Below are 68911 nucleotides of genomic sequence, written 5' to 3'. Positions count from 1 at the left end.
CAGCCTCCATGGCTCGGGGCTGTTGTGTTGTGAGGTCTCCAGGATGGGGTGAGAGATGAGAATCTGACTTGAGGCTCTCAGAAGGATTATATTATATTATATTATATTATATTATATTATATTATATTATATTATATTATATTATATTATATTATATTATATTATATTATATTATATTATATTATATTATATTATATATCTCATATAACATAATATCAAAAGAAATTATATACTAAAACTATACTAAAGAAAGAAAAAGGATATAGACAAAAGGCTGGAAAAGAATGAATAATAAAAACCCATGATTGACCAGAGTCCCAACACAGCTGGACTGGGATTGGTCATTAACTAAAACCAATTCACATGGAATCAATCAAAGATGCACCTGTAGGTAAGCAACCTCCAGACTACATTCTAAGCAGTCAGATAATTATTGTTTACATTTCTTTTCTGAGGCTTCTCAGGAGAAAAATCCTAGTGAAGGGGTTTTTCAGAAAATACTATGTTGACGCGGGGCTCCCAGGGGCTCTGGAGCACTGGGAGGACTGACTGACTGACCTACTCCTTCTACAGGGCCGTGCCCCAGTGAGACGTCAGGGACCCGGTCCCACTTTGCCATGAGTGACTGCCCCGAGGAGTCGTGCTGGAGTGCCGTGGTGCAGCAGCAGGACGGGGAGTCCCTCTCTGTGTCCCTCTGCTCCCCACCCGACGCGCGCATCGGCCGCTACAGCCTGACCCTGGAGACCTGCACCGACTACCAGGGCTCCAGCTACCAGATCGGGGACTTCATCCTGCTCTTCAACCCCTGGCACCCAGGTGAGGCTTCCACCTCTCTGAGTGCAGGGATTCCAGGGCTCAGGCAAGCACAAGATGCTCTCCAGGCATCCCCCTGCACAGGTCTCATCCCAGTGCAGATCCCAAGTGTCCCAAGCCCTGGTCTGAAGGAAGGTTTAAGCAGAAAGCCTCACTTTGCTTCCATCTCCACACAATTCCTGCAGTGGGTCAAGGTCAGGAGCACCATCCCCACCTTACAATACCCAGAGCCCCTTTGCCACCACCCCGAACACCCAATGGCCTGTCCAGGCTGCCCCCACCATGGTGGGAGCTCACCACTGTGCTGCTGGTGTGAAACCCTGGGCAGTCCCTGGCACCAGCTCCTGGCCAGACAGGGGACAAGGGAAAAGTCTCTAAATGTCCCTAATTGCCTCCAGTTGTCCCTAATTGCCCCCCGTTGTCCCTAATTACCCCCACCAGGTCCATTCTCACCCATCTTCACCCAGGCACCCAGCTGTGGACTCAGTGACATGGATATCAGTGTCCTGGTGAAATTTGAGCAGCCAAACCCAGAGGAGAGGTTCGATTCAGTGCTGTAAGGTTCAACAGCCCTGGGATTTTCCTCTCTCTGTGTCCTTCCCCTGCCCCTGGACTGGCTGATTTCCTGGATCTCAAGTGTCCCATGCTGGATCTGCAGAGATAAGGGGCCATAGGAAGCTCTGCTCAGCCAGGGCTGTGCTGAGCACTGGGGGTGGATATGTGGGGTTTCCTTCTGCAAACAGTTCCAGTAAATGTTAATTTCCACAGCAGTAGCTGCTGTGAGAGAAATGGCTTTGGCTGTGCTGAGCCAGCACACCCACTCCCACTGCTCACTGCACCCCTAGGGAGGTCTCCCCTGCTGAGAAGAGATCCATCTCCATTAAATAAAAGGGAGGAAAGACAGAGACATGAGAAAGAATGGAAAGCAAACCACAAACCCGCTGCAATTTTCCCATCGCTTTAAATCAACCTGGGCTGAAATTCCCCAGCAGCTGTTTAAGGCATGAGCAGTTCCAGCCCCTGGTGCCTCATTTCCCACTGGCTCCATCCGCAGGGAGGGGGTCAGGCAGCTGGTGGTGCGGGGCAGAGCCCTGTCCCCATCTCTCGCTGTCCCCACAGAGGACACGGTGTTCATGCGCGACGAGAACGAGCGCCGCGAGTACGTCCTGTCCCAGGATGGGCTCATCTTCCAGGGCACCTGTGATTACATCTACTCCATCCCCTGGAACTTCGGCCAGGTGAGCAGGCAAGGCCCCCCTGGGACCCTTGGGACCTCTGGCCATGCAGGACACAGGGACTGGTGCCACGTGTGTGCCCCTCACCAACCTGCGCCCCAAATGCTGTCAGCACCTTGGAGTCCAGCCATGGGTCAAAGAACCTGGAGTTTCATTTCCAACAGGGAATGTGCTGACTTCAAAGCATGGCAAGGCAAGGGGAGTGTTTCCCCCTGGCTCCTGGGGGCCCCATGGCCATGTGTCCCTAATCTGGTGGCCCTGCTGTGCTGGGAGCTGGTGCCTGATAATGAATTCCTGGGCATTGTGCCAGGGGTACTGATAAGGCAGTGTTCACACCCTGAGCTGCACCCCCAGGGCACAGGGCTTGTTCAGCCACCCTCCCTGGGCAAAGGGCTGGGGGCCCGCAGCAGTGGGGGTGCCCGTGGCCTTCACAGGATCCACACCTCAATTCAAGGAAGGGCTGTGACTCAGCCGTGATGGGAAATAGATTTTCCAGGAGGTCACGTCCCTGCCCTGACCCCTGTGCAGTCACAGGAAACCAGATCCAGCCCCAGTACGTAGGCAGGAGATCACCCACAGGCTTCACAGGCTGAGTGGGGACAGTGGGGACATCACTCAGGGGATGCTGGCCGGGGAGGGGACCCTGATGGGATGTGACCCCTGTACCCAGCAGTTCTGCTGGCAGGGGCACCACAGCGAGCCAGAGAGGGAGGACAGAGGTGGCAGAGCCCCTGTGGGGACCTCACACATCCTTTTCTCCCTGCTCCTCACCAGTTTGAGGATGAAGTCTTGGCCATCTGCCTCAAGATGCTGGACATAAACCCCAAACACCTGAGGGACCAGAACCGGGACTGCTCCCGCCGCAATGACCCCGTGTACATTGGCAGGGTGGTGAGCGCCATGGTGAGTCTGGGGTACACCCTATCCCCAGCACCCTGTCCCCAGCACCCCTCATTCCCTGGGCTGCAAACACCCTCAGCTACAGCTCTGGCAGACAGCATTTGCCATCCCCCCAGTTTCACACCATTTTCCTTCTCTGGACTGTTTCCTCTTGCTTTTACATCCTTTCCCTGTTACTGTTCCTATATGTGTAAGAGCTTTTTTAGAGGAAACAAAAAGCAGGGATGGGGCACAGATCATTTCAGGGGTAATCACTCCCAAATTCCCAGGCAGGAGGATGTGTTTCTAAAATTCATCCCTAATTAGCACCATGTCCACCCGCATCCCAGTGAGCTCTTGCATGGATACAGCATACTAATGTGGGTGCCAGTGCATGTGAACGGGGCAAAGGCTTTTCCCCTCCCTCCCCAGGCTGTTCCTGCCCCTCCATCCTCCCCTTTTTCTCCTGCCACAGGTGAACTGCAATGACGAGGACCGGGGGGTGCTCTTTGGGCGGTGGGACAATCGCTACGAGGATGGGATGAGCCCCATGGCCTGGATTGGGAGCGTGGACATTCTCAAGAGGTGGAAGAATTTTGGGTGCCAGCCAGTCAAGTATGGCCAGTGCTGGGTCTTTGCTGCTGTGGCTTGCACTGGTGAGAGCAGATTCCTCTGGTGTCCCCTTCTCCACAGGACAGGGTCACTCATCTCCTCTCATCTCCCACCCCAGCCCCTGCCCCCCTGCATCCTGAGGGAAGAGCTGCAATCAGCCTGCAATGATTCCTTTGCAATTAGCTCTCTATTACTCTAATTTGTCAGGAAATAGAGGAAAAATACTATACAAAAGGGCTCTGGTTTTTCAATCAGCACTGCCTCCCAGGCCAGGCAGCAAGGGAGGGACTGAGGCAGGCCAGGGTGAGGGAAGTGGCTTTAAGGCCAAGTTTGCAATAAAGTCATGAATCCACTAAGATCAAAATAATGTCATGGCCACCAGGGCAATCAGACTGGGGAAAAACAAGAGAAAAATTCCAGACTTGCTGCCGCTGGGAAACTCACATATGCTCGTGCAACTTTGCCCCAAGAAAAATGCTGCCTGTGAGTGCACTGATGTGTCACAGACAGACAAGACCCTTTTTAGAGGAGAGAAATGGCAAAAAACTAAAGTGGATTTTCAGCGACTTGCAGAGGTTTATAGCCTTCCTTTGAAGCACTGTAACTGCCTCCCTGCTCCCTGGGGAGCTCCCTGTGCAGTGAAAGGCAGCTGGGAGATGAAATCCGGGGTTCAGCACGGCTGCCCACACTCTACCTCCAAAGCTCTCACAGATGCTTTTTGTGCCTTTTTTGCTGCAATATCAAACCTGTCAGGCTGTCAGAGCACGTGCCACCCAGCCTGCTTGCCTGTGCACTGTGGCTGTGGGAACTGGCTTCTCCTGGGGAGCAGTCCCCAGGCAGACCTTTCACAGGCAAAGGGAAGGGCAGGAGTTGTTCAAACCTGGGGCTCCAGGGGATAGGAGCTGTGCAAACCTGGGGCTCTGTGGGATGGGAGTGGAGCAAACCTGGCCCTGTCTCACCCTGCCCTGCTCCCCACAGTCATGAGGTGCCTGGGCATCCCCAGTCGGGTGGTGACCAACTACAACTCAGCCCATGACACCAACGCCAACCTGACCATCGACCGCTACGTCAACGAGCGGGGGGAGCAGGAGAGGCAATCCTGGGACAAGATCTGGTGAGCAGCACAGCAGGACCTCAGCCTGCCCCTTCTCCAGAGCCTGGCAGGTGCTGGGGGAGGCTGAGACTCCCAACACTCTGGTTTTCCTCTCAGGAACTTCCACTGCTGGGTGGAGTCGTGGATGACCCGTCCCGACCTGGGAGGTGACTATGACGGGTGGCAGGTGCTGGACCCGACCCCTCAGGAGAAGAGTGAAGGTACAACGTGCTCCACACAGAAACTCCATCCTCCTCACACCCCGGCACTGCTGGGTCACGCCACCACAGCCACCCCTTGTGGCTGAGCCCTGGAGTGGTGACAGTGGCTCTGCTCCGTGCAGGAGTTTACTGCTGCGGGCCAGCCCCCGTCAAAGCCATCAAAGAGGGTGACATGCTGCTCAAGTACGACATCCCCTTCATCTTCGCCGAGGTGAATGCCGACGTGGTGTACTGGGTGGTGCAGGGGGATGGGATGCAGAAGCAGAGCATCCGCTCCTCAGATGTGGGGAAGTTCATCAGCACCAAGAGCGTCGGCAGGGACAGCCGGGAGGACATCACCCACAACTACAAATACCCAGAGGGTATGGGGGATTTCAGGGGGAGCCTCCAGGGAGGGCTGTTGCTGCTGGGAAGCAACAGGAGCAGGAGGGCTGCAGGGCTCAAGGGCAGAACAGCCCAGGCCAGGCCCTCCCCGCACTCCAGGGAATCACAGGAACTTTGTGCACTTCAGGGTCTGAGGAGGAGCGGGCGGTGTTTGAGAAGGCAGAGCATCAGAAGAAATCCATTGGGGAGGAGGATGAGGGGCTGCACCTCAGGATCAAGGTGTCAGAGGGTGCCAACAAGGGCAGCGACTTCGATGTCTTTGCTGTGGTCAGCAACAACACGGACGAGGAGCGTGTCTGCAGGGTGACACTGTGTGCCCGTGCCGCCAGCCACAACGGCACCCTGGGGCCCCAGTGTGGCCTCACCGACCCGGTGGACATCGACATTGAGCCCAGGGCAGGTAAGGGACCCACTGATGGTGAAGGAGATGCTTCACCAGGGCTGGGGTCAGCTCAGCCTGTGTTCAGCTGCTCGGTAGGCAATGCCACTTTGGGGCATCCTCCTTAGTTGACTACCACTGTGGATTTTTAATCTTTATGAGAGGATGAGGAAATTGCTCAGGCAGAGGCTGGAAAAGCATTTGGAGCTGGGCAAGCCGCTGCTGCTGTGGCTGTTTTGCCAAGGGAGCAGGCTGGGCACACCCTGTGCACTTCTCTGCATCCCTCCTGCTCTCCCTCAGAGTTTGGGCTAGGCTGGGCTCTCTGGTGGGATCTTCCCACACCAGAGAGAGTGGAACTGGCCCAGCTCAGCCCCGAGAGCGTGGTCCCAGGCTGGAGGAAGGGAGCAGCACTGGGTTTCCTGGCCAGCAGTGCTGAAGCTCTCGGTGTCTCCGTGGGTGGGCGTTTGCTGCAGAGCTGTCCTGGCACGGCCCCCGACCCTCCCTCACCCTTGTCACACACGTGAACATCACCATCTGGTCCTTGAACACGAGTTTGGGCTTACGTGAGTTTGCAGAGACCCTTCAGGGCTTGGAAAGGCCACACATCTGCTGTCCTGGAACAGGGAAATGTTTACCCTGCGCCGAGCCCTGCTCCTCACCAGCCCTCTTGCAATCGCAGCGCTTGGTGCTCTGCCAGGTGTTGAGCTGCTTTGCAGGAATGAGGAATGTGCTGGCCCTTGCCACCACGGAGGGGAGAGGGATGTGCCTCTGCTCATGCTGGCAGAAGCACCAGCTGGTACTCGGAGCCTTTTGCAGGGCTGGATGGGGGAGTGGGGAGATGTGCTGTGGCCCTCGGGGCACTTAATATTCCTGTGCAAAAGTTAACCCAACACCATTTTTCTGAAACATTAATTATGAGCTCCTGAAACTTCTACCCTCAGCTCCTGCCTCAGAATACAGACCCCAGGACTTGCCAGGCTGCATTCTTTAGGGCACCCCAGCACTTTGTGGCAGTATGGGAAGCCAGGCTTGTCCCTCTCCCCACAGTCTCAGCTGATGCTATGGCCCTTCCGATCCTGCCTCATAAATGTCAGGCTCCATTTCTCATGGTCACAGCCACTCTGGGCTCCTTGTTCCAGGCAGTTCTGCAGCTGGCTGCTTTCAGCCTCCTTCCCTGTCCTTCCCCTGGACAGCCCCATCCCTGAAGGACTTTCAGATGAACAAGGCTGAGGGCTGAGTGAGGGCAGCTGCCAGGGACCAGGCTGCCTCCCAGTGCCACGCTGGCTGCCAAGGGCGTCACCCAAACCATGCCAGCAGCAGCTGGGTGCCAGTGCAGGACTGTGGGTTCTGGGCTGGAGATGCCGTGGGTGCTGACCCCTCTCTGCTGCCCTTCCAGAGAAGAGGGTGCCCCTGCGCATCCTGTACGAGGAGTACAAGGACAAACTGACCCAGGACAACCTCATCAAGGTGGTGGCTCTCCTGAACGATCACCAGACTGGCGACATCCTCGTGGCTGTCAGGGACATTTATGTTGAGAATCCACCGATCAAGATCAGGGTAAGGGTCCAATGTCCCATCCCAGGCTGGTTTGAGGGGAATAAATTGCTGTGATCTCTGGGGGCTACCCCAGGGCTTGGACAGCAGGTCCTGCTTCACTGAGCAGGGCTGCATTCCCTGGGACCTGCATCCCTAAGGTCCTGCCTCAGCTCTGGGGCCAGAGGAGCACCATGGCCCTCAGGATCAGTGGGGCTTGGGGTCCAACCTCTCCTACTTGCAGATTCTAGGAGAGCCAATGCAGAATCGGAAGCTGGTGGCCGAGATCAGCCTGGTGAACCCTCTCTCCGTGCCCCTGAACGGCTGCGTGTTCGTGGTGGAGGGCACCGGCCTCACCGAGGGGCAGCTGGTCAAGGAGCTGTAAGAGCTTATCCCCCTTCACCTGGCTGGGATGTTGGGAGTGGTGTAGGGGTGGATTTCTGTGTGTGGAGCCCCATGCAGGGCAGCCATGGGGCACAGCAGGAGCCAGGGCTCTGCTGGCCCCTGTGGACTCAGAGTATCCCAATCCTACACCTTGCTGGGGAAGGGGTTCGGCCTCCCTACAGAGGTCATTGCTTGCCAAAGCCCCAGCACTGTCCTGCGGGCCCTGGGAGGGTGACAAGGGGCTCTGGGGGTGACAGGCCGCAGTGACTCCCTGCTCTCCCACAGTGAGGAGCCGGTGGAGCCGCAGGCAGAGGCCAAATTCCGGATGGATCTGATGCCGCGGCTGTCGGGGCTGCAGAAGCTGATGGTGGACTTTGAGAGCGACCAGCTGACGGGGGTCAAGGGCTACCGCAACGTCATCATCGCGCCCCAGCCCCTGTGAGCTGCTGCCCTGGCCCCCAGCTGCAGGAGCCCTGCCTCGCTGGCCCCCCTGCTTCAGCCCAACACGTCCCAGGAGGCGACTGCCAGAGCCCAGCCTGACCCCGACTCGTGGCACCGGTGCCACCCACGCTCCTCCCGGGAGCACAGGCAGGAAAAGGGCTGGGGAGGGCTGGGGGCTGCCCTGGCAGTCGCTCACTTCACTGCTGTTCTCTCAGTCTGTGCTGTCTGTGCCCAGCACTGGGCACACCAGGACCCCTGTGCCAGCCCCTCCTCTGTGCAGTGCTGGCAGCCCCAGAGCCATTTCCATAGAGGCAGCAGCAGAACGACCCCTCCAGCCCCTGCCATGATCATTCTCTGACTGCAGCTCCATAGAGAGAGATTTTATACTGTGAGCACAAAGCTGTTTATGCACCATATACATATAAAACAAATCTATAAATACTTACTGCAAATAACCTGCTTGGGTACAGCCGGGCATTGGCTGTGATAACCATCCTGCCACTGCAGACACTGCAGGGAGGGATGGGACATTACTTTGATAAAAATCAACTATGCAAACACTGAATAAAAACTTTATTTTTCACTTTAAAAGCCAGACCTGGCTCTTCTTGCCCTTCCTCTCCCCACAGCAGGGCCCAGCAACTCCCTGCCCACCATCCATGTGGGTGGGAGGCATGAGTTCCCCCAGGCCAGCACTCAGGTGGGGGGTCAATGCCATGGCTGGCACTGCAGCCACAATGGCCTCATTGGCCACCCCCTCTGCCCCAAATCAGCCTGGTCTGGTGTTCTCAGGGTGCACACTCAGCCCCCAAGACACCTTCCCAGGTAATTTCTCCTCTCTCAGCAATGGTTCCATACTGTGCTCAGAGAACTGGAGAGAGAACACTACAAGTATTCAAACCAACAGATCTTGCACACTGAGCTCTGGGCAGGGCTGTCCACCCAGGCTGGGGCAGGTGAAGGGCAGCTGGATGCTGCACAGGGATTTAGGAGGAGAGTGGGGATTTGTCTCACACCTGGAACTGGGGTCAAGGCCCTGCTGAAGATAAACACTTCCCATGCCAGAATGGGCCACCCACGTGCTCCCCACAAACAGGGTGGGAGCCTCCCTGCTCCATAAACAAACACCACAGAAACCACTGTAGAGCTGGTGGTGTCTGACTGAGGGTCCCACAGTCACCACAGCCCCAGCAGAGGGGACAGTCTGTGGGACAGGAGAATCTCACTCACACTGACTGGTCCCAGTCACCCTGACACTGTGGGCTCTCCCATCCCAGCTGTGACCCAGGCAGGATGGACAGCTGGGAGTGTTTCCCATCAAGGACTGCCCGTTCTCCAGCTTTCCTTTCTGTTTATCTTTAGGATGAGATAAAATCTCCACGTGCAGTGCTCCACACACAGCTGCTGCTTCCCCAAGCCAAGGGAAGTGGGGTTCATGGCCAGAACTCCCCAAACCCTGGCTGTGCTTCCATGGGAGGCCAAGGACCCATCTCAGCTCCAGCCCCAGCTCCTGCTCCCAGCACAGAATCTGAGTGGCACAGCAGAGCTCAGACCCCACGTGCAGCAGCAGATTGTTTGGCCAAGAAACTCCCCCAGGAAAACACAATCCCATCTTCTCTTACCTGTGGAACTTTAATCACCACACCTCCCTGTCCTTTGCTCAAACACAATGCAAAAAGGCAGCAGGAGACTGGGACCCCTTTGGGGTAGAGTGGGGACAGAGGTGGGGCACAGGGAGGGATTTGCTCAAACAGCTCTCCCAGGGGACAGAGAGTGCCCAGCCTGTGGCATGGGGACAGGGCAGGGGCTCCAGGAGGGAGAGGGATGGGGATTCTCACCTGCATTCAGGACACGGGGCAGGGGACATGCCAGCCCCAGCTCTGCAGCACCAACCCCCCAGACACCAGTGCCAAGAGCACACGGAGCCCCAAGGAATCCTGAAGGAGTTAACAGCAGTGCCAAGAGCACATGGAGCCCCAAGGAATCCTGAAGGAGTTAACAGCAGCAACCAGCGCTGCCTTCCCTGTCAGGAACATTCCTCAGCCCAGCAATGATGCACAGCCCCTCTTTAGAGCATTTGTTACTGGGCCCTGCTGAGCCGGGCCTCCAGCTGCTCAGCGCCTGGGTTAAAAATAACCAGCAGCTCTGCTGCTTCAGAGCTGGGTCCTGATAAAATAAACATTAGAACAGCTCTTGCTGAAGGTCACTCCCATCCATCTGAGCCTCGGCAGAGCAAGGCTGCTCCGAGAAGGGAAGGCTGCTCTGAGAAGGGAACAGACTCCAAACGCTGCAGTTATGGTTTAGCAGCAGGGGTTGGCTCTCAGGGCTGGGTTTTCTCCCATCGTCCACAGAGCTGAGGTCGACTTCCCTGCACCCAATCCAGATCACCAGCATGGTACCACACTGCCTCCATCTCCCTGTGCCTAATCCAGATCACCAATGTGGCACCACACTGCCTCCATCTCCCTGTGCCCATCCTGGATCACCAATGTGGCACCACACTGCCTCCATCTCCCTGTGCCCCTCCTGGATCACCAATGTGGCACCACACTGCCTCCATCTCCCTGTGCCCCTCCTGGATCACCAGCAGAGTTCTGGGCTGCATCCATCAGACTCTTTGGCACTCTGACCATGCAAGCAATAAATTATAAATTAAATATTTCCAGTATCCATTGTGTGGGAGGGTTTGTAATTCAGTGTTGGTCCACATGCCAAAGCCAGGCAGGAGCATTCTTGGAGAGGTTCTGGATGTGTCTCGGCTCGCTGGAGATGCTGACTTGCCAAGAATTGATTGTAAACTCATTTTAGACTTGATGACCTTTAACTTACCTTCATTGATGGATCGAAACTAGAACAAACTCCCATAAATCAGAGCTTTCACAAGAACAAATCTGTGGGATTGCCAAATGGTACTGCCTCTCCAAAGGTCTCCCTCCTCCTCCACAAACATGGAACACATTTTTACTCTCCTTGGTGCAATGAGACAACTGAGGCACCATCAAACAGCAGAAGAGACAATAAACCCCCAATGCAGAGGTCCCTCATAGGAAACCATCCCCTCTTCCACAGCCACAGAAGGTACAGGAGACACAATGGAGAGATGCCTCTTCCAGCATGGCCAACTCCAATGGCCTCTCTGTACCTGCCAGATCCCTGATGCAGCTTCCCCTGTCCTGCCCCTCATGGTGGGCTGTGCTGACACACACACCAGTAAGGACTGGTCAGCTGGGCACTGGAAGCTGAGGGATGTGCTGACTGTCAGCTCCTTGTCCCTTCCCAGAACAAGACAAGCCTTGTCTTTTCCCAGAAACACAAAGCAAGACTTGTCTTTTCCCAGAAAGATGAAATGAGAGTTGTGTCTTCCCAGAAAGAAGTGACAAGACCCTAAATCTGTGAATGATTTACTACTATCAGTTGTCACACAGATTTGCTCAGTCAGCAGCAGTGCAATGCTTGGCCACTATGCCCCAGCCAAGCTGCAAACCATCACATCCTCGTGCCAAGGGAAAACACTGGGACATGGATTTGCAACCCCTGTCCAGAATCCAACCTTGATGGGCTCTAGAACACCCATCCCTCAGGCTGCTCTGCACCAAGGGGACATTTCTGTACCCAAAGTGTTCATTTTCCTTAAACACTCCCTTCCACCCTGGCTGGTCCTGCAGTTTCCTGGGTTTTGCCTCAAAACCTGCACATGACCAGCATGACCATGATTCCACCTGCTCCAGCACACATGAATGCCTGTGAGGCCCCTGGCCTTTACTGAACTTCTTCCTAAATGTCATTACATGAAGCCATTACTGAAAATAAAAATAAAGAACATGTTTTCTACCTACTGTTGCCTTCCAGCAGTTAAGAGGCAAAAGATGCCTGTGGCACAGCCCTAAAGCCAGTGACATCACTGGGAAATGTCTGTCCCAGCTCACTCCAACAGACTGGCGCCAAGTCTGCTGTGAAATTTCATCCAAGTGTTTTACCAGGTCATTTTTTTTCAGAGCATTAGGGACAGCTTATACTTTTTCTAACTAATCCTAGACATAAATATACATAAAGTTTGGAACATATCAAAACTTGGTCCAAAAATCCAAAGCCCACAGCAGCCTGCCCTGGGTCAAAACTCTGGCAGCACAACTCCCCACCCTCCCCCCACAGGATGCCTCCACCACTCCAAGGCTCTGCCTTGGACATCACCATCACAACCTGGGGTATCACAGTTAACCTGTCTGTTAGTCAGGAGTGAGTTCCTCACCTTGTACAGGTGTGTGAGCCCCCATTCCTTGGTTACAGAGTAGGGAATGCACACCAGTGCACTGAGGTACTGAGCTGCAAGGGCAGCTGCCTAAGAGTCAAGTATTTTTGTTCCAGCTCTTAAAAAAAACAACAAAAACCTGATTTGCAAAGGCAAGGAAGGACAGCCAGTACCTTGTCACATTTCTTTCTTTGAAAACCCCACCTTAGTTCCTGCAACACCACACAAAGGTGGTTTTCACTAGGAGGACCACACCAGCTCCCTCCTGCTCCCACAGCACCGCCCAGCCTCTGCAAGGCGTGGTGAAAGCAGTGCTAAATATAGTGCCTTTAAGGGAAGATTTGTAAATCAGTATAAAACATAATCCGCTTTGCAGATCCTCTCCAGGGCATATGAAACAATCACTGTTTGCCCACAGAGGCTGTTGCAGACTGGTTAATTGAAGAACCCCTAAACCTCCCCAAAATCTCCAGAATTAACTCCCAAGGCAACGTGAAGACCCCAAAGCTGAGAGGCTTCAATCACACTGACCCTCTGGAACAGCAGCTCCTGGTGCTCATGCAGGGAGACACCTTCCTCCCATTCCAGGTTTGCTTTTTATTTGCATTTTTCCCAGAGTAACAACTGACATGTCCTAAAGAAATCCCCCCATTTCCACTCTGCACGGAAAACTGACTCAAGGATCTCCTCGAGTCACTGCCTGGGCCTTAGAAAGGTAAAAAACCCAAACAAAACCCACAGGGTGTCAGAGCATTGAGGAAAGAAGTAAGGACACTATTGTTCAATGACACCCTCTTTATTCAAAAATAGATATCTATGAGACATTTCAGAATATACTGCTGTCAAATGGCAGCCTATATGTCTAAATTAATTCCTAAGTCAATTAATATACAGATTTAAGCTTTTGTTAAAAAAGACACACTGTGGGTAAATCTGTTTAACCTTCAGAAAATGTCACCCAGTTCACCAGATGCCCTTTGCCCAAAAAGTAAAACAAATAAAATTAAAAACTACAAGACTTCATTTAAATTAAGCAAAATAAAACACACGCATATATTCAGAAAAAAAAATCAAAACATTTCAATTAAAAAATAAAAAAACCAGACAGACAACTCTCTCACAGATCTGCCCAAAACACAAACGTGAGATGCCAACACATTTGTCTACATCAGTTTTTGACAGTTTTTGTCCTATAATGGATACACATTCAATCAATGCTCAAAATAACTTGGTTTGACAGCCTCGGGGTAACTCTGTGAGCTGAATCAGGATGGAAAAGTCTTTTGGTTTGGGTTCTTGAAGTTTGGTGTTGGGGTTTTTTTTTGTTTGTTTTTCATTTTTGGCAAAAGCAGAGAGAATGTACAGTGTTTAATCTAAAGTATGGACCATAAAAGGCTGCACAGTCAAAGAGACTCAGGGAACACAGAGTTCTGCCACTGGAAAAATTCCTGTAAACTAAAGAGAAAAAAACATCTGTAGGCTGGGCAGTGAGGGTGCAAGGAGCATTAAAAAGGACAAAAGAAGTGTCAGTAGGAAAAGGACGTGAGCTTCTGAACAACTGAATGATCAAAAGATGCTGTGGTGGTGTTTGCTGTAACTGACCGGGCTACTGAGCAGCCTGACAAATAAATTAATGCGGAGCAGAACAAGCTGTGCATTTCTGCATTTTCTTCTCCTGGCTTTGACACCAGCTCAAAACCACAGGGAGGCACAGAGAGAGCATCTCAGCTCACTTCATCCTCTGTCTTACAAAACCTGTGTAACCAGATCAAGTGTCTCCAGAAACAGAACCTGTTTTGTAGTGAGAGGTGCTAAATTTAAAAGAATTGTATCCAGATTGGAATGGTTCAGTGATCAGAGTCCAGCTTGTCACACCTAACACACAAACTGAAATGTAACTACACCCCTGGCAGCTAAAACACTAGCCAGCAACATAATGGAATTAAGAGTTTTTAAAATTTACCTTTTTTGTTTTTTACACTTTTCCTGATTATAAAAATCAACTCACAATCTGTGACACAAAATTAAGTACATCCTTCTAATATCTACATGCATGGACAGGGTACATGTGCATACAGGATATATGCATATATATGGGTCTATTTTCTATATAAATAAATATTTATACCACATTTCACATCTGTGCATCAGACAACGTCACTAAAGCTACGGAGAGTTTATATCATTGGATTTTCAATGTAACCATCCTGAGAGCAGACCTAACAGTGCCTGTCACAGGGACACCAGCAGCTGCCACACACCATTCCAGCCTCTCAGGTCATTAAATCAAAGCTTCCATTACCATCTGATTTCATATAATGAAGAGGAAAAATGTGGTATAAATCTAAGGTAGCTAGAACAAAATTTACTTCCACTCCCACTTAGGTAACATCCAGTTCTGCTTTGCTCAGCACAGTGTAAATTATGAGTCTACTTCTAATTTCACAAAGAAAAGCTGCTTATTTTTATTGCCTGTGACTTCAATTTACATCCATGCCAAATGAGAACTACCTTCACATCAGGCCACAGCATTATGAGGAACTGCAGGCTTAGGAACAAATCTTTCCCTGTACCATTGCTGAGCAGATGCTTCCCCTGACGTGGCACAGGACTGGCATGCACACACATCCCTACGAGGCCCATGAGCCATTCCACTGCTCCCAGAGATGGGGCTCAGAAACCCAACTAAAACAGATGAGACTTATTCAGAAATAATACAATATTTGTACAGAGGGAAGATGCTGCATAGTCAACCTTCCTCTGGAAGCTTCCCAGGTATGTGTGTACATGATTCGTGATCTTTGTGGGGGTAACAAGTGCTAAGGGCAAACAGCAACTAAAGAGTACAGGAAAAGATGAGAGAAGTTTGCCTAAACAGACCACCCCCACTCCCTTTAGAGCTCACAAAACTCACTCCTCTTCCTCCCCTCCTGTGAGCCAGAGCACACAGAGAGGGTGAGTATGAGCAGCCAAGAGGTTCAAAGCAGGGTCTGCGAGTTCCTTCCTACTGCAGATCTTGGAAGACCGGACTTCCAGCCAACACCAGTCTTCTTTCTTCTGCTGGTAATAATGAAAACTGGGGCACATGGTTTGCTCTAGTCTGTTGAAAACAGGTCCCCAGCAGATGGCAGAGGTGCCAGACCTCCTGTGACATTGGGCAGCAGTGACAGGTCTGGAAGGCTCTGGATGTGAGATTTCAGCTCCTTGCGCACTTGGGTTACCCGAGCGAGCTTCTGTTTGTATTCCTGAGGGAAAGACACAAGAGAACAGAGATTAAGCACAGGTTAATTAACAGTGCTGTTAGTTAAGCCAGGAGTCTCTTCCAGGTGAGGACTCACAGAAGGTGGCCAGGCCCTGGTGCTCTGAGCAGTGCAGACCCTGCCATCTGCCCCAAATTCACAGCCTGCCCACAGGCTCTGGCACCCCTACACTAATAACCCTGCCCTGCCTTACTAATTGTACATGTAAAATGTCCCCAAACCAGCACTCACTAGGGCCTGATAGAGCATTTGAGAGAAGTGTCAGTGCAGAGTTGCTTTATCCTTGTGTTCTTCCCCAAATACTGATGCCCAGCTGCTGCCAGAATGTTCCTGACACCCCTCCACTGCCAGACGCCACAGGCTGAGGCACACCACAGGTATTTACTATGCTGCCAAAATGCTCATTGCCTTCAAATGCGATCAATTCTCAACACTTAATTAATCCAATTTCCCCCTTTCAAGCTATTAAATCAAACCCAAGTTTTGGTTGTCAAACAGGGCCTCCTTTATGAGCTCACATGACAACCCTGGCATGGCAGGGACACCATGGAAACACGTGCAGGACCACGGAATGTAAACCAGGGAAAGGCACATCCACACCAGATACAGACATTAACATGTTCAGGATTTTATTACAGAGGGAAAAAAGAGCAAGCTAAAAATCTCCAAAGAGGAAACTTGAAAGTGGTTTTTCCACAAATGAGGTCTGGATTGAGTAGTGAAAGTGCAGTAAGGAATCCCTATCCATGTGCAGAAATTCCCCCAGGTTTCAGAGACACCAGTGACTTGTGTTCCTAATGAGGAGAGAGAGGAGTTTGGACCCTGAAAATGGAAGAAAGAACTGTACCTTGGCCAATTCTGGTGAGAGGCCACTTATGAGCAGCCCAGCACAAATCCAAATTATCCAATACAGAAGATTTTAATTAAAGACTGCTTATGCAATTTCAAAGTTTTGTGATTCCATACATTCATGAAACAGTCAGAGAAGACAACAATTGAAGGACTAAAACTCAAATAGCACATAAATTCTTTTTTAATGTGCCAGTCTTTACTCAACTACATGTGGCCTACTTTTCATGGCACCTCCAGAATGCAGGAAACAATGAGCTTAAGGGAAAAAAATTACACAGAACAGACTGCCACACAGCCACCTAGAATATCAATTTACTTTTCATTTCTTAATTACTTGGCAAAGAGAACAGAAGTTTATATCTCTGAAGATCAAATGAAACTAGGCACATGTTTAATCAAAACATCTTTCTGAAGAGTTTACAACTTTAATCCAGACTTTCTAACCTTCTCAGTGATGGAAATTCTCTTCACCTTCTCCAAACATCAAAGCACAGCAGTTCCTGTGGGGTTACAAGCAAGGAGTTTACACTCTCTGTGTTTCATTATTTTGAATTAGAACAGTGAGAGCAGCCGTCAATCGCAACAACTCCCGATACCCCTGCAATGGCTGTGTAAGTGCATCCCATAAATTTCCTGCCAGCACCAAACAGGAATGTCTTTTAACAGCCTATTTCAAACTTAAATCCCTTATGAGGCTCAGTGAGATAATATAACCAAACACTTCTGTTAACATACACAGGATACACAGTGAAATAATCAAGTCCAAACAAAGCCCTCCCAGCTCCATGAACTGCAGGGTGCTGTTCTCATGCCTAGAGAACAGCAACAAAAAAAAAACACCTCAAGGTGCACACATTAATTTTGTGAGGATTTGTCTTGCTTTAATGAAAGACAGAGAATCAGGAAAAAAGAATGTACCCACAGTCCTAATCACACTCTTCCGGGAATTCTTAAAGAGAGAAACGAGTCGAGAAACTCATGAGGTGAAGACAGAGAACAAAAACAAACCCCCCAGATTCCTTGGCATTAACAGAGAGCAGCAGCAGATAAAGAGGGATGCCATGGAGGCACAGCATTCCAACACTTGGGATCCTTCTCCAAAAGCACGTGGGAGCCAACACTGGGGATAGGGAGAGAGTGCCCTGAGTGCTCAGCTCAGGGCTGGCACACCCCCAGTGCTGGAGATGGAGACAGCAGCACCCCAGCTCCTGCACACACAGCAGAGACTGCAGGAACATCTACTGAGCTCCAAATGCTGGAACAGAGAGGGTGGAAGAGGCTCGACTTGGAGATCCACAGAAGACCAACTTAAAAATACTTTAAAATCCATGATTCACACCATTGTCAAGCAGTGATGGATATCAAGCCAGGAAAGAATGAGCAGCACTTCCTCCTCAAGAATGCCAAACTGTCAAGAGTGAGTATCAGCAGGTGTTTCTTTCTTCTGTAGTAATTCCCACTAAAGATAGGAACAAAAAAAAAAGAAGGGCAAGGCAGCTGGCAAGTCCTCCAGGTCTGATAAACGGGCAGGGAAGATGAAAAGAAGTTGCAAATTCCAGGCATAAGCCAAGAAAATACCTCAAATATGGCTTGAATTGCCAAGATCCACACAAAACAATTATGGATTTATGGATCCAATTATAGATCCAGAAAAAACAATTACGTAAAACCAGGTACAACCTCCACAGAAAGACTAATGTCCTGCCATTTTCAGGGCAAAACTGACCAGGATCCATCACTTCTCACGGACAGTCAGGACTGGAATGTGATGGCTTTTGAGCTGAAGATGATTTGCGTGACCATTAGAGTTATATTAGATGCAAATAACATTCCTCTCCCAAGACAGCTACTTCGGGGAGGGAGAATCTTGCCAATGCCTTCCTTGCCTGACAGCCCAGTTCTTATAAAACACATTGACAAATTAAGAACCACCAAGATGTGTCCAAACCACACTGCTGCTGGCAAACACACAGACTTAGGAGCAATTCTTCTGCATATTAACAGCACCAACCAGCTTCCAAATTCACAGTTAACAGCTTCAAGTGTTTAGGAAAATATTGCTCGTAGCATGTCCTTATTTTCAGGGATGCTCTACATTGAGGGCTACATGGAACACTGAGTTATCAGAAACATCCTCCCAGTTTGAAGAGAGACTTTTGTATGCACATGATGACAAAAAAAGAAACATCAAGTCACCTTGAGAACCATATTCCTTTCAATTCTAAGTAATTCCACCTTACTAATAAGTAAATGCAAGCATTATCTAATCAACACCAAAGGCCTAAATCCTACCTGCTAAAAACCAAACTGAAAAAATAAGAGAAAAAATTCTCACAAGCAAGAGGCAGCAACAGCCCCCAAACCAAAACTGGTTCAGAAAAAGATCAATAAATTCAGGAATGGAAACTAAGGGAGTAATCCAGAAACCAAGATTTCCTAGAATAGATGAATACTTACTGGACAGATTGGATACACATCACAGAGCATGGCAGGAAACTGTTCCATGCTTAACCCTCTCCATCCCTCTCAGCCTGAGCTGCTGTGCTGATTCCTGGCAGAGCTGTCCAGGAGAGACCACGAGCCAGAGCTGGGACAGGGAATGCTGGCTGCTCCCCTCAAGAATACACAGCAGCAGAGACACTGAACCCCCTTCCAGCTTGAGGGCTTTGCTTTTTCCACAAGTTCTGGCCACATTCTGCAACACAGGACTCTGGAAGCAGGTTTTATGGGAAATCATGTTTCTCATGTAGCCCATGACATGCCTGGAAACTGCACCTTGCAGATGTTTCCACAAAGTCCTTCCATTCCATGAAACTGAACAACACAACGTCCAGTTAAGAAGCTGCTGCTTTCCAAGGCCTTCGTTTGTACTCTGTGTTGAGCTGATTGTCTCACTGCTCAGTAGGTTTATATTAAGATTAATAGTATTTGGATGCTATTTGCTTTTTTTAGACAAAATAATGAGACTTCTGCTGTAAGCAGGAGTTTCAGGATGATAGAGGAAAAAACTGGCTCTGTGCCACACGGATGCTTTTGCTAATCAATGTTTCCTTTCAGTGCATGGCGTTCTACATCCTCAGTGGCCAAGAGAATTAGATACTCAGTCCTTGAAACAAATGCAAAATCAGAATTAGCCACTGCTGAATGAAGCTGACACAGTGTTTCATTCCAAAGCAGCCGTGCTTGAACATTATAGAACTGGCTGTAATCAACATGACAGGAAATTCATCCTGAGCACTGCTGCGTGGCCTGGTTCACCTTGTCACGTTCCACAGCAGAGATTTCAGCTTATTTTGGCTCAGAGCGTGTACTGGACACGTCCTCTCCTGCGCAGGGTCGAGCAGGAACATGCTGTAAGTCATCACAGCAATTGCATCTGCTGAAAAAATATCTAGCTAAGCATTAATGAGAATTTGGAAAGTGAATAGAAAGAGCAGCCGGTCAGGCGCAGTTTTGATATGATGCAGCTTGAGCCAGCTGTAGGAAAGCAGAAGACCACAAACAAGCCAGGGGAAAAATGCATCAGAGGCTCAGCAGGAATTTGCAGAGTATGTAGTGAAGTGAGAAGTCTGACAGCCAGTGATTATATGTCCAAGTAAAACCTCTCTTTAAAAATATTAAATACACCACAGTACTGCAGCAGGCTTATTAGGTATTGCTTACCTTCTGCTCCTTGCCACTTAACCTATGCAAAATACTTTTAAAACATATTCACTAGAAAAAGAACAGAAAGGGAAATTTCTGCCATTCCACAAGCTCATTGGAGCAGAACCCTCCTCAAAAGCAAAGTGAAACCAAATGCCAGGGTGGAACCAGGTTTCCTCATTCTGCAGCAGCACTAAACCAGAAAATCTGAGGTTTTATCTGAAAGATGCAGTCCAGGAATCAGAGCTTGAATGATGTATTTCCTTGCAGAGTCTTCAGTTCATTTTCAACCTTAAATTTGTTCAGTCTTGCTCTTTTAAATTTGACAAGGCTTCTTTCTTCTGTGGCATCATTCATCACACTTCAGCAGAGATGGTGCTTCTGCTCCTGGCAGAATTACGTGCTCTCAAACCAGAACTCATTTCCTTGCTCTCCCCTTTGTTTAGGACAACAGAAGAGGCAGTAGCAGAGGAGCAGCATTTCTCCAGCTGCCGGGAATGCCTCAACCTCTGCAATGTTCAAAAGCTCTCAGAAAAAGCCCAGGCTGCTGCCAGTGTATGACGGGCACAAATCATCATTTCATTTGCCAAATCCTCTCCCAGAAATAAACATTTGATATTCACCATAAAAATCAACATCCAGGGCACAAGCCAACAGCTACATTCACCTCTCCAAGCATCTTAATGCTTTTCTAGTTAAGTGAGTGGTCAACGCTCATTCACTTCAGTAAAGTGAATAAAAACATTGTATGTGAATATTGTATTATTTTTATTCGCTTTTATTGTTTAGTATTATTCTATTTGCAGCACTATTGTAATTATAAATATCTACAAGCACCTACAAAATGAAGGAACTGTATCTTTCCATAGTGCAAAGAAACACAGCTGTTGCCTCGAGCTATACATGGCCCAACAAATGCAAATTCCCTGCACAGCCCAGCATTTCTTGCCCCATTAGTCACCAGTTTGGTCCTACAGACCCAGGTCTGGCACTGCCTGGATGCTCCAAGCTCAGGATCTCCCTGCCAGGGTGGCAGAGCTGACCCCACTCTGCTGCTGATTCCCACAACTGCTCCTGCTATTTCACACGTGTCAAATACTGACAATTTGTTTCCTGGCAGGAGCCCTAAAATTTAATCTCCTATTTCACTGTCTAAACCACTGAAATGAATATACCACAGAACCCAAGAATTCCTGTCTGAGGGAAGCAGCAGCCACAAAGCCGTGCCAACAGTGACACACTACAGAGACCCAGGCAGTTGAGGCAGCACAGCAATAAATTGCCTATTAACCCACTGAACTAAATTGTATTTCAAGAAAATGTATAGTGCTGGCCAGTCCAGAAAACCTCAAGTGAGAATGCACTTCATCCCTCAGAGATGCATTATCAAAGAGGGTTTGCAAATTTGTGTGGGCACGGCATTAACACCTTATTAAAGGTGCCTTGAAGCCATGAACATTAAAACTCACAAACATCTAAAAACCCCCAGAGCTCTCAGCAGGACTCTAAGTGACGATTTTTCAGCTGCAGTCAAGAATCAGAATATTTCCCCTAAGCTGGATCTTAAATACAGTATGTTCTTTAGATTTATAGCTGCAGACATGTAAGCACACACTTATATGAGTACATACCCTGCTCCATCCACACTGCCTGTGTTACACTGCTCCTCATGTCACCTTCCACCAACACAGATACAGAAGGTGTATGGAAGAATTGCCCTCACTGACTGCACATCAAACCAAAAATTCTGACTGCACAATCTTCTATTTTTTCTGCCTCTTCTCCCCATCAGTTCAAAAAAACCCTCCCTCCACTCACTCTAGGTTTCCTATTGTCAGTAGTTATTTCAGGTTCCCATGAAGCTTCTACACAATTTGCCATTTCCCTGGTTCTTCCAGTCTCCTCTGTTTACCTGACTTTACTTTACACCTGCCTGGTACACCAATAGGGGATGTTCTCTCCCCACTGCATTTCCATTTTACACAAACTAATTCCCTGGATTTTTTCTCCTTGCCTGCCGTGCATTCCAGAAGAGTGCTCTGACTTCAAAAGACAATTCTCCTTGAAGTTCTGCAGGCTCAGGTGCTCGAGGACAAAAAACCTCCCCAGCTGATTGTGCTCAGTAATTGTAATGGTGCAGCAATGGCCAAAAATAACACAAATCAGGAAACTTCCATTGCAAGTTGAATACTACTGTGAGATACAAGGACACATCTCATTCTTATAGAAACAACAGCTTCGGCTTCTATACCTGTCTGAAAGTGGATTTTATTTCCTGTCATCTGCTATTGTCAATGTCCAGGCCACCTCTGATCTATCTCTGGCATGGAAGATCAAACTGCAGCTGCAGTATCGAGCCCACAATTGCTGAGCAAGATGAAGCACCATTTTAAAATAAATTCAGTGTTCAGCTGTTGAGTGACAGTATCCCCCACACCTTTCAGGAAGTTAACATGAGGAACACTTACCTTTGAAGAGATATGCCTTGTTATAGGCTCTTCAGTATCAGTTTGGGGCCACCTGATTTTAGTGACTGATAGAATTAAAGAAAATCTACCTTCTTAAGCGCTCTCAGACTCCAGTCAAAATACCACAAAACCACTCCCAGGATAAAGGAATCCTAATTATTATACTTTGATTTTTTTTCATTGCTACCCTAAAAGCAGAGTTTGTCCATATGTTATGATCTTCAGGCTCTGTTGCAGCTTCCTTCCTCCAAATCACCAGCGCTGCTTTGCCCCTCACTGTTTCAATCCTTACTCATGCCAGCTGTGTCCATGCTGATGTGTAATTCCTTTCCAAAGCCTCAGCATGTTCCTCAGCAGTGTCCCTCAGTTAAACAGCCTTACTGCAACTGATGACAAGAGCTGTGTCACAGGGGTTTGACATGCAGAGTATTCTGAGTATTAGCCCACAAGACACAAACATACTGAGTTTCTGTATGTTTTGATAATTTGCTGTTTCATGAGGGACAGCATTAACAGGATTAGTAAACAACTGCAGCTCTTTAGACCACAAAAGCTGCTTTTCAAAAAGACACAGATTAGCTACTTTCATTGCTATCCCAGTGAAAGACTTTGCGAGTAAAAAAAATACAAAAAACATCCAGAGTAATTTCCAAATTAGGTATTTCCATCTCTTAAAATACAGCCTGACTTTTATTTCTGTCAGAGGCCTCTCTCCCCAACCAACAGCCTTGGCTGGATGAGGATGGTGAAGTAAACAATCCATCTTCCATCCAAACACACCCTCTCATCTAAGTCAGGAAATTTAGAGGAAACTTCCTCAGCACAAGTGGAAAAATTCAAAGTATCAAAGATCCTGGAAAAGACACTTCAAGAGAGCAAAGCCTACAATGAGTAAATACGTAAAATTAGATTGTTTTAAGTTATTTTCTCATTTCAGACCTTGCCTGAGTAAATGTTTTGGTTTTTAAATACATTTTAAATTGTTACAAGTTTCAGATCCTTCTAGTAAAATGCTTATTAGCACTACAAAGAAAAATACAGGCTTATCAATACTGTGAGAACATCAAAGACTCAAATAAAACTGATAAGCAGATCTGGCCTGCCTTATCTGCAACCAGCATCTTCCACTGTTTATTAACCCTCTACAAGGGCAGAACAATGGAATGCTGTAATCAGGCAACATCCCTCACTGAGGTTTGAGAGCTGACACGAATATCAATCGTGCCTCATGTTCACTGCTGGAGTGGCATTTCCTGCAACTCTGTTTAGACTGCTACAGCACTGAGGCTGTCTTGTCTGGCAGAATGACAAAGATTCCAACCTAAACAGATACTTAATAAGATCCTAATATTTAAATAGGATCATTCTTTATTTTCTAATGTAGTGAAGAATTACGTTTACACCTAACAGTGTGCAAGCAGCCTGTCCCATTGCCATCAGCAGGATTACAATCATTAACAAAGCAACTCAACCAGCAAAACACTTAGTTTTCAGGGTTGCATTTCTGCCTCTGCCAGAGTTACAATTTTCAAGTAACATTCTTTAGCAAAAGGATATTTTCCAAACAAAAAACCTCCACGATTGTCACAACATTTCAGCTAATGCATTAGAAATTTTAATTTCATGTTGTCATTATGGATTTCTCAGTTTCAAAGTCTCAAACTGACTCAAAATTATTAATTGTTCTGAGCCTTTTAAAATATTATTGTGCAGCATTTCGCTGCCTATAGCAGTATGTATCATTTAGGGTTTTTTTTAACATACACATAGGTGTCCTTTAAGCAAGAAAAACCCTCAAAATCTGACCCAAGACTTCCACAGAAAATAAATCAGTTGCCAAACAACATTTGGTTTCATGGCATCATCTGTATCCACATCTAAAAGTGTTTTTTCTGACTCAGTCATAAGACTGATGCTATGCTTGAAGAAATTCAGTCACAAGGCATTGAGAAACTCCAATATAAACACAGGCAAAGAAAACACTCAAAATGAATTTTATCTGGGAACAATGTTGCCGAGCTGTCAGAGGAGGAGGTTTGCCATGAGAGTAAACAGAGACTGCAATTGCTGCAGCTCAGTCTCCTTCCAGGAGATTTTGTCCTCCACATCCCCTCCCATCCCACCCCGCAGCAGCTGCTCATCACCAGCACGGCGGTGCAGAGAAGCCCTTAATGTGCCGCCAAGGGGCAGTTTAGCAGATGGCAGAGTGACATACAACCACAGCCATTAATTAAACTCCTCGCTAGTCCCACAACGTGCTGCTGAAAGAACTTCCATGGAGAAGGCACATTTTGGATAAACAGTTGTAAACAGCTGGCTGCACAGCCTGAGCAAGGGGGCTCAGCTCAGCTCCAGGCTGTTTTAGGGCCCTGCCCTCCCTGTTCAAAGGAGCTGTACAGGAAACACAAGTCGTTGTCTTTCACTACCAGCCCCATTTACACTGCACCACAGAAGCTGTGGGTAAGTGGCTGTTAAAGGATGCAGAGCAGAAGATCTGGCTTAAACTGCTTCCCCTAAACAAGCAGGGGTTCAAGAAGCAGATGAAGGATACCTAATCATCAGGAAAATAACAAAAAACCCAAGCAGTTTAAAAAAAACCTCAGCTAATTATGGAAAACGGAGGTTAATTCTTTGAAAAAGATTAATTTTTTAAAATTTTGTCTTAACAAAATAAGCTATGTGTTAGGCAAGTCTATTTTTCTTTAAAAAGTATAGAGCTCTGGGCTTTCCAGCTGCATTGAAACATCTAGACTGAACATCAGGACAGATTTGCACTCTGAAGATATGACACTGCTTTCTTACCTGTTTTACTCCAAGTGTAAAGACAACTAGAACCTAGATAACCTAGAATCAAATGTAAAGGCAGGACCTGGAACTAAATGTAAAGGTAACACCCAGAATCACGTAAAGGTAACACCCAGAATCGTCTCCCTCGGGAGAAACCCATAGATTTGGAGTCCGGGGCGAGCGTTTGGTGAGCCAATTGCTCTGCCAGCCTCAGTAACAGGCACTCACCTCCAGTTTCTTCTCCTTCTCCGTGAGCACATCCTTCTGGTTCTGGGTGTACTCGATGAGCATGCGTGCCAGCTGGCGCCGGTCCTCCAGCTCGGCCGCCAGCCGCCCGTTGTACTCGGCCAGCAGCAGGCACGCCTCGTCCACCGTCTTCGAGAGCCGCTCCGCAGCCTCTTTGTCTGCGTGCAAAAGCGTTGGGTGATTTAGAGAACAAAGTTTAAAATTTCCAGTTGTTGACAGAAGGGCTGAGATTCACAAGCCACAGGCACAATAACATCTTGTTCGTAAATATACTTCTGGCTTGACAGGAAAATAAGGGCTGTTATCACAGGAAAACAGGAAATAGGACATACACCCTTTGTGGGCTGTATTTTAGACACTGACACAACTGACTGCATTTAATTCTTGCAGAGATGTCAGTGAAAGCAGGGAGATAAATCTGTGAATAGCAAGCCTCTATGAACAGGTTAATTAAAATGTTGAAAGTACCTTCAGGTAAACAAATCCAGTGGTTTCTACATTTAAACACTTTGTGCACTAGTTAATTCCTCTAATATAGGAGCAATTTCAAATACATTGACACAAATCTAAGAACTGCATACAGTCCAGTTGGACACTGTAAGACTATATCATGAACGGTCAAATAAGTGATAATTCATAATGAGTTCTAAATTAAAACTACCTCCAGGAACAAGAGTCAAATCAGTTCAACCTCTAAATGCTTCTATTAAAATTACTTTTCAAATGCAATTGCACAAGTTAATTTAAACAAAGACTGACAGATTAACGGGGGTAGCAATTTGCCTTTTCCATAGCAATCAAGGACTATGTGTGTACTCAGCAGTCTGGTAGAACTTGAAAATATATCAATCAAGGACTATGTGTATACTCAGCACACTCTGATAAAACTCCAAGATATCTTAACAGCTGAGGTGTTTAAGAGCAAACACATCCACTTGAGAACACTTGCTCGATTTCCTTTATATTCTTGCAAAATGCTGATGATTCTCTCAAAGTACAAAAGCCTCAGTCCAAGCCAAAAAAAAGGAAGCAGCTATGTAAGTTTAATCTTCAGTGTTAGTCATGGGATTGCTATCTGTTAATTACCCCAGAAGTACAAAGCAAGGACACAAAAGCAGGCATTCACTCCACCATACATTGTGATTATTAAAAAAAAAAAAAAAAAAAACCACACTTTGACTTCTAAGTTATTCTTTGGACCCATGTTCATTCATCTTCCAGTCTCATACCTGTAATTTTCTCCAGTAATGAAACATCTTGAACTTCCTGAGGCAGGGAAGCAATTTTTTGCCGCACTGTTGCATCTCCTGATGCTGCATTCTCCAGGTCTTGTAGGGCTTTGATCAAATCCTCAGTCTACAAGTGAACCAACAGTAAAAGCTGGTAACCTTAACCACATCCACTTCCCAGGGATGTGGTCACTGCAGAGGAGCTCACCCACCTCTGAAAGGCACCATTTGAGCAATATTTTCTTCAAGTAATTTTTAAACCTAACACAAGGAGTATTCATTGAGTTTACACTATCCTAGTGTTTAGCTCTTCCTGCATAATTACAGCAGGGCCATCCTTTTCAAGGCTCTGCAGTGGGAAACTTCTCAGTCCAATTAAGAAAAGTGATCATTCAAGACATAGCTGAGAAGGACATGACCACACCAGTCTGAGAGAACCACCAGCCCTGTGTGCTCTCTCAAGCTGGGACTGAATCTTCCACCCAAACATCCCTGACAGATCTCTGCCTCCCTGGAGTGTACAGGCACCTTTCTGTTCTGTTCTAAAGCCGCATTCTGACAGAGCACAAACACCCAACACCAAATTTCCATCAGCCCAAACAAAACTATACTAAATTTCCCTCATGACAAGGTTTAGAATTCTGTAACTTGCTACTGACTATAAACTCCAATGATGACAAAAGCTCCTCCCATAAATTAAACTTCGTAATCTCCTGATTTTGCAAAGCCATGGCTGTCCTCACCCAGCTCCCTGCAAGCACAGAGCTTTCTGTAACTCAACCGGGCTCCTCATTGTGCCCTCAGTTCATCTCTCAGCTGGCTTTAGTGCACTGAGGAAAAACGTGTCAGTTTGAATTAATTCATTCAAAATGCAGCCAAACTTTAAAAGGACATGGATGAGGAGAGCTCTAGGAGGACCATCCCTGACACATTGTATTTCTTCCTTGCTCAAAAAAAAAACACCAGAGAAACTCCCTGAACAGGAAGAACAAAGTGTTGCTTTTTTGTTTAAAAAATTCTGAAGTAGGGCAGGTTTTTGAAACAGAACACTAGGACTATAAACACAAGCACTGATTTTTAAACTACAGTTCAATAGCTTGAAAGCTAATGAAAACACTAACAAATTTAAAATAAATATTTTCCTAATCTGAAAAACAAAGAGGTCCATTACCTAATATTTACTACTTCCTTGCAAACTGCAAATGATTTCCAACAGTGACAATGTTTATAATCAAGAGAAACCATAAACTGCAAGGCATCTGGAGGTAAAAACAACAACAAAATTTTCACTTATTTCCTTGACAACTGTTATTTATTTTTATTTTTCAATGTTTACAGTTTACCAGATGGATGGCGTAATTTTTTATCCCCTTCAAATAGGCTCTGGGTTAACATATGTTCACTCTGTAGCCTGAAATGGCCGCAATGATTTTCTATTTCATTCCAAATATTTCCACACCAGTAACATGGAGCCTCCAAAGTCTTCAGTGCTGGTTTTCCTACCAGCTCCATACAAATATAATAAATGTTATGCTGTATAATAACTTACACAAAGATATGGCCTACTAAAGAAAGCTGCATTAACTGCTCACAGCTTTAGGTTTTAGAAGCTACACATTGATTTTGAGAAGAATTTAAAATATGGGCTGTTCTTCTAGCAGTCCTTTGAGATTCTTTCCTGGCAGCACTACTCAGACCTTGGGTTAGACTACCAAGAATTGCTCAGAAGTGACACATAATTGCAGTAGGGAAAAGGAATCTGTTGCCTTTGCATGGACTTCTCAACCCCAAAGTGCATCTCACCACTAAACCCGTTTCACTTGTTGTCAGCTCCACCTTGTGGCGGTGACCCAGGGGAGGTGGCAGTGACCCAGGAGAGGTGGCCCTACGGCTTCTAGAGCTCCTTCCAGGCTCAACCCATTCCACATACCAGCAGTGGCCCAGCACTGGGGTCTGGGGGTGAGTAGCTCCCAGGGTAATCATCATCTTCCTCCTCCTGTATTTGCTGGAAAGTCCGCTTTAAAGATTTCTTCTCCTCTGCAACTGAAGACAGAAACAACTCATTTGGATGCCAGATCTGCCCACCTTAACTATCTGAACTTCAAAGAATTACACCAGATGGATGCTCTGATGATTAAGCCCTCTAGGGGATGACCACAGCTGGACTTTAATGTTGGAATCATATTCCAAACACTCAAATGCAAAATAGTAATAAAAGATTGATTTCTTCCAGCCATGTATCTCTGTACATGCCAGCCTGAGGATACACGAGCAGTGTGCACTTCATGTGTTTGTGCCTCTCCCAATGAAAGTAGGAAACACAAATAAATGTGCTATTTGTCAATAAATCACAGATTTCAACCCTCAGATGCTCTGGCTAACAATGAGTGTACAGGTGAGGACTTCTACCAGTAGAAATGAAGCAGTGAGGTGTACACAAGGTACTGAAGGTATACAAGGACAGAAGAATTTCAAGTTATATCTTTCTGCATTAATTATATGCTCCCTGTGGTCCCACAATCAACACAGTAATTGCTCATTATTCAACCTTCCACTCTTTCATCAAAATAAGGGCTTCAGGACAGTTCTGTTTAACTACAACTCCAAGATGCGACAGCAGCAACACCAAAGCATGAACTAATCTCCAAGCAGGTAACCTGCAACACTTCAGAAACAGGGATGTCATAAAGCAAGACAGCATTAGTTAAATGAACCTCAGCATGGCAAACATTACCTTGAAAGGGAAGAGACAGTTTATTTAAATGAGTCAGAAGTCTTAATGATGCCTTTGATCCAGCCACAGAACCTTCAAAAGAAGGCAGGTCATTTTTTAGACTTACCACCAAAGATAGTAAGATATGGGGTAATTTGTAAGAAATCTTTGGACAGTCTTAAAAACATCTATTCAATGGAATGCAGTCTTGCCAAGATAATCTGTATATACTTTGATTCACAGAAAAAAAAAATCAAGATCACTCAATTTAAAACAAAACCAGACTGTCCCATTCTAATGGGGAACCAAACAGAAAGGTCTGTCCTTAAATGCAGAGTTTTTTCTGCCTTGTCAAGTGGGACATATGACAAAAATTCATTCTAATGGAGAGAAATCAGAGGAGCTGTTACATCCTGCTCGTTGGGGAAAGAGCAGAACAACTTCCCAAGGCAGGCACAAACACACCTGTCAGAGGACAGACTCACTCAATGGAAGGCAAAGCAGCACTCAAAAGTTACCCTAAACCAAAGGAATTGTTAATGTTTGATAGAACAAAGCTACCTAGGCTAGAAAAAGGCCAGCCAATTATTGCATGTATCCAACTGATGTATGAGTGCTTGACAATCTGACTGACAAGCCTGTGATGCACCAGACCAACAAGGAAAACAGCTGCTGCCCACTGAGGTCTGTGAGAAACACGAGCTGGGCTGAACAGGAGATGAGCAGATGAGAAAGTGGGCAAAGAGAGCATTTAAAATTACCCAGCTCAACACAAGAGGTCATCAGTATTTATCACTTGTGTGTACTTATCATAAAATAATTAACCAACAGAGGATAAACCTGAGCCAACAACAGAAGAATGCATGACCACAGCGATCACACAAGTGAAATTAAATGGAGAGCTGGGATTCAAATTGCTGAAGAGTTATTCCTGCTGTGTTGCCAACTGGTCTACCACAAGACACAGCACTACACTTGCTCACCACTCTGACACAGAGGATTCAGAATTCATTGAATATTCCATCTGAACAAGGCCACGTGAGTCTGACTGCAAGCACTCTGAAATTGGTGATGCTGAGCACCTGCAAACCTAAGCAAAAGTCACTGCAGAATTCTAGAAACTCTTTCTCAATTTCATCAAAACAGAAAAAAAAAAAAACCCTCTGCTTATTTGCAAACCCAGGAGCATATGGAGCAAAAGGATCCCTGAAAGAGAACAGAAGCACAGCACAGATAAACCCTGCCTGGGTAACTTACAAAACCTGCCAGCCGGGGTAATTTAACCATCACAGTCTACCCCAGCAGAAAAGCATGTCAAATCCAGCCAGAGAAGGGGAAAACAAGCATTGAGAACTTGCAGAACTGATCAGAATGTAATACATAACCAAAACAATCAAGATATCCTTGTAGAATACAGAGGTATTCTACAAGGATACCTCTTGTAGAATTCAAGAGGTTCTTCCCTGAAAATCAAGAGTCCACCTTGACATGGACACAAAGAAGCCAGAGAAACCCCACTGAAGTCAGCTCTCCTGCTTTGCTGTGCCCTTCACAGACATTGAACTACTCCCAAAAAGCCTCCAAAGGGCAAAGCACTCTCCATTTCTCCAAAAAATCAAACAACTGCTCTCCTCACAGCTGTGCAGCGACACTCCAGGTTGTTGCTACCTTGCTATTGCTGAGTCCACTGACACCTGCAAAGGCATTTCTGCACCAGCTTCTATGCTAGGAACCATCTCAGCTGGCTTGAGGAAGGTTACAGTGTCCCAGGCCTTGCTGACAATTATGAGCTTTTCCTGTCAGCTGGACACCTGAGGGATCTTCCCAGCTCAGGTGCTCACTTTTTGTGTTCTCAGTTCTTGATGCCTGTTCAGAGGTAAACAAGCTTCTAATGAGCCAGCACCCCCTCCAACCATTCCAAACCCTTCTCTCTTTGGGGGTAGAGTACTTGTGGTTGCTGAAGCTCTCATTACAACATTTATTTGTTGGCAGTCTCTCCTAGGGTAAAAGCACAACTGGAGCTGAGCTGCTCCAAATCCATACCCAGCCCTGTGTCCAGGTGCCTTCATTTCAGCTACCCTCAGAAGCCTCCCTGCCTGCTCTCCTCTCTGTTCTTCTCCATATTTTAATACAAGTCTGACTTTCTGTGCCAGAATTTGCAACATAAACACAATGAAAGCAGTCGGGGAGCATCTCAGCTGTGTGTTAAGAGTGACACACTCCTACATCACAGCACATTCAAGGACCTTCTTCAATTGCTTGTTACAAAGACAACAAAAAGAAAACACATCAGCTATATCGGTTGTATTGCCTGAAGGGTTTCACATCAAACCTTTAAGACCTGCTTTTTCCAATCTTGGAGAGAAATGGGGGGTTTTTCTCTTCCCTATTGCTTGTGAAAAGAAACATTCTAATAAAAATGAGATTAATGAGAAAGCAAATGCAAGCTTAATGAATACATTTAGAGATAAAACAATGTATCAATATTCAAAAGCACATTTCCATGCATATGCATATCTCCTGAAGGAACCAGAAAGACTAAAATCTGGTAGTCAGCTGCACCACTGAGCAGTCAAACCAGGGGATACAGTGCTTAGAAAGGGCTGGTTGTCTTACCCCTCTGTTTCTCTGAAGGGAAATCAGCTCTGCTCCACAGCAGGAGCTCAGCATGCCCAGACAACTGAATTGCTGTGCATTACCCAAGGCCTTGCTAGTGACAAAACAAGAAACAAACTGTAGCACTGAAACACTGACTGATGAGCATTGAAGATGTATTCCCTCATTGACACAGGACTCCACTGCACTTTGGCAAGTCACACAACTCTAAATGGTGCCCTCAAGACAAGCAGAGTTATCCTTCTCAGAGAGAAGCACCCACCAAATCAGGAATTTAAGACGCCGCAGTATGAAAAATAACAGAGAACTACCTGCACTGACCTGTTGCCATACCTCAGGCTGAAGAAAAGAATAGTTGTTATCACAGCACCAGGTCTTATCAACATCACCAGGTGCCCTTAAGGAGCTCCAACATTTTAACAGCACAGCTTGCACCAATCTACAGACACTAACATTGCCTATTTCTCAGCTGTGTCTACTTTGGGCATCCACAAACCCAGCCAGCCAGAATGGCTTTGGAGGAGCACTGGACTATGGTTTTCCACATTTACAATAATTGTTCTATCTGTAAACCAGGACACCTTAATCTCCATCTTGCTTATGTTCACCTGTTTGAAGATGGAATGCAGTAACCACAAAAAGCCTTCGGCAACTCACCAGAAACTCAAACACCAATTTATGTCAGAAATCCATAAAGCCCCCAGGTGAAACTAGCTCTTACCATCAAGAAGCTCATTTGCACACATGCCAGTCAAAGCAAGGGAAAAACCCACAGGATAACCCTGCTGAATCTTTCGAACTTCTTTTTGACCATGAATTGACAAGGCAGTAACATTCACACTCATGCAAAGGCCTGAACCTTCCTTCAAATAAAAGATACTACATTAACACCTCTAATTACCCAGGCAAAAACTAAGTTTCTTGCCAAGTGAAGCTGTGCACACAGCAGCTCTTCAAGGGTTTGTATTCCTCCACTCTGCTTCCACAGACAAAGATCTGTTACTCTTAGCAAGTTTAATTTTGTACAAATGTTTTTAAGTTGAAAAGACAACAGTAGCAGAAGTGGTTGATACCATCAGCCAAAGGGAAAGGACACTGAGGGACAGCTGGTTGCCAAATGACCAGGAACTAACACATGGTACCAATTATCAATGCCTTTAGATTCAAAGTTAAACACTTGCGAAACACCTACCCAGCTACACTAAATTAAAGTTTCAAGTCCTCAGTTAATCAGGTCAGGGTTGTCAGGAGTGTAAATTCTGGCCTTTGATAACACACAGGGGCCTCATTCACTGCAGCCAGACAAGAGGAACCCCAACATGAGCCAGTTCACACAGAGACTGTTCACCTTCACCCCCAGAGCACAGACTCCCTGTATCTCCACAGAGATGGGATAACCCCTTTGGTCAGGGCAGCTGGCTCACAACATTTTGGGAAAAACAGCAAAAGTCTTCTTCCAAAGGGTACACCTCAATCAGGGGCAGGTGGAAGGGCACTGGTGTGAGCTGCTAGAGCATCCATCCAGCAGTTCTGCCCAAAGCACAAAGCTACAGCCAGAGATGTCTTCACATACAGATCTCACTTATGCTCATATCTTATAAATTCTACATTAAATACCAACTAAATCAGACCTTGTTTCCACCACCTAAGAATGGCACAAGGACCTTTTACTAATGACCAAGCCAACTCTCTCACATCATCAGAACTCTGTGGGCAACAGAAAAAAATATGACCAGAGCAGCAATGTCATTCCAGCTCATTTCAAGACACTGACACTTCACAGAATCATGGAATGGCTTAACAGAAGGGACCTTAAAGGACCTTAATTTAAGGCCACCTCATTCCAACTCCCCTGCCATGGGCAGCAACACCTGCCACAAGACCAGCTTGCTCAGGGCCCCATCCAACCTGAACTTGAACACTTCCAGGAATGGAGCATCCACTTCCTTCAGCTGCAAGGTGGACAAACATTCCTTTAACCAGAACACTCTTGATTTTTAATGACCCTCACCTTCCACAGCTGAGGCATCCCACTGCTCCCCTCTTTCTACTGGAGCACTACCAGTGAAACACCTGCAAGTGCTACAGAAGAGGCAAGATCTGCCCAAGCAGTAAACCAAAGCACACCAAACACAAGCTTATGCTCAGTTTCTCACAGGTCTCATGCAGTAATAAGGTTATACCTGTGATGTTCTAATGATATTAAATTATGCAAAGTTAAGAGTTTTCTCCAAATGACATCAGCTGGTGTAAGAAAATAAGAGACCAGACAAGCTTCTGGGGCATATATTCCAGACTTCAATTATTCAAAACTCCTTTCTGCATCATAATAAAATCAGTAACTATGGAAAACAAAACAATTAATATGAGAATGAAAGCACTGACAGTACTGAATAAGACACTCTAATAACCCAGCTGAGCAGTCTCAGAGATGCAGATTGGGACACTTGAGGTGGATACAGAGTTCCCTGCATGACTGAGTTGCTTTCACCCCAAAAGGCAGCCCTGGAGCACTGAATCTGCACAAGCAGCACCAGACATCACACCCAGTTAAGCTCACTGCCAGCCCCACGACAGCACATCTGCAAACCAGAACTGAGGGTTTTACAAAAATCACCCTTCTCAACACAGTCCTGAAGAATCTCCACAACCAGCTCTGGCAATAGCTCAATTCCTCACAATAACTGCAGTGAAACATGCACCAAATTAAAAAAAAAAAACCACACATGACAAGTAATATGCATTTACCTTTTGTTTGAGGGCTGTTGGAGTCTTCCATAGAGAGTTTGAGCTGCTGGATGAACTCGCTGCCATACACACTCCTCTCCTGCCAGATGTTCAGCAATCGTTCCAAGGGCTTCTTGCAGCCCTCGTCTGCTTCTCTGCTCAAAGATTGGGAAATCATTACACTTCAGCTGATCAGCACTCCTCATGTGTTCAGAGAGCATCTTCCAAACTGGCAGCTGCACCCATTGCAATATGTGAACATTTGGAGAGAATCTTGCTGATGTTGTCTGAGACAAACTGTGCAAAACACACTTGTGGCCAATTTTCCTCTTTATTTGACCTAAAGATTGCCTGGAAATCTCCCACCATTCTCACCTCAAAGCAAGGGCAGGAAAGTTGTGAAAGAAGAAACTTGCCATCATTCAGAATTTACAATAAGAGTTTATAAAAAACCCTGAAGCTGACAAGTTTACAACTCTGAGTACTAACTTTAAACAGCTGCTTCAGCCAATAACATCCCAATTAAAAGCAGGTTGATTGGATCATTAGGCACTTAAATGCACTCAGAGCGTGCTCTGACAGTCATAGCCCTCCAGAACAGACAAATACCCACAGCATTAATGTTGTTTAGCTGAGGTAACAGGACTCATTATGCCATTTAGACACAATCTTAAATAAACAACACTGCATTTTTGGTAAGAGGGCGACTGCATCACTTCTTCCCTTTTAACTATAAAATTCTTCCTTCCTGCAGCAAGGATATTACTGGTCAGGTAACACACAAAGGAACTGCTCAACCCAGGGCTGGTGAGAACCCAGTGACCCAAAACATCAGCTCTTTCAAAGTCTTTTGACAATGGGGCAGAGCCATTCATTACGTGGCTTTAACAAACACACCCAACTGCTCAATTCCACTGCTCATAAACAGACCTGCCAGATTTTTAGGTAACAATTGAAATAAAGTCCATAGGAGCTTCACAAACATGTAAAGCTGTGAAGGACTGGTTCACACACACAGTTACCCATTTACACTAAACAGCCCCCAACCACAAAGCAGTCAGGATCCAATCTCTACTACAGAGAAGGTACAAGCACACCCTAGACTTAAAAAAAACCCAACAAAATCCAATTGAATTAAGCTTTGAATAACAAGAATGCAAATCTCTAGAGAGGAAAGCTGAAGAAACACAGCAACATACCTGGCAACGTGAGAAAATGCATCCACGAGAACAGATTCAAACTCCCTGGTAAATTCAGGGCCTTTCCTCTTACTGTTCTGGATGACATCGTTTGCTAAATACAGGAAAGTAAGTTTCCTACTTGATTTTGCTGAGAAAGGGGAAAATAAAAGAAAATAGAAAAGGAAAAAAAAAACAAAAGGAGAGTTTTTATTTATTTCTCGTTTCTTTCACCTGGAATCATTAACAAGGCTTTGAAAGTTGTTGATGGTTGTTTAGCTTTGCAGTCTAAAAGCAAAGTTCAAAACATTTCCATTTTACCAAAGGAAACCAGGGGATTTCAAGTAAAGTAATTCTCAATGTCCTCACTTCTGCTCTTTTCCAATTAATTCATAAAACAAACACGAGTTTAATGCTTTTTGTGCACAGTGACACCTCAACTCTGAAAAACCAATAAATTTTAAACACAATTTGAAAAAGCTGCTTTAACCCATCAGCAAATCAATAACCAATTAGTTTATTTTTTATTAATTAACTTCAGGAAAAATACTCTAATAAGACTGAGTAACTCAGAATGAGTGAAACTGCAGGAGAAAGCTATTGTGGAGACTCAAAAATTTTCCAATCAATGCTCCTAATATCAAATTTCTTCAATACACCTTAAATGGTCCTAGTTTGACACCGTCAGTTTCTTCATCAATATGGCCAGAAATAGTGAATTTCACTGTTCCCCCAACAAAAACAACACAGAGGCAGAAAACAAAGGTGCTCATTTCCACAACAGCGCAAAGGCAGCTCTTCAAAAACTCACGAATAAACTACAAATGGCAAAAAGCAGCGATCACATAGAAGATAGCCCAGCCGCTCCAAGGGGCTCACAGTGATGGTGGCACTGGCTGCACCTGGGGACAGGGCATCCAATCCTAAAATAGTCTGGGTTTGAAGGGACCTTAAAGATCACCTCGTTCCTACCCCTGCCACCGCCTGGCACACCTTCCGCTAGGCACTGCAATCTCCCTCGGCTTCAGGATGAAGCCATCTGGGAAATCCCCTTTTGTTAATCTGCAAGGAAAACACGCACAAAGTGTTTCTGGCTGATAGCACCAAAGAGTTTTACAGACTCCTACAACTACTTTTTCTTTGCTTATCTCCTCTCACTAACTCTGTAACGGATGAGCTGTATGAATCCAAACCCAAAATTCAAAATCGGCCAAACAGCCACAGCACTTCCAAGTCTGCCTGAGCATAGCCAGGGGAACGTAATTCGTACATCTCTTGTTTTACACCCGCCCAGAGCTGAGCATCCCCTCCCTCTCAACCCACGCTTGGCTGTGCCTCTGCCATCCCAAAGCCGCCGCCGGTATCAGCGGATGCTCCCCTCATACGTTGGGCGTTCCCCCCAAAGTTTAATAAACAACAACACAGCAGCCAAACAGCGCCCAGGCTCCCACAACTCCCGGACACCAACTTCTCCCGGGGCCGGCCCGCCGAGCTCCGCCAGGAGGAACCGGCCGCGCTCAGCGGCAGCTCCGTTACCTCGGGCAGGGGCGGCCAGAGCGGCCCCCGCCGCACAAACTCCCCGCGCACCTTTGCGGAGCTCCCGGTGCCACACGGCGACGATGGGCCCCGCGTGCTTGCGGTGGTGGATGAGCCACAGCGAGAGCGTCTGCACGCTCTGCTGGGAATTGCTTAGCTCCGACAGCTTCTTCTCCAGCGCCGACTCCGAGAAGGAGGACATGGGGCCGGGGCTGCTCCGCCCGCGGGGGGGGCGCGGCGCGGCCTCACCGACAACAACCCGCCGGGGCCGCCGCCACAAGATGGCCGCCCGCGCCCTGACCCCGCCGCGGGGCGAGGGGCGGCATCGTACGGAGCGCCGGAGGGAGCCGGGCCGCACGGCGGGAGGGCTCAGCGCATGCGCAACCATCCTCGGCGCCTGCGCACTACGAGCACTCGCGATTTTTCTCACAGCGACTGCCCAACCCCGCGGGAGCTTTGTGGCGCTGACAGCCCCGTTAGTTCGGTGTCACGTATCTAGCGCATGCGCCTTGCGGGCACCCGAGACTTTTCTGACAGCGCCCGCCCCACTTCGCGGGAGCTTTGTGGCGCTGGTACCGCGGCGTCACTTCCGACACCCTTAGGGCTGCCCCGGTACCGGGCAGGGCCCGCGGCCCCCGGTCCCCGGCATGGCCGTGTTCGACACCCCGCAGGCGGCGTTCGGGGCGCTGCGCCCCGTCTGCGTGCAGCTGACACGGGCGCAGACGGTGGAGAACGTGCGGCTGCTGCAGGCGCACCTGGCCGGGGTGAGCGGCGCGGCCCTGCAGGAGCTGCAGGAGTACGTGCTGTTCCCGCTGCGCTTCGCCCTGCGCCTGCCGGGGCCCAAGCAGGAGCGGCTGGTGCAGAGCCTGGTGCAGTGCATCTCCTCCGTGCTTGCCGCGACGTGCGTGAAGAAGCAGGAGCTGCTGCAGGAGCTCTTCTCTGAGCTCTGTACCTGCCTCGCTCCCCCTCCCAGCTCGGGCAAAGCCGCCCCGCTGTCCGAGGAGCTGAAGCTGGCTGTGATCCAGGCACTCCACACCCTGATGCATTCGGCTTATGGGGATATTATCTTGTCTCTGTACCAACCTTCCACCCTTCCGCTCCTAGGATTTGCTGTGTCTTTGCTTCTGACCCTTGCAGAGCAAGAAAAAGCAAAGCAAATCAAGATCTCTGCTTTGGAGTGCTTGCAGGTCCTGGTTCTGCAGTGTGACTGCCAGGAGCACCGACATCTGGATGAAGACGAGGCACAGCAATGTGGGGATTTGTTTGCTTCTTTTCTGCCCGGGATTTCTATTACTCTGTCTCGAGTTATTGCTGGAGACATCAAACAAGGTCACAAAACCACCGTTTCTGCCATCAGACTCTTTTATCTGATTGTTGGCTTGGTCATGGCTGACAAACAGCTAGCCAGAATCCCAAAGAGTAAGGAAAAGCTGCTAGTGGAACACAGCAGAATATCAGAGCTAATGATCCACAGAGGACCTGACTGGACTAAAAGTACTGCTGAAAAACTCTCTCTTCTCTTGCATAAGGTGGTTGAATCTTCTTCAGTTCACCCCCACTGGAAGGTGAGACTGGAGCTGGTGGAGCTGGTGCACCACTTACTGAGGAACTGCAGTCAGTCACTGGTGGACTCATTCAGTCACCTCTTAAAGGCCTTGGTTGGGCTGGTTAATGATGAAAACAGTGAAGTCCAGAGCAGATGTAACAAAGTTCTGCAAGGGATTGCAGAGCAGAGGATTGTGGCACAGAGCAGGGCTCTTGCTGATGTCCTCTCTGAGAACCTCCATTCCCTTGCCACAGCCCTTCCTCGCCTGATGAACTCTCAGGATGACATGGGCAAGGTTTCCACGCTGAGCTTATTGCTGGGCTACCTGAAGCTGCTGGGCCCCAAGATTAACATTGTCCTCAACTCCGTGTCCCACCTGCAGCGCCTGTCCAAGGCTCTGGTGCAGGTTCTGGAGCTGGATGTGACAGATGTGAAGATAGTGGAGGCCCGGCGCTCTGGGCCACCAGGCCCCTTGCAGCAGGGTGTGCAGAAGGGCAGGTGCCAGAAGAAATATTTCCGCTTCTTCACGGAGGAGAAGGTTTTCCAGCTCCTTCAGCAAGTGTGTCGTGTTCTTGGCTACTATGGGAACCTCTACCTGCTTGTGGATCACTTCATGGGGCTGTACAGCGAGTCTGGCCTGTACAGAAAGCAGGCAGCCATGATCCTCAACGAGCTGCTCACGGGAGCTGCTGGGGTGGGAGTGGATTTCCTGCAGGAGAGGGAAGTTCCGCTGAGCATGGATGATCTCAAAAGGTCCATAACATCCATTCTGGATGAGTACATGGACCAGGCAAACTGGTATTTGGTGACTAGCATTGACACAGAGGAAGGCAGCCCTGAGCAGTCAGAGCAGCACCTGGGACTCGCTGTCCGTGCAGGGGGGACATCCAGCAGCGCTCTCCATCTGTCCCCAGAGCCCCCAGTCACAGCCCGCGCCATGAACAGCAACATCTGGCAGATCTGCATCCAGCTGGAGGGCGTTGGCTGCTTTGCTGCTGTCCTCGGGAAGGAGTTCCGGCTGCTGCTGCTGTCAGCTCTCTACCCTGTGCTGGAGAAGGCTGGTGACAGGACTCTGCTCATCAGTGAGACAGCACTGGGGACGCTGGCAGACATATGTGAGGCCTGTGGGTACAGCTCAGTGCGGTGTTTGATCAATGAGAACTCTGACTACCTGGTGAACGGGATTTCCCTGAACCTGCGCCAGCTGGCCTGTCAGCCACGTGCATCCCAGGTCCTGGACACGATGCTGAGGCATTCAGATGCCAGCTTGCTGCCACTGATAGAAGATGTTATCCAAGATGTCCTGTCTGCACTAGATCAGACTTACAATAGCCAGGCTTCCACCTTCCTCAGGGTCCTCCACTCAGTCATGACTGCTCTAGGTACCAAAATGATGTTTACTTTGTGTAATTCAGCCTTGCTGTCACTAAGGGTACTTGTCTTGGGCCTTTCCACTTGCCGTGGGAGGTTCCAGGTAGCCAAGGTGTTTGCAGTGTGATGGCCACTGTGCTTTGCTTGCTGGGGCAGCACTCAAGCCAAGATCACCAGTAGCTTTCCCTCTCCAGTTTGCCTGACCTGCAGCCTTTCACAGGAACATGGCCTTTAGTGGCTGAGAAAGGATGGGCTCACTGCTCCCATGAACATTCTGCAGGGGCACATGGCATATATTTCTTTTTACTTTTACCGTGTATTCTTTTTTAACTTTCCCATACTATCAAGGAGGTGACTGGGATGTGACAGCAGGTGCCTGAGTCAGGTGCAACCCCATGAGGTGTGAGAACCATCTCGTCTCTCATGGAATCCATGGCACCTTGCTGACTTGCAGGAGGGGATCATGGTTGCCCAGTGACATGTCAGTTCCTTTTTTGCAGTGCAGTGGTTTGGAATGCCCAGCACTGAGGAGCACCAGCAAAGGCAGATTGACAAGGGGCAGAGCAGGGCTCGGTCCCAGGGACAGCAGGAGGTGACATTGACAAGTCAAGAAGTGGAACGATTCTTCCTTGACTACATCAGCCAGAAGAAGATTGCAGAGGGGGATCTTCCTGACCTGGAGGAGGAGGAGGAGGCAGGTCAGTGCTGTGCATGGCTGGAGAGGAGTATGGTCAGCTTGCAGAGAGACTGTGACCTCTGAGGTGTCCTTTTGTCACATGGGGGCCTTGGGACCAGGCTGACAGTCTCAGGTCTTCTTTGGGCTGTCCTTGCTTCATGTAAAGTGCTGTTGGCTGTTCTCACTTTGTTCTCTTAGAGTGAGGGAGCCAAATGTTTACAGATCAAGGCCTCTCTAACCCCTGAGATACAAGCACACTGTGTTTTTTCTTACCTTGTAACAGTTCATTTTGGTTCAGCACTTGAAGTTTCCTCTTTCCAGGATCCTATGTGGTTTCCTCATGTTCCCTTGGGAATCTCTGTAGTGTTTTCTCCTGGCTAATGATGCCACTGCTCCCTTCTCACTTGGCCGTGGCAGGCACTGCAGACATTCATATAGGAAACTTTTTAGTCTTCACTGGACTGTGCTGCAATCCTGACCTTTAAATACTTCATCTTTAAATACCCAGGCTTTTCATTTTTAATAAAAATCAATGGGAAATAAGTCCATGGTGAGAAGAGACTGCAAATGTCAGACCAGCTGCATTGTCCCGTGAAGAAAGCGAATGTTCCCTGGCCCCACACTCGTAACTGAACCTGACACTACCTCACACAACTCATGGGCTTAACTATATCTAAGCACATTAAAAAATGCCAAAGGCCTTACTCAGGAATTTGCAGAGTTGTTGTGGGTGGGTGATCTGTGATCTGTGACTGTGATCTCCCAGAGCTCCCAAGTCATTTTCATGGCTTCAGTAATGGTTTTGTCTTCCAGATGAGGTTCCCCTTGCTAAGCCAGAGCCCAACTCTGACATGGAAGGAGAGGCTCCAATGCCAAGCCACGCTCAGCTGGCCAAGGATGTGATGGAGAGGTGCATCCACTTGCTGTCTGACGGGAGCCTCCGGGTGCGGCTGAAGGTCGGTAATGGCCGGCTCTGAGGGGACAGATGGTGCCCATGAAGGGGCTGGTAGCTCGTCAGCGTGTGTGCCATGCACGTTGGGCTCCCTGCCATCCCCAGGTTTGTGCTGCCATATGCTCCAGCAGGACAGATCCTCCAAACCTGGCAAGAGAAAGGGAGATCGTTTTTCGGGAGTGCTCTGGATTAGGAATGGCAGCCAGGTGGAACAGAATCTTAAGGGTGGCTTTGTATTGGACACTTTGCCTTGATGCTCATGACAGTTGTCTTGTGCTTTGTCCTTTGGAGGAGGAAACAGAAGCATCTTTCTCCCATCTGTGCCTCCCATCCCCCTTCCTCAGGCTGCAGTGCACAGGCTGATGAATGTTTTTGAAGTAGCTGGGGTGATGATAAGCAGGGCTAAAAGCCTGGCTTTTTTCTAATTATGAAAACCCTTTGAAGGTGGCCTCCTTTTAAAGTGCAAAGTGAGACAGAAAAATGAGGCATAACCTAGATTCTCATGCCAGCAGCCCCAGCTCTGCCAGGTGATCCTGCTGCCACAGCCGCAGTGGGGTCCAGGTGGGATCAGGGCAGGAATCCTGCCCTGCTCCCAGCCCAGCTCTGTGCCCAGCACAGGCTGTGTCACTGCAGTGCTTGTCCCTTTCCAAGCAGGCCTGGCTCCTAGCACTGTTCCCTTGTCCCCGTTCCTGCTGCGGTAAAACCGCACCCTTTGCTGCTCAACCCCTCCTCCCAGCTTGCTGCTGTGATGCTGGGATCCACCTGAATGCCTGGCACTGCAGCACTCAGAGTCTGTTCCCTCCCCTCCTGCCCAGGTCCTGGACGTGCTGGAGCTCTGTGTAACCATGCTGCATTCTCATGGAAACCATCTGCTTCCCATGGCTCACCGTGTCTGGCCAGCTCTCGTCACCCGGCTGGTTAACGACGACCCTCTGGCAGTGCTCAGAGCCTTCAAGGTATGGCAGTGACTGCCAGCAGCATTTCCAGCTGGGGCTTGGGCTCAGGAGTGGCTCAGGCAGTGCTGCAGCTCAGGAGAGAGCACCAAGCTCTTGCAGTGATGTTTAAATGTGGTTTGGAGCATGGGGTCACTGTGCTCTGCTGTAGGTGGGTTTGTGCCACTCTCACTGCAGCTTGTCCACAGGGAAGGCCTTGATGCTGTTCTGGGGGAAGCAGAAATGTTGGTGGTTATTGCAGGGGTGAGAAAAACAGCTCTGCAGCCTCAGCAGATGTTAGGGGCACCATACAGTGCAGCTTGGCCTTGCTGGAGACACAGTCCCAGCATCCTCTTTGGAAGTCTCAGATTGAAGACAGGGGAACATTTCATGATTGAGGGATTAGCAAGGTAGGGGAGAGGTTGAATAAACACTTGGCCCTATAATGACATTATTAAAGAGCTCCTGACCTTGTCAGCTGGCTCCTTTCTCCTCCTGACTCACAGGCTGGCCAGTAAAGCATGTTTCCAGAGGTTGCCAGCCCCAGCATTGCAGAGGAATTCATCTGCTGGGCAGAGTGAGATTCATTTTAGAATCCTTCAGTGTGAACAAAGAGAGTTTTGATTCCTGAAATTCCAGAAGCCATGCACTACAGTCTCAGAATTGCCATACCTGTCATGTGCCTGCCCTAAAAGGAGGTAGAGATTGCTGTACAAAAACTAATTAACTCTTGAAAAGTTCAAGTCATCATTACAGTTGCTCCCAGCTTGGGTTTTGCTGTATGAATTCCCCCCAAAGTGTCTTCCTGTCTTAATTTCAGGACAAGAAGTGTCATATCAGTGTAAAGCAAACACAACATAACCAGCATCTCAGTCCTACACACTGAGAGCCTGAGCTCAGTGAAGTTCCAGAAGAGAGATCAGTGTTCTGGCCATGTGGATCCCCCTTTGTTTTTAATGCATTTAAGGCCATTCTCTGCCCACTTTGAGTTTGATCCTGTGCAGACACCAGTAGTGCTGGGTGCCCTTTTCTGTGGCCACTTGGCCTTTCTGCTTGCTGACGTGTTTGGAAGGATGGGTTGTCTGCACCACAAAAGAGATTTAAGGATATAATCATATTTAATGGCATTTTCCATCAAAGACTCCTCCACTAATTGTGAGTAAGAATGCAGAGCTGCTCTTACCTTTACTGTTCTAATGAGGGAAGGGCAGCCCAGGAGGTCAGCCAGGTGACACTGCAGAGCTCACTCAGCCTCTCAGACATTCACCTTCTGCTCATTATGGGGAAACTGGGGCAGGTGTGGTCACAGTGCTCTCCCCTGCAAAAACAATTCTCCGGGAGAGTGAATGTCTGAATCCCCCAGGCTGGTGTGGATCACTGAGCTCCTCCCAGGCCAGTGTGTAACTGATGTCTTTCTTAGGTGCTATGTACCCTGGGTCAAACATGTGGGGACTTCCTGAGGCAGAGGTTCTCCAAAGATGTCCTGCCCAAGCTGACCAGCTCCCTCCTCAGCCAGGCCCCAGTGAGTGCCAGGGCTGGCCCTGTGTACAGCCACACGTTGGCCTTCAAGCTGCAGCTGGCTGTGCTGCAGGGCCTGGGCTCTCTCTGTGAGAAGCTGGACATGGGTGAGTACCAGAGCAAGCACAGGCTGTATGGATATCTGCTAGACTTTGTCTCCTCTCAATTTGCTGCTTCTCCTCCTGCTGCCCAGAATTGATTTCCTGATCTTCTCTAGCCTGAATCTGTTCTCTTTGGGAGCTCTGTAAAGAGGTGCTGGGCACTTTTCTCCCCAGGAGACAAATGGGAGAGAAGGTTCCCACCACAAGCAAGATGTGACTGTTCATCCCACTTGTGCATGAGAAGAGGGTGCAGAACAGAGTCCCTGCATTGCTGTTGGGCCACACTTTGTTCTTACTGGACAAACTGGAACCCAGATAAAACTTCTGGCTAGCTTGACTGGTTCTATTGTGGGCTTATCTCTGGGGGACCCTTTAAATCCAGCACATCACAATCTTCTGTTGAATGAAACTCTGAAATTCTCCCCAAGTGAAATTTCTGGAACCGGCTTTGATGAGGGAGAAGGTTTGCTGGCTAGTTGCTCTTTTCCTCTCAGTGCCCTTGATTGCTTTCCTGGCTTTGCAGCAAGATGCTTAAAAGGCAAGGTCAGAAGAGCTCTGGGTCAGACAGCTCAAAGGCTCTGAAGCCTCTGCTGCCAATTTGGAGCTGATTCCATTAGGCAGCAGCTGCTGAGGAGGTCACCTCCTACCCTTCTTTCCTGTTCCATTTCTGCAGGCGAGAGTGACCTGAATAAAGTGGCAGAGGCCTGCCTGATTTACCTCAGTGCCAAGCAACCTGTGAAACTGCAAGAAGCTGCCCAGAGGTAATGTCTCTTAAATGCAGGTTTGTTGGGTGTACAAACAGTGGGGGACAGAGGGAGCATGGTGATTCCAGTCCTTTTGCACCTTTCCTGTTCCACCTTCCAGCACATTCAAGTCCTGTACAGCAGGGCTTGTCACATTTGACTTTGCAGTGTATTTGGGGATAGAGGGGAAGATGTGCTTTTTGCTTTTTCCTCACCAAATACCTGATGCTTTTGGCCCACTGGTGGCATCAAAGTGCAGAGGAGAGACAACTATGGAAGAGGATGTGTCAGGCATTCCCTTGTGTTTTATCACTTAATACCTTTGGCAGGCTGGGGGATTTCCTTCTGTTATCCTTCCATTTTCCCTGGGCTCCAGCCCAGGCTCTGCCAGGTGGACCAGGGTTTGTTTGGGAAGCTGTCAGTCTTGGCACCAGTGTTGCTCTTGAGGAGGCTGGGAGAGTCTAAAAGAGCAAAGACAGTGTAGGTGAACACACTCCAGCTCTAGGAAGTGTTGACAGACATACTTTGCTGCTTGGTGTATAAAATCCAGCTCAGCATGTTCTGCTGTCAGGATAAGAAATCACTGTTGTCATATGTTGTCACCTGGAACCAAAGCTGGGGATTTCAGGAGACAAAACGAGTCCAGGTACAGAATATGGGACATAAATCAGGAAGCCCCTCCGCCGAAGGATGGGGGTGAAAAGCAGCCAGCCCCCCTTGCTGTGTGGCCAGCCCTGCCCTCCCCCGCGGGGAGGGGAAAGCAGCAGGCTCTGCGGTGTCGGATTTCCAGGGCAGGCTGCTGGAAGGGGAAGCAAAGGGAAGTGCAGCCCATCCGTTCCTCTTGACAAAGCCCAGGCTCCCGGGGGTGCGGGGTGTGAAGGGCTTTGTGTGGCTGGGCAGCAGTTCAGAGGCTCAGCTCTCCCGAGCTGGAGCATTCCTTTGTTTGTCTCTCTGCACGGATGGGAGCAGGTTTATTTTTACCTCGGAGGCTTTCACAGCAGCACAGCAGGCTCCAGCAGCATGTGTTCTGCAGAGGGGCTCTGTGCTGTGGGAGTGCATCCCCTTAATGCAATAAAGCCTCAGTCTGTGCAAGCAATGCTGGATGAAAAGCAGAACACCAGGCTTTATCTAGATATTTGGAATCTGAAGCTTTTAAATCATTAACCAAGCAGCTTGAGAAGCTGTGCAATTTCCCCCCAACAGCAGGGGTAGGGGGAATATGAAATGAGCCCTGTTGGAAGCTGTATGCTGAAGTGAGCTCACTTGTTAGAGCAAAAGGACAGCAAAGTTCAGAGCAAGTAACGTTTTTCCCCTGTTTGTTACTTTTATTAGATTTTAAGGGGGAAATGCCATATATTTTGCTCCTCCCCCCATGCTTTTGATGCACCATACATCACATATGTGAGCCAAGCTGCTCCTGGAAGCCCTTGCTGTCTCCTGTTTAACTCCACTGACCAAACACATGAATGCACTGAGGCATGCATCATGCCTGGCCTGACACTACAGACATGGCAGCATTTGCAGGTTTCTTTTGGGTTTAATTTTTTGATCCCTGATCTTGAAGCCTGAACGTACCAGAGTTCATTGTATCACACTCACTTTTAAGTGCATTTCCCTGATAGGAGGTTTCAGCCTGGAAAAGTCAAAATTGGCTTGGACCATAACAATCAGCTCCAGTATCAGGATAAGAATCACTTCTCAGCCATCCTTCCATTTCTGTTCTCCAGCTGCTGAACCACCACATTGCTCTAAGTTCTGGCTCTTCTTGCTCTCCATGTGCCTGAAAGTAATCCTGCAAGCTGACACAGGCTGTCACACATAAGGGCCTTTCCATCTAAGCAAGGGCAGTGTTATCAGCCTGATACATGAGAAATTCTGCATTTTAAATGCTTCTAAAAACAGATAGACCAGAACTAATCTTAGCCCCAGCCTGAGCTCCAGCGTACGTCACATAACTCAGCTTTATCACTGCAGAAATCATAGGAGGTAAAAGGATGTTTGGAATCAGCTTGCCATGGTGATTTATGCTAACTGGCCTTTGCTCAGCTCTTAGGGTTCTTATTCAACTGATGGGTTGTGACCTGTCAAGAGCAAGGTCAGCACTTGCAAAGTCAGCTGTAGTTCCAAAAATCATGCACTGACTATGTGAGGATTCTGTAGGCATGCAGAGGGCTGAGCAGGAAGTTTTGGCCAAGTTGCTTGAGCCACACCAAAAAAAAAAAAAAATAAAAAGGAAAAAGGGAGTTTGGCTATCATCCAGGGATGTTATCATGCCCCAAGGAGTCTGCTTAATCCCATTTATGGGACCCTGTAGCTTTATTAGATGAAGCAGTGGGAGTAAGTGATTTTTGTAACTGCAGCTTCATGCAATACTCAACAGGCAAAAATAGATGCTGGGAAAAAAAGAACTCCAGCACATCTGAGGAAGAGAAAATGGGACAATAACAATGGGTTTTACTAGAAGATGACTGCTGAGAGTATTCCAGGAGAGTATTATCCAAAGCTTTTTAAAAAATCAAACAACAAACCAAAACCAAATGCAAAATTGGGACCAAAGGGACCAAACCTGCTGAAGAAGAGTTTGGGAATGCCAAGGAGCACTAGAAAAGTCTTTGCCATCATTGAAGATGAGCCTGTGCAAGGATGGGGAGGTGTCCAGAAAGACTTGAGCAAGGGTGGGGCCCAGCTCTGGGAACAAGGCCATGGGAGATGGTGGAAACTGAAAGTCACTCTATGTAAATCTGAGCTTCTCATCAATTTATGAAGTTGCATCATCCCTGACAAGCTTTTCACTTCAGGGAATAAAACCTTGAAGGAAAAGAGATTAGGAAATTGTCACTGGCCCTTGTCAAAACTGACAAGTAGTTTTCCGTTCTTTCAGTTTCAAGTCACTGTTTTGAAATTTACACTTAATTCCTACTAAATGTTTGCAGCCCATGACCTTTCAGTCAGCAGTCCGGATAGGAATGATTTTTTTTTTTCCCCTAAGATGCTGAAATAATTTCCTCAGTTCTTACCAAGGCCTGTGGTGGGCTGTATCCAGTTAAACATCCAGCAGGGATGGAAAGCCAGCAATCCTTGTGCTTCTGCCAGCCTGCTCACTGTGCCATGGCTCTGCTTGGAGTTTGGGCAAAGACAAGGCAACACAGTAGCCAAATTGCTCTGTGCTAGTAGAATAAGTTTAGCACCCTTGGGACAAATATGAGCTATTTGGGGAGCTTTTTTCATACCAAAGTTGATCATGCAGCTTACCTCTTCTGGTTTGCTTATGGGGTTTGTTGGGTATTCATTGTCAGCTATCACTCCCAGGCTGGATTGAAGCATGCCAGAACAGCCACCTGCTCAAGGCAAAATTCAATAAAGTGATATTTAAGGAAAAAAAAAAAAAAAAAGAAAAGAAAAAGGCAACAACAGAAAACAAACTTGGATTAACCCCAGGATTCTTTGCTATGGAAACAGGTTGCTTGGAAACTACCCCAGAGTTAGTTTGAAAATCTAAAAGTCAAGTTGTTCTTTAGGCTGCAGAGCACTCCAGGCTATCAGGGATAATCACAGCCCCAAACCATTATGGGCACCAGAGGCAGTGAGTGCTCCAGGGTCTGGATAATCTCTGAGGGTCGCTCTCCCTGGAGCAGCTGATTGGGAAGAGGTTGGAGAGCAGAGTGTCTGTGCTGTGAGTGTGAGAGCTACAGCTGTGTGTGTGCTGGGGATCAGCAGCCTGCTGCACAATATCCCCTCTTCCCATGTTCACTTCACAGCAGCTCATTGCCCTTGCCTGCTCCCATCCCAGCCATGAGGAGCAAGGATTATCTCTGCAGCTGCCCATTGGAAACTGGGTGGAAGCACTGGGAGCTGCTGTTTGCTGGCACACAGAGCTGAGGGCTCCTGCTGTCACAGCCAGGCTGAGGGCACAGGCAGGGCAGTGTCTGCAGAGCTGGAGCCAGGATGGCACCAGGGAGAGCTCCAAACCCTTTTTTTCCCAGCATCTATTTTTGCCTGTTGAGTATTGCATGAAGCTGCAGTTACAAAAATCACTTATTCCCCTGGCAGCCCCTCACTTGTCAGCAGAGGTGCAGGAGCAAAGCCAGAGGAGTGAGGAGTCCTGTGAGCTCACCTGCATTGGCCAATCCACAGGAAGAGGTGGTGTTGCTGAAGCAGCTGCTGCCAAGCCCAGCTATCACTGTGGAGCACATTCCCACTGGTTCCTCTGGAGCAGGCAGATAGGCACTGCCAGCCCCTTTGGGAGGGGACACTGCCAACAGCTTCAGTGGTGACATCTCCCCTCTTGCTGTTCAGAGACCTGCACTGAGGGACAGGTGAGGTGTTCATGGCAGAGAGGCAAAGGCAGCAGCTTTGGCTGTGCATGAGTAACATCCACAGGGTTATTGTGAAAAGGAGAGGGAGCTCTCTCCTACCTTCATCTCATTTTTGTGCTCTTTCACTTTACCCATGGCACTGCACTCCCTTTTCAGAGAGCTTCTCAAAGGGATTTCTCCCTGCTTTACATTGGAAGCAACCTCACTTTAGGGATGAAAGCTCTTCCAAGAGAAATTTGGACAGCAGTCAGATCTGGATTTTGTGTGGCTTTTTTAGCAAGTGATCTTTGCTTGTAATGAGAGAGTTCAGTCCTGTTCTTCTTGGGGGAGCAGAGACAGACTTACTTGATTTCTCTTCCCATTACCTGAAGTGGCAGCTGTTCTCCTCACAGCTCCATGATTTTATAGACCTGAGGATGCATGGCTGGGCTTTACTGGGATCTTGGAAAACTGTACCATAGGTGTGATGACTGCTGAGTGCCTTTGGTGCTCACAGAGCACTCAGCACCATTCAGGAAGAATCTTGGAAATTCCAGTCTAATTCTGTTCATGGCACAGCCAGAGAGTTTAAACCAGTTAAGCCTTGTACACCTTGTGTGCATTAAACCCTGACACAGACCTAGCTAAGCCCAAAGGTTGCTGCAGGGAGAGCTGGCAGGAGGGGGTGGGTAAGTGTAGGTCACACAAATCAGCATTTGCTCTTTCACTCCTTGAGCTTCCTGCTCTTCAGCAGCAGCTGTGTCCCAGCAGCTCACAGCTGGAGCCCTGTGTGAAGGGCAGGCTGGAAAGGCAAATCCCATCTTACTGAGGTATGGAAATGCAAAGTGAAAACCATCAACACAGCAGTAAATCTGCAGAGGAAGTTGTGATTCCTCTTTTCCTTCATTGTGTTGTTAATGAAGATTGTGTTTGGTTTTGGTTTAAAATCCTGCTCTGTGAAAGGTGACAAAAATTTTGAAGCAGCTAATAAGGACTTGGGACTGTGGGAGATCTCACTTGAGCAAAAAGCCCTCAAATAGAGCATTGAGCTTCCCTTGGGGCCCAGCCTGAGCAGCTCTCCCCAATACTTTTGGGTTTGCCACCTCTGGAAAGGCAGAGAAGCCCTGATGGGTTAACTCCCTCACTCCCCAAAAACCAGAGAGGGTGGTGAGTAACACAGCTTCTCCCAAGATCTCTGCAGGAGCTGTTGTCCAGAAGATCCCAGACATGCACAGCACAGACCTGCAGTCACCCACGGTCACCTTCCCAGCACATGGGACAGGCAGGTTTGTGCTTGTGCCAGCAGCAGCTCACACAGCTGGAGTGCCAGCTCCGAGCCTGGGTCAGTCCTGCACCAGCTGCTTGTTTGATATCCATAAGTGACTGTGTGGCATCATAAATATTTTTCTCCCACGTGCCAGTAGCTGTGAGACACAGAGCTGCTTTCTTGGGCACAGGGGCCACTGCACTGCCCTCTGTAAAAAGCAGAATTTGTGCAGCTGCCAGAGCTTGCCAACAGCATCAAAGCTTTCCTTAGCTCTTAATAACCCCATTGAGTGCCAACCACAAAGCTTCGTCCTTACTCTTCTTTCCTCTGTTTTCCACAGTGTTTTCCTGCACTTGATGCAGGTGGACCCTGACAGCACGTGGCTGCTCCTGAGTGAGGAGTGCTGCCCCCCCTGCGAGCCCCCCCACGCCAGCCTGCAGCCCCTGAGGCTCGGCGGGATGGGGCGGCCACGGAGCGAGCTCACAGACAACGTGCTGCTCCTGCTCCAGAGGCTGCAGCAGCAGGAGGGCACAGCTCCCAGCTCCAGCACACAGCAGGCAGCTCCTTCCTGACAGACCTGCACAGCAGCTGGGATGGAAACAGGAACCACCAGGATGGAGCTCACCTGGGAAGACACCATCACTGAGGATCCAAATGGTTCAGGGGCAGAAGAAGGGCTGCCAGCCTGGGGCACTGGCTGAGACATTGTCCCTGTGGTAGAGCGTTTATTTTTTGAAGGGGTGTGTGAGAATGAGGTGGGTACATGACCCCAACTCCTCCTGACTTGTGCCTGGCCAGCACCATATGCAGAGAAGATGGCACCATATGCAGAGAAGATGGCACATCTGTTCCAAATTCTTCAGTATGAAGAGTGAATCATCTTCCAGAAATTACTTCCTAACCCTTGATCCTTGGTGGGAGTGCCCTTTAGCACCCCCCACACCTCTCTGATCTCTTCACAGCTGTGATGATCCCTCCCCATTCTCAGCTGGACAGTGACTGACAAAGCTAAAGCTTTTTCTGGCCTTTACCCTTCCAGTATCTTGTTTGGGGTGCACTGTAAACCTGTTCTCTTTAAAAGCAGTTAATCTCAGAAGTTAAAGTGCATTTCCAATAAATTCTTCACCTATGTTACTATCAAGAGCAGTGTGTCCTCTCAGAGGCATCAGGGCTGCTCCTCACAGCTGCAGTTTGCTGAGACCAGATGGAGGTGGCCAAACGTGCTCTGTTCTCTTATCTCCCTCTCTGTGAGGTTCTGCAGAGAATCAGCCAGCCCTGATTTACACCTGGGAGGGATTTACAACTTCTCCCATGCCCAGATCACCGTGCTCAGGCCATTTCTAACCCTTACCCCAAGGAGAGTTGGATGAAGCACCTGCGTGTGCCCCAGTACAGCCTCTGTGTCTGCCCATGGTCAGGCAGTGCCAGTGGTGACGGGGGCTGTGAGCACTGTGCACCCCAGCAGTGCTGTGGTTTGTCAGAGTGGGGACAGTGGGGTACAGGGAGCAGAGGATGACTCCTCTGTGGGGTCAGCTCCCTTTCCCTGTTGAGGGGCCTCTCCCCTGATCTCCCACATCCCCAGGCTCTTGCTGCATTGTCCACAGGCTCTGCTTTGCTCAGCTGCTCCCGGATCCCTGAGCTCCTGAGCAGCTCCTGGCAGCAGGCTGCCTCCTGACACTGGGGGAACATCTATGCAAGTGAAGCAAAAGGGCAGATCTTGACTAAATTTGGAAGTAAGCTCAGAAATACAAAAACCAAAGCAATAAATAGATTGTGACATGGAGCAGGCTTTGTGCATCACTGTTGGGATCCTGGGTGAACATCCAAAACAAGTCTCTGTTGGGGGGCCCGAGGGCACTGCTTCTGCTGCCACATCCCTCAGCTGAACTTACCTCCCCTTGTGTCCCTGGTTTTATTCAGGCTTTCCTCCTGTTTGCTTCTCCAGGGAAAACACAAGTCAGTGGCTTTTTATCCAGCAGGACAGGGCTGCAGGTCAGCTTTACTCTTTTTTAATATCTGTTCAGTGCTTAACGCTGGTTGGGTTCCATACAAAGGAGCCTTCAGAGCTGCTCTGACAGGGCAGGCAGGGAGCTGAAATACTGTCTTTGCTTTCCCAGAGCCCTTGGGGCTGGTGCAGCTTCCTGAGTTGTTGTAGCACTTGACAAAACTCATCCATTAGGTGCAGATGCTGCATCCAGTCTCGCTCTGCTCAGCTGTGCTGTGGTGGGGACTCCAAGGACACATCCTGCCCATGCCAAGGCTTGCCATCCTGCAGGACAGGCATGGGATTCAAGGGCAGCATTGTCCCATCAGTGCCCAGGAACCAAGCACATCACCCAGGCAGGGCTCTGGCCCAGCTGGCTGCACTGACACCCCCACCCAGAGCCTGTGATTCACAGTGCTGTCCCGAGCCTTTCCCCTCAGCCCCAGGCAGCAGGTGGGTGCTGGTGGCAGGAGGGGCTGTCCTGCCTGTCAGTCAGCTCCTCTCAGCTTCATTATCACCCTTGCTCTATTGCAGGCTGAGTAAATTGCTTTTGTCTGAGGCAGGATGTTGGCTGGGAGAGGGACTGTGTGCAAATGGCATTTCCCTGAGGCTGGGTCCTCCCCAGCAGTGGCTTGCATTTTTCCCGAGACTTTCCCCTCAGCCCCTTCACAAGCCCTGGGCTTTCCCCTCCACCAAGTAGCCCCAAACACTCTGGGTTGGGGTCCCCCAGCTCCCCCCACTCCAGCCACCCCCTCTGGGATCAGAGAGCAAAGAAAGGAGTGTCCAGCCTCCTCCTCCATGCACAAACCCAGCCAGGACCCTGGGGGACTGCCACACTGTGCTGGGGGCACAGTCCCACACAGCCCCTGGCACTGCTGAGCCACACACACGGATCCAGCAGGGTCTGCTCCTCAACTCCTGCTCCCAAGATTTCCTATAAACTCGGCAAAATTAATCTCTTCTAATAAAACCTGTTATTGTTAAAGCTCACCTCCAGGTTTTACAAATCACTGTGCTGCACAGCAATTTGTTTATTCCCTGTTTGAGGTGATTTGCAGCCTCCTACCCAACCTAGCATGTCCCTGGGTCTTCCTTTTTCTCTGCTTTGTCCTGTGTTTTGCTGCACTGGTGACCAATGCATCCCAGTCTCTCTTCTTACCCCAGCAATCCCATTCCCTGACAGAGAATTTGAGCATAGCCCCAGCCCCACAGCTCCACCAGGGATTGCTAGGGCACAGCCACCACTGCTGGAAAAAACTTGCTGCAATTATTTACAGCTGCTGCCCTGCAGCTCCTGAATGTTTTTCTCCTGTGCCCTTTGCTCCCCAGGACCACAGTTGTCCAGGTGGCAGAGGTGACCAGAGACACCAGCCACCCCTGCCTGCTCCTGCCCCCAGCACAGGCTGACACCTCTGCTGCTGGCAGAAAGAGCCACCAGCTCTTTCTCCTTCTCATCAGCACAGCGAGGGGTGAGCATGATGGAGGGCCAGGAATTACCAAGCTTCAGAGGAGCTGCAGCACTCCAGGCAGCTGGGCCAGGCTGGGCATTGTCAGTGCTGGGAGCTGCTCTCCCACTGCAGAGGCAGAGCCAGCAGCCTGCTTTGGGGACCCCACCTCCCACCAGGCTGGAAATCCGGGCTGTGTGGCCAGGATTTCACCTGGCAGCTCACCCAGCCACCCTACAGCACCCAGCACTCCATGGCCACAGCATGGAGCATCCCCAGCTCACCTGGCACCTCGCTGTACCCTGCACCTCTCAGGGCAGCAGCTCCCAGCTGCAGCTTTTTAAAGCTCTGAGCCCTCAGCTGCAGGGGATGATGTGGATGCCCATCCTCATCCTCATCCCCATCCCCAGCTGCCCCAGCTCTGCCCCTCTTTACCCGAGGCCGTGCCAAAGCCCCGTCCCCTTCCCGTGCCACAGACAGAGAGCACAGACAGCAGAGGCTTCCTTTAAAGAGCTTTATTAGCTGCAGCAGGTCTGATGGCGGCAGGCTGGGGGGCAGCAGGGGAGCAGCACCCGGGGGGAGGCTCGGGCCCCCCTCTCTCTCCCCGCAGCTCCGGCCCCAGCGGCCGCGGTCACCCTGGGCACAGCAGGGACGGGCTCTGCTGTTGGCACTGCGGCACAAGAGCCCCTGGGCCAGACCCTGCCGGGGCAGCGTGCTGCTGTGGCCTGGAGGGGAGGGATGCTGCACCGGGAGGGGGCCGGGAGCCACGGCAGCACGGGCGGCGGGATGGGCTGGACGGGGCTGGAGGGTGAGCGCCCCATCCTGGGTGAGATGCGAGGGGAGAGGAGTGATGGGTGCGAGGGGCCAGCGCCCATGGCACAGGAGGTGTCTGCCTTCCCGGGCACACACGGAGCACGGGCAGCTGCCTGGCTGAGCGATGCCCGAGGTGCCAGCAATGTGCCGCGCCGTCCTTCCTCTGCTGAGCTCAGGCCTTGACGTGCTGGGGGCTGCGGGGCAGGCAGGGCAGGGCAGGGCAGGGCGGGGGGATACACACGGGCTGTAGGATGGAGGCTGGAACTTAGACACGCACTGTGGGGCTGGAACCGAGCAACTAAACGGGGCAACCTACAGGAACAGGCGGCTGGGTCTGCGAAGCACGGGGGAGGGCAGGGAGGGTCCCGTGGGGCGCAGAGCTGGGGCACAGCACAGCCCGCGGCACCGCCCGCACGAGGCCGGGGATGGGGACACCACGCGTGGGCACACGCCCTGGCCCCGGGCACGGCCCCGGGATGCAGCCGTGGCACCGGCGGGTCCGGCCCCGCGCCGCGCCGAGCCCTGGCACCGCCGGGCCCCGGGGACAGGGAGGGGGCGAGGGGGGCTGGACAAGCCGGGGGCTGGGGCCAGTCTCTGGCAGGGGCTGCGGGACCCTCGATGGCCCCGCTGAGTCCGGGGCGCAGGGGGGCTCCGGCGTCCCCCCGCAGCGCCCACCTACAGCACGCAGGAGGCGTCTGCCGAGCGCTTCTTGAGCTCCCTCCCGGCTTTGTGCTGGTGCTGGTGGTGGTGTGCGTGCGCTGAGCCCGGCGCTGCGAGCTCTGCCAGCGGCGCCTCCCGCAGCTCGGTGTCCTGGGGGTGCCCCGGGCCCCCCGCCGCCTCCACCCGCAGGTACGCCTTCACCTTGTGGTGCCGTGCCTTGCCGTCGCTGGAGTCGATCACCCGGCACTCGTAGGTCCCCTCGTCCTCCAGCTTCACCCGCGACAGCCGCAGCTTGTGGGAGATGTTGCTGCCGACCACCTTCACCACCTGCCTTGGGGCAGACGGGCGGTCAGGGACCCCCAGGACTCACCATTGCCACACCAGACATCGGGGTCGGTGCCACCTCCGACCGTGTGCCACCACAGCACGCCATGCCCCAGCTGGCCAGGCCATGGTAGAGGCTGGTGAGGTTGGTGTGGGGACCAGCCCCGCCTGGGCCCGCGGGATGATGGAAGCCCCGGCTCGCACCCGGCCACGCAGGGCTCGGAGATCGATGCGGAACCACGCCGGCTAATTAGCTTTTCTACCAAATTGATTCGCTCTCAGTATTTATCACCCAATGAAATTTAAGACTTACTCACTAGCCAGAGCCGCGGCTGCTCTGGGCTGGGTCAATAAATCAGATTTATAACCCACCCCGAGGCCCCTGGCTCTGTTCCCTATAATCACACTGGATGGCAAAGGCCGTTTTTCTACTCGCCGCTGCATTTGTTAGCTGAGGATTTTATGGTGTTTGGAAACGGGGCTGGAGAGGGGCAAAACCCACCCCAAACAGCACAGGAGGCAGCGTGGGGACCAGGACCCCTCAGTGTCCCCTCCACAGTGCTGGAACATGAAGACACCTGGCCACATGTGCACATACCAACACCCATGAGCGCACACAGGCTGCTGCACTCAGCTGCCCTGCACACCATGGGCTGCTGAGAGGGAGCTGCTGCCACAGGTCACAGCCAGAGCCACCCCAACAGCATCTCAGGGCTGCCCGGTGGCCATGTGCAGGGCCAGGAGGTGCCAGGCCCTGGTGCAAGTGTGCCCAGATGATGAGACTGTCATGGGAAAGGAGCTTCAAAAAAAAAAAACCTCGTTGGGAGAGCCAGGAGTCACTGAAATTAATGGCTGGGAAATTTAGAACTAATAAAATAAAACCCCAATTTGCTGGTGCCACCAGTGGCCATGGAGCCGCTGCCCAGCAGGTCACTGAGCCTCAGGAGGGGAGATTTTATGCTGGCACATAACTGCTGTGGCTCTGCCAGCACCAGCAGGGCAGGGATGGCCCTCACTGCCCATGGGAATGGGGCAGAGCCCCTGGCACGGCCAGGATGGGCAGATTTGCTGTGCCCAGCCCCAGCTCAGCCCTGTGCAGTGCTATTGGATTCAAAGGCAGAAAAAATAAACCCAAACCCATCAAGTTTCACTGCTCTTCATCCCTGCAGAGCATCTCCAGCACCAGGTGTGTTGGTGGATAACACACAGCCAAGGGTGCCTGGCACGGTGGCTCCTCCTTGGATTTGCATCCCCCCTCCCTGTTTGGCCCTGCTGTTTGTTCCCAGCCCCTGCTGTTGTGGCTGCTCCTCGCATTCCAGCAGAACCACCCATGCTCATTTACCTCCTCCATTCCATAAACACTTAATGATCAAGGACATTCGAAATAACAACAAACAAAAGAGGTTTGAAGCTCCAGCCTCTCCCTGCTGGCTGGATCTGGAGGAGGCAGCAGAGACCTCGAATGATTCAAAATAAATCCTGGTTACACTCGCACACCCATCAATTCCATCCCAGCGTGCAATTAACTGCCTAATTATGCTGAAACATGCACGGGTTGAGCTGAGAGGGAATGCTGGCCCCAGGGTGGCTCCGTGCACCCTGGAGCAGGGCCAGGGTGGGATGCAGGGAGCAGCAGCCCCCCAGGCTCAGCAGACAGGGTGTGGCAGAGCTCCAGCAGCAGTCCTGGGACTTTGATGCTTGTGGGGCAGGGAGCCACAGCACCCTGGTAAGGAACAGATCCTGCAGGAACCTGCTTAATTTTGGATATGGATTGTGGGTTAATTAATCAGAGGGGACACGACCCCTGGAGGGCGTTTGTTACCACCAAGAGAACCATGCACTGATCCTGCAGATGGGTGCTGCAAGGTGATGCTCTGCCTTGGGAAGGGTTCCCCAGGGATGAGAGACTGATCCTGGGTGTGGGGGGCACCCATCTGAGGAGCCACGGGTGCCTGACCAACCCTATCCCCCCTTGCTCACTCAGTGAAGGAAAATGGGAGTGCCAGGAGAGGCTACCGGGTGACAGTGGGAAGGTTTCCAGCACTGCTCTGTGTCTGTGGCACCCCCAAACACAGGGACAGCCAGGGGGGCACTCACCTGGCAGCAGAAGGCCAGGAGTGTTTTATTTAACTGGTTAGTGGCTTCTCATTCTGCTCACACGAGCCTAAATGGCTTTGGGATGCTAATCCTCTGAGTCAATTGGATTATTTTATCCCTGGCATTAATGTGTCACTCAGATGCTGGACGAGGCTCAGGGTGCAGGCTGTGCCTTTTGGTGCCAGGGAGAGCAGGGCAGCCACCCCTCACCCAGGTCACCCCCAGGTCTCCCACCCTGGATTTCCCACTGGAACCAGCAGGATGTCCTGCTGAGCCCTCAGCAAGAACCATCCCCCAAACTCACGCTGATTTTTGTCGCCTCTTTCCCGGGCTCCTCTGGTGGTGATGATTGCAGCTGTGGAAAAAGCAGGGGAGGGGGGGACCAAAGAGGGAAGAGAAATGGTCAGCTCAGCCCACCAGACCCCTTCCCACTCCCAGGATGGCTGCCCCAAAGAGGAAGGAAGAGGGAGAAGGGGGAAGAGAGGAGAGACTGCCCAGTCCCAGCAAACCCAGGCACCCAGGGCAGATGAAGCCACACTGGGTACCCGGGATGGGAGGGACCAGCAGCAGCACAGCAGCCACAGAGCACGGGGTGCTCACCCACAGCTCCCACTGCACCTCAGCTCCAGGTGCTCCCCACGATCCAGGAGTGGGGATGGAGCCCTGATCACTGTGGCATCACTGCTGTGGAGCTCTGTCCCCATCACTGCCAGCCCCTGCAGCCCCTGGCTGTGCATTCCCAGTGCCCCCAGCACCCCTGACCCTGCCCACCCTCGACCCCTGGCAGCTCCCCCCATCCTGGCAGCACCGCCCTGAGCCTTCTCAATTCATGGCAGCACCAGCAGCAGCCCTGCCAAAGACACTACAATAAAGGCTCATTAAAATCCCCAAAGCTGTTTCCCATTCTTTGGCCCTTATCTCTGTGTGAACAGAGAGGGAAATAAAGAGAGGCTGTTTGCTGGACCAGTACACGGGGAAACAGGGGACAAGGGAGGGATGGAGGGTGCAGGGCCAGGAGGGATGGGCTGGTGATGAGATAGGCAAAGGCACAAACACAAGCACAGAAACGAAGCCTCAGCCTGGGACGGGTCCTGGCAATGGGCCAGGCACTCCCTTGGCTGGGAAGGACGGGCAGGACAGCCCAGCCCCGCTGTCCCTGGAGCATCCTCAGTGCAGCTGGACATTGAGCAGCCCATGCAGCCATTAATTGCACCACAAGGCTGCTCTCTGTCAGAGCAGAGGGTGAAACGCTGCCCTGCAGGTCTGCTCAGCACCGGGGGTGCTGCTGTGGGTTGGGGTCCCACCAAAACCCAACAGGGGCTGCAAACAAAGCCCTTCCCCACGGGAAATGCAGGCAAGGGCTCTGCCTGAGGGGCTCTGCCTTTCCATGCTACCGTGCAGGAGGAGGACGAGGGGCATTACCTGACTGGAAGCCCACGTCTGTTTGTCCGTCCAGTCCTTGTGGTTGCGGACGTACCACCACTGGATCTCCAGGGAGTAGGAGGGGGAGCCGCTGCCGCGGAAGGAGCACGCCATCTCCACATCCTCCCCGGCCTGCGCCGTCATGTCGTGCGGGGTCTCGGTGAAGAGAGCTGCTGGAGACAGAGCCGGGGCTGTGGGGCCTGGGGGACACAGCACTGTCCTGGGGAGGGACAATGCCTCCAGCAAAACGGGCAGAACCACCAGGAGCTCCTGGATCCTTCCCTGGGGGACACAGCACTGTCCTGGGGAGGGACAATGCCTCCAGCAAAACGGGCAGAGCCACCAGGAGTGCCTGGATCCTTCCCTGGGGGACACAGCACTGTCCTGGGGAGGGACAATGCCTCCAGACACACAGGCAAAGCCACCAGGAGCACCTGGATACTTCCCTGGATCCTTCCCTGGGGGACAGAGCACTGTCCTGGGGAGGGACAATGCCTCCAGACACACGGGCAGAGCCACCAGGAGCACCTGGATCCTTTCCTGGATCCTTCCCTGGGGGACAGAGCACTGTCCTGGGGAAGGACAATGCCTCCAGACACATGGGCAGAGTCACCAGGATCCTTCCCTGGCCAAACAGAGCCAGCCCCTAAGCAGAGCAGGCAGGTCCCAGCCATCCCCAGCTTCTTTCCCACCCATGTCCCCTCACCACCCCCAGCAGAGGTGCCTGCCCCCCACCCCAGGCACTTTGCAAAGAGCAGTGGGGGGAAAGGGAAGGAGCAGGAGCCTGTGCCCCCCTGCATCCCTCAGAGCCCTGCCCCAGAAGGAGTGCAGGACCTGCCACACCTCTGAGGCGAAGGAAATAAACAGAGCATGATCGCATCTCACTCAGATCAGGACATAACTGCAAAACAAATCCTCACTTAATGCGGCCCCAAACAGGCTCCCACACGCCATATGGTTTGCTTTCCTCGCTCAAAACAAATATTGTTCAGAGATGTAATTAGAATTCTTTTCATCTCCTCTGGAGAGACTCGGTTGTTCCCTGGTACAGGCGGCCCCGGCGCGCAGGGCACGGCAGGCGCTGCTGCCACCACCGGTGCAGTGACACCTAAGTGACACAGCAAGGGGACAGCCCTGCCAGCCCCCTGCACACCCCGGGCACTGCCCAGGCTGCTCTGAGTCTCCTGTCCTCACTCACCACCTCGGCTCACAGCCACAGTGCAGGTCCCACCGGAGCCAGGGGAACCCTCTGGGACACACAGCCTGTCGGGAGCAACACTCTCTGCAGCCCTGATCCCTCTGAAAACCAATTATTACCAGCCCAGACAAAAAGTTAATACCTCTAATATCTCCCTGTCCCTCTGGACGCATGGAAATCCCATCCACTTATCGCTTTCCTTTAATCCATCTCAGCAGGGAACAGAGGAAAATACCCAGCGCTGGGGTTTGCCAAGGCAGGGTGTCCTGGTGGGGTTCCGGTGCTGTTCCCACATCCTGCTCATCCAGAACCTGGCACAACAGAACGTGGATTCTGTGCTGGGGAGTGGAGGGAACCCCAAGGGAACAGCTCTGGTGACTGAAGGCTATAGGAGGAGCAGGGGGGTGAAAATGTTCCTCTGTGCTCCAAGTGGTGCTGAGGCTGTTGTGTCATTTCCCAGCACTCACCCACCCGTTCCCTGGCTGCAGCCAGGATCAGCTCTTGCCCCACAGAATTCCTGCAGGCAAGAGCAATGGCCAAAGCCAGCGGGTCCCAGCAGAGCCTGCACCAGCCCCAGCCACCACAGCCCCAGCAGTGCAGGGGTGAGGGCTCCAGCCAGGTCCAGATTGCTGTGAACACAATTAAAATCTGCTCCCACAGACGGGAATTTGGCAGATAAGCTGAGGAAGGGCTGGATTGAATCGAGTACCTTCTTTCTTTGTGACTTTAATTGGGAAGCGTATGTTCTAATTAACCCCAGAGCTCAGCCACCTCCAAGCACATCCAGAGGAGCATAGATCCTGCAGATGGATACCCAGGGTCATCACCTTTGCTGGGGACACATCTTTCAGCTGTGCCCTCCAGCAGCACAGTGTGCCCTCCCTGATGGATGCCGTGGATGCTGGCCCCACCTGGACAGAGGTGACTCACTGTCCCCCAGCCCTGCCCCTCACAGGGACACCAGTGGGATCAGAGTCCCCCCAGGCAGCCCCCAGACTGGGCATGGACCCTGCACTGGGCCGGCCAGGTTGCCTGGACACTGCTCCTGAGAGCAGGGACAAGTCACCAGCTCTGGCCACTGCCCTGTCCCCACAGTGTCCCAGTCCCTGCCCACCCCAGCCCCATCATTGTCCCCCCACTGACACTGGAGCCACATCCCCACAGCAGGAGGGAGGGAGGGAGGGAGGGGGCCACTGCTCCCTGTGCTTTATGGGCTGCTACCTGTCATAAACTGAGAACACCAGGATCAATAAATCTTCCAGGAAATAAAAATCAGGGGAAATAAAATGAACTCAATGGGGAAACACAGATAAACAGAATTGAAAATGCCTGCTGGGACAGCTTGGTGCTCTCATAAACCAGAGGCAGACCTCTGTGGGCACCATCCCTCACCTTGGTCACGCTCTGCACGGGGAGGGGGCTCCAGCAGCAGGGATGGGGCTGTGCTGGGGCAAGATCATTGCCCTGAGGACCTGGAAATTACCTCAGACCCCTGCTCTATCCCCCTGCCTCGTCTGTAGGCCCCACACAGCACAGAAAGCCCCTGCAGGACTCTGCCTGCCATTTCTCAGCCGTGCCAGCTTCCACAGCCCCCACAAGGCACCAAGGACAACACCAGAGCAGCATCACGGCACCAACTCAGGCTAATTGTTGTGTAAAGATGTACAAAGGACAATGAAATATGCATTGGACACTTCAAACGCCTGTAATCACCCGGTCAGCGCGGGTTCCTGCTCCGGGAGGGATTTTTCCCCTAAGCCGGCAGTCAGAAGCTTTTTTCTCTGCCCCAGCTCACTGAGCTGCAGCCGGGCTGGTGGGGTGAAAAGTGCCAAGTGGGGCTGGAGCTGGGGCCGGCTCCGTCCCACGCTGGGCAGAACAGGGGCTGGGGGAGCTGAAATGTCATTCTGTTCCTGCTCCTGCCCGCTGGAGTGTCCATCCAGCCCCTGCTCTGTGTCCTGCTGTGGGGCCGGCTCTGACCTGCTGGGTTTGTGCTGCACCACTGCAGGAAAAGCAAATGTGTCCAACAGGATCCACCACCATGGCACTGTCCCCAGCAGAATGCACCACCATGGCACTGTCCCCAGGCACCCACAGCCCGCCCGGCACCGTCCCCTCTCCATGACAGACATCCATGACCCCTCCAGCGCCCTCCCCTTCCCGCGGCTCCTGCGGCTGCTGGACAGCGCCAGCCCCGGCACAAGGAGCGCCACAAAGGCCCCCGAGACACATCCCGGCACACCGACGGGGACACCCAGAGACAGACGGACCCTCCTGGCGGCCACAGGACCCCCAGCCCTTGGCACAGCCTGCCTGAGCAAGAGCCATCCCGGGGGATCGGGAGGCACCCTCCGGATGGATGCAGAAGAGGGCTGGGCGCTGTCCCAGCGCCTGGTGACCCACACTGTCCCCGCCGCGGGGACACCGGCTGGGGCACGGGGACAGGGCTGCCGAGGCCGCTGCACAGGCCGGGCTGCAGCCTCGCTGCCCTGCCCTCCCTTCCCGCGGCCAGGAGCAGCTGTGGATCCTCTCCTCCTGCCGGGGCTGCTGACCCCGGGGCGCTGCGAGCTCATCGCGGCACAAACGCGGCGTGACGGCCGCGCCACCGCCGGCACAGGGCAGGCGGCCCCGGCCCCGGCGTGAGCGGGCAGAGGCTTTGGCAGCGAGCGCTGCTCTCCTCCAGCCGCCTCCCTTCCCTCGGGACGCTCGGGCTGGAGCATCGCGGCCGCGGCTGGGGCAGGGAGGCTCCCACCCCATGCTGGGGATGGCAGTGCCATTGCTCTGCCCCTCTTTGCTGTCATATGAGCAGCAGAAGGAGCTCAAATTTGCAGCATGTGAATTAAAAACAAAACAAAACAAAAATGCACCTAACTCAGTGGTTGTGATTCGGGCAACGCTCACCTGACCAGAGAGCTGGAATTAACCTTGAAAAGTGCAGGTATTTCCAACAGTGCTGGGCTGCCCCAGCTCCTGCCCCCAGTGCTTCCCACTCCCCTAATGTTTATCCCCCTCAGCAAGAGTGAGGTCAGTGGGGAGTGTCTCCAGTCTGGCCCCAGATACACAGAGCTTTGTCCATGCAAGGAGACTTGCTGCTCCCATCTGGTTCCTGGGGACTCACAGTTCTCAGAAAATTCCCTCCCAAGGGGCCCAAGGAAGAGCTGCTATTTGATATTTAAGTAGCAAAGCCCTAAAACGGCCTTTTTTTGGCAGTTCCCCGTGGGGCTCCGGCAGTGTGTGCAGCCAGCCTGCAGCCACCCCTCACTCTGGTGCTGCTCTCAGCCAGGGGATGGCTCCCAGCAGCCCAGGGGAGGATTCTCAGCTGGAATCAATAGGAATGGGAGGGGGCAGACATGATCAGCCCCCCTGGTCTCACACCCAGCACCCAAACACGAGCCACCAGCACCAGCAGCTGCTGAGAGCTGCCCAGAGCACACACAGGGGCTGGTGCCATCCCCAGAGCTGGCAGTGCCCGGTGCTCATGGACACAGCACCCTCCTGCCCAGCTCTGCCCACCCCATCACTGCTGAGCTCATCCCAGCCCAGCTTCACACGGAGCACACGGCACAAGTCACGATTGCACCCGTCACAACCAAGCCCAGCCAACATCCCCGGTGCTCAGCCGGGCACCCAGAGCCGTAGGGAGGGCACAGCCAGGCAGGAAAGGGCCCTGCAGGAGGGGAAACAGCCATGGAACAGCAGAGCTCAGAGAGAGCCTGAGCTGTCGAGGACAGGCCCAGGAAGGGCTGCCTGTCCCGAGGTGCACAAATCCCACTCACACCATGAACCAAAATCCCAGAGGAGCTGTGAAGGGGAGAGGGCCCTGCAGGTGCCCTCCTGGGCATCCATCTGGCCCTGGAGCAGCCCCTGATGAAAGAGGCAGCAGTGCAGAGCCTCCAGCTCCCTGGCCCGCTCCAGGTGCTCACTCCAGCCCTGCCGTGCTGCCCACAGCCCCCAGACCTTGTGCAGCCGTGCCGGCTCTCGGTTCATTCCTGCCTCGCTCGCAGGGAACGTTATGATTAAAATTAGCTGTCACTGTCCTAACGTAATAATTCCCAGTGTCTGGCCCGTCGTCTGTCAGCCGCTTCAAGGGAAGAGAAAGCCCAGACGTTTGATGAGGAGAGGTGTCAGATGTAATTGCGTTGAATGACTGCACGAACAGCAGCAGGAAAAACACATCGCGTGGAGAATTCCCACCAGGAAGTGTGCAAAAATCCGGCGGAATGCAAAGTGTTTATGAAAGTAATTGATAGAATAATCACTGGGGTGTGCGGGAATCACTGGGGTGAGCAGGGCAGCGCCCTGGGGAGCCGGGGCACCGCTCCCTCCAGCCTCCAGCCGCGGCTCTGCTGAGGCGAGGCGGTGTCGCCTGCACACCATGCCGGGAAGGAGCGGGGCTGCTGCTCCTCACAGCACGGCTCCCCTGCCCCGCTCCAGAGCCAGCAGGCTGGGAAAGCGGCTGGAGCTTCCCAGCCAGCACAGAAAGCCGATGGCAGCAACCCAGCGTGCACAGGCTGCAATGGGGGGCATGAATAATTGAAGGCGCCAGCCTGAGGAGAGGAGAAGAGAGAAGGAGGAGAGGCAGCACTGTGGGTAGGGAAGGGATGGTGGGAAGAATCCTGCGGCTCAGATGCTCTCCCGGGGCAGTTGGAGCCCATCCTGGCTCCATCCTGGTCAAAGGCAGAGCCTTTGCTGTGGTGGCAGGTAAAGGACTTTCTTTGATTGTGACTTTTCCCTCCCCAGAGCCGTGGCTGCCCTGCGAGCAGAACCCCGCTGCCCACTGTGGGGTGGCAGGATGGGGGAGCCGCCCGCGCTCCAGGGATGCTCATGGCTGCTCCTGGGCAATTCCCTCGCTGCATCCGGCATGGACAAGTTAAAAGGAAGATCGAGCACCCTCCGGGGCCGTGGCAGAGCCGTGGAGGCTCCTCCAGGCCTCCAGCCCCGGGCAGAGATGGCGGCAAGCTCCGGGCGCTGCCTGCTGTGAGCAGAGCCCGGCAGGACCTGCCCGTGCCCGGCAGCCAGAGCTGAACCCATCCCACTGCCCACATCTCCTGCTCCACATCTCCAACCTGCTGGACTCTCGTGGCGTGGAGGAAAAGCTGCACCAGCCAGTAATGAAATGATCAGTCTCCGATCTGCTAAACAGCGATTTATACAGGTTTTCAGCACACACAGCTTTTATCAAATTGGTATTCACCTACTGAACACAAATGGCTTATTATACATGACCCACTTATTCACTGCTTTTCAGTATCGTTAATAAAGGTTTCTGTTGTGATTAAGTGAGTTGCTGCAGAACTGCTCGAGTAGCAAGCTGTAATGTGGCTCCAAAGTGCACTCGCCCTCCCAGAATATTTCATCTCCTTGGCTCCCTGCTCCCTCGCAGCGACCATTTCACTATTTATTTGCCTATTGCTGAATTTCTGTGGGGAGCAGCGGTGGCTAATGGAGGCTCTTCACCCACCTTTCCATCTGGCACGCCAGCCTGGCAGGTCTGGAAACTCTCCTGCTGTGAGCCCCCAATGCAGAGGCTGATCACCCTTCCCTGGGCAGGCAGGTGCGGGACAGCACCAACTGCGGGACCCCTCACACCTGCCCCCCTGGCATGGCCCGAGGCGCCGTGTGCCCCGAGGCTCCTGGGGGCAGGGATTCGGTCCCTCCGCACACGGGAGGCCCCGGAGCCGGGCGGGGGAAGAGCTGGGACTCGGGCACCCAGCGTGTCCCCGTGGCTGAGATTGAACGCGCCCGTGTCACTGCACAGAGAGCGAGGAGGGTCTCAGCAGCCTCCTCGGAGGGGGCTCGGTCCCCTGTCACCTTCTCATAGCCACGAGGGAGCTGCCCCTGCGCCAGGCTCCTCGCCGGAGGGTGCAGGATGCAGGAAGAGGTTCCCCTTCCCAAGCCGGTGGATCCCAGCGGGCTCGGCAGCACGGACCCGCCGAGCCACGGCGCACCGGAGGAGCGGGAGGCGGCGGGGAGTCCCTCTGCCGGGGCGTGGGGCACCGCACGGCGGGGCGGGCGGCGGCACCGGGAGGCGCACGGAGATCTTCACGGACGCGGGTTGCGGGTGGTGGCGGCGACACCGTGAGACACACGGAGACGGGGTGCGGACGGCGGCGGGCACCGGGAGGCGCACCGGAAGGTTCACGGACACGGGGCGCGGGTGGCTGCAGGCACCGGGACGCACCGTGCAGAGCCCCCGATCCGGCAGCCCAGCGGCGAAGGCAGAGGCCGCTCCCCGGGCTCCGGAGACGGGAGCGGCGGAGCCCAACCCCAGCTCGCCCCGGCTGCGCCCCGCTCCTCGAGCCGCCGGCGCGACGGACCGCGGCACGGAGCTGCCCTCGGCGGCGGAGCCCGACCGGGATCCCGATCCCCCGCACCCGTCCCGCTGCTCCGGCAGGAGCCGCCCCGACCCGCCGCCAGCCCCGCGGGGCACCGAGCCCAGGCAGCTCCCGCCGCTCAGCCGCCCCCTTCCCGAGCCCCGGCCGCCGCCGCCGCCTCACCGCTGCCCGCCGCCGGGGCGTCCCACGGGGGGTGCCGGGAGGCGGCGCCGAGCTGCAGGTAGAGCCCCAGGTAGTGGAAAATCCCCAGGGCCAGGGCCAGGGCGCCCATCTTGCCGCGGGCGCGTCCGTCCCGGGGGCGGCGGCGCCGCCGGGCCGAGCCCTGTCCCCGGGGCTGCGCCGCGGTCCCGGCGCCGCCGCGCTGCGGAGCTCTTCCCTCGCGCGGAGGGCGCCGCGCGCCGAGGCGGTGCCGCGGCTCGCCCGGAGCCTCCCCCGCCCGGCGGAGGGATCCCGGCCCGCGCGCACCCCCCAAGTTTTTTTCCCACGATTCATCCCCAAAGTGCGCGGGGCGGGGCCGGACCCGCCGCGCCCACCCGGGACCCCCGGACCCGCCGGGAACCCCCCGTGCTGCCCCGCACCGCCGGGACCCCGATACCGCCCCACCGGGACCGTCCCCTGCTGCCTCGCACCCCAGGAACCCCCGGACCCGCCGGGACACCCCCCGTGCTGCCCCGCACCGCCGGGAACCCCGATACCGCCCCACCGACACCCCCCAGTGCTGCCCTGCACCGCCGGGATTCCTCGCACCGCCCCGCCGGGACCCCTCCGCCCCCGCTCGGGACCCCTCGGCACCCCCGACGCCCCCCGTCCCGCCAGGACTTCCCGCCCGCACTGCCGGGGCTGCCCGCACGGCCAGAGCCCCGCGCACGCACGGGTCCCTCGCGGGGAACGGTTTCTCCCGGGCATCCCCGGCGGCCCCGGTCCCCGCGGGGAGAGGCCCCGGGCGCCGCCGGTCCCGGCCCGAGAGGCTTCAGCACCCGGGACAGCGCCCGGCGCGGCTCCGCCCGACCAGCCCGGCGCGGCACGGCTCGGTCCGGCACGGCCCGGTACCGCCCAGCCCAGTGCGATCCAGCTCATCTCAGCACGGCCCCAGCGTCTGCCGAGGCAGGGCCGGAGGGGCAGAGCCCGGCGGGTGCGGTGCCCGGTGCTCCGGCCTCACTTCAGTGCCAGGGCCCAGCTGGGGGCACTTGGAGGGGTTTTCGAAACATTACAGGAGCAACAAGGACACGCGTCCCCCGTGTATCCTGATCGCTGTCCCCGACTGTGCAAGACTTGTCCCAAAAGGAAAAACCTGCCCTGGGGTGGGTTGCAAGCTCACACGCACCCTCAGAGCCCGGCTGGAGTGGGGACAGCGGCACCAGAGAGAGAGCGGGAGCAGCCACCCCGCTCCTGACACGAGCAGGATTTCATGGAACCGCTCGCATCCCCACGTCCCTTTGGGTGCATAAATCCTGAGGCCAAACCCACCGACACTTCCAGAGCTGTGCCTCACAGCGGGTCACAACCACAGCACCAGCACCTGTGCCATTCCTACACCTCTTCTGAAAAGCCTAAAATTCACCAAGGGGCCCCGTGGTGCCATCTCAGTGTCCTAAAGCCTGGCCTCAGCACCAGGGGAGGCACAGAGCAGGCGTCACTCACGCGAGAGTATCTGCATGCAACAGAGCAATCAAAAGGATATTATGTGCTCTCTAGATAAACAGAAAAAAATCAGATTATTTCAGGTGTTTTCTGCCATGAGATGACAGATGTTGG

General features: G+C 51.5%; 4 protein-coding genes across 8 annotated transcripts in view; 2 read left to right on the top strand and 2 right to left on the bottom strand.

The window, feature by feature from the left end:
• The window catches only part of TGM2 (transglutaminase 2), a 9714-nt gene extending 1149 nt beyond the window's left edge, over nt 1-8565 (top strand). The window contains exons 1-12 of one of the 2 annotated variants that reach the window (XM_063172339.1): nt 253-391; nt 574-816; nt 1933-2051; nt 2823-2951; nt 3403-3583; nt 4518-4653; nt 4750-4853; nt 4976-5215; nt 5365-5637; nt 7013-7173; nt 7394-7530; nt 7819-8565. In XM_063172339.1, the coding sequence (XP_063028409.1) occupies nt 364-391; nt 574-816; nt 1933-2051; nt 2823-2951; nt 3403-3583; nt 4518-4653; nt 4750-4853; nt 4976-5215; nt 5365-5637; nt 7013-7173; nt 7394-7530; nt 7819-7975 (1908 nt within the window). In that variant the 5' untranslated portion in view covers nt 253-363 and the 3' untranslated portion in view covers nt 7976-8565. Of the gene's footprint in view, nt 1-252; nt 392-573; nt 817-1932; nt 2052-2822; nt 2952-3402; nt 3584-4517; nt 4654-4749; nt 4854-4975; nt 5216-5364; nt 5638-7012; nt 7174-7393; nt 7531-7818 lie in introns of those variants that run through there. The other variant, XM_063172340.1, reaches the window with a different exon arrangement.
• A 4435-nt stretch (nt 8566-13000) lies between these two features.
• Nucleotides 13001-37738, bottom strand: RPRD1B (regulation of nuclear pre-mRNA domain containing 1B). 2 transcript variants are annotated; one of them, XM_063172337.1, is made up of 8 exons: nt 37532-37738; nt 35966-36095; nt 34788-34921; nt 28641-28753; nt 26711-26837; nt 25464-25639; nt 16780-16835; nt 15336-15468 (listed from the first exon to the last, which is right to left on the bottom strand). In XM_063172337.1, the coding sequence occupies exons 1-7, from the start codon at nt 37680-37682 to the stop codon at nt 16803-16805; spliced, it is 864 nt and encodes a 287-aa protein (XP_063028407.1). In that variant the 5' UTR covers nt 37683-37738; the 3' UTR covers nt 15336-15468; nt 16780-16802. The 2 variants fall into 2 exon arrangements, with proteins under 2 accessions (XP_063028406.1, XP_063028407.1); XM_063172336.1 differs by lacking the exon at nt 16780-16835 and having other exon boundaries at nt 13001-15468; nt 37532-37735.
• Nucleotides 37739-38112: 374 nt separating this feature from the next.
• TTI1 (TELO2 interacting protein 1) lies at nt 38113-52664 on the top strand. Its single transcript, XM_063172335.1, has 7 exons — nt 38113-40408; nt 40898-41095; nt 41887-42029; nt 42841-42981; nt 44378-44582; nt 45250-45337; nt 51222-52664. The coding sequence occupies exons 1-7, from the start codon at nt 38128-38130 to the stop codon at nt 51451-51453; spliced, it is 3288 nt and encodes a 1095-aa protein (XP_063028405.1). The 5' UTR covers nt 38113-38127; the 3' UTR covers nt 51454-52664.
• A 2146-nt stretch (nt 52665-54810) lies between these two features.
• VSTM2L (V-set and transmembrane domain containing 2 like) lies at nt 54811-67482 on the bottom strand. Of its 3 annotated transcripts, none has more exons than XM_063172332.1 (4): nt 67319-67482; nt 59627-59799; nt 58509-58559; nt 54811-56110 (listed from the first exon to the last, which is right to left on the bottom strand). In XM_063172332.1, exons 1-4 carry the CDS (start codon nt 67425-67427, stop codon nt 55799-55801), a joined length of 645 nt encoding a protein of 214 aa, XP_063028402.1. In that variant the 5' UTR covers nt 67428-67482; the 3' UTR covers nt 54811-55798. The 3 variants fall into 3 exon arrangements, with proteins under 3 accessions (XP_063028402.1, XP_063028403.1, XP_063028404.1); XM_063172333.1 differs by having other exon boundaries at nt 59627-59796; XM_063172334.1 differs by lacking the exon at nt 67319-67482 and adding an exon at nt 60967-61856 and having other exon boundaries at nt 59627-59796.
• Nucleotides 67483-68911: the final 1429 nt, after the last annotated feature.

This window comes from Melospiza melodia, chromosome 19 (assembly GCF_035770615.1).
Source record: "Melospiza melodia melodia isolate bMelMel2 chromosome 19, bMelMel2.pri, whole genome shotgun sequence".
Lineage (NCBI taxonomy): Eukaryota > Metazoa > Chordata > Aves > Passeriformes > Passerellidae > Melospiza > Melospiza melodia.
The sequence above is the reverse complement of the archived record's forward strand: the minus strand, read 5'-3'. Positions and strand labels throughout refer to the sequence as shown.

Bases quoted from the DNA above. Each gene is read 5' to 3' on its own strand.
- RPRD1B (XM_063172336.1), bottom strand. From the start codon at position 37,682: ATGTCCTCCTTCTCGGAGTCGGCGCTGGAGAAGAAGCTGTCGGAGCTA. The intron at 36,096-37,531 runs GTGCGCGGGGAG...CCCCTTTCTCAG, and splicing joins GCACCGGGAGCTCCGCAAAG to CAAAATCAAGTAGGAAACTT. The intron at 26,838-28,640 runs GTATGTGGAATG...GTTCACTTGTAG, and splicing joins CCAGTGCTGGGCCACTGCTG to ACTGAGGATTTGATCAAAGC.
- TTI1 (XM_063172335.1), top strand. From the start codon at position 38,128: ATGGCCGTGTTCGACACCCCGCAGGCGGCGTTCGGGGCGCTGCGCCCC. The intron at 41,096-41,886 runs GTCAGTGCTGTG...TTTGTCTTCCAG, and splicing joins GGAGGAGGAGGAGGAGGCAG to ATGAGGTTCCCCTTGCTAAG. The intron at 44,583-45,249 runs GTGAGTACCAGA...CCATTTCTGCAG, and splicing joins CTGTGAGAAGCTGGACATGG to GCGAGAGTGACCTGAATAAA.
- VSTM2L (XM_063172332.1), bottom strand. From the start codon at position 67,427: ATGGGCGCCCTGGCCCTGGCCCTGGGGATTTTCCACTACCTGGGGCTC. The intron at 59,800-67,318 runs GTGAGGCGGCGG...CTCTGTCTCCAG, and splicing joins CGCCCCGGCGGCGGGCAGCG to CAGCTCTCTTCACCGAGACC. The intron at 58,560-59,626 runs GTAATGCCCCTC...CTTTTTCCACAG, and splicing joins AGACGTGGGCTTCCAGTCAG to CTGCAATCATCACCACCAGA.